General features: G+C 42.4%; 2 protein-coding genes and 1 long non-coding RNA gene across 5 annotated transcripts; 2 read left to right on the top strand and 1 right to left on the bottom strand.

The window, feature by feature from the left end:
- The first annotated feature begins 5,074 nt into the window (after positions 1-5,074).
- On the top strand, positions 5,075-10,414 carry nod2 (nucleotide-binding oligomerization domain containing 2). Its single transcript, XM_030413649.1, has 11 exons — positions 5,075-5,146; positions 5,328-5,921; positions 6,521-6,647; positions 6,953-8,720; positions 8,815-8,898; positions 8,981-9,064; positions 9,174-9,257; positions 9,340-9,423; positions 9,561-9,644; positions 9,792-9,875; positions 10,159-10,414. Exons 2-11 carry the CDS (start codon positions 5,436-5,438, stop codon positions 10,229-10,231), a joined length of 2,958 nt encoding a protein of 985 aa, XP_030269509.1. The 5' UTR covers positions 5,075-5,146; positions 5,328-5,435; the 3' UTR covers positions 10,232-10,414.
- Positions 10,415-11,234: 820 nt separating this feature from the next.
- cyld (cylindromatosis (turban tumor syndrome)) lies at positions 11,235-32,799 on the top strand. Of its 3 annotated transcripts, XM_030414526.1 has the most exons (17): positions 11,235-11,615; positions 12,539-13,081; positions 15,127-15,438; positions 17,523-17,628; positions 19,487-19,588; positions 20,087-20,203; positions 23,819-24,207; positions 24,327-24,492; positions 24,595-24,736; positions 25,355-25,477; positions 25,958-26,049; positions 26,323-26,389; positions 27,650-27,782; positions 28,725-28,833; positions 29,032-29,150; positions 29,532-29,748; positions 30,410-32,799. In XM_030414526.1, exons 2-17 carry the CDS (start codon positions 12,590-12,592, stop codon positions 30,592-30,594), a joined length of 2,871 nt encoding a protein of 956 aa, XP_030270386.1. In that variant the 5' UTR covers positions 11,235-11,615; positions 12,539-12,589; the 3' UTR covers positions 30,595-32,799. The 3 variants fall into 3 exon arrangements, with proteins under 3 accessions (XP_030270386.1, XP_030270387.1, XP_030270388.1); XM_030414527.1 differs by lacking the exon at positions 20,087-20,203; XM_030414528.1 differs by lacking the exons at positions 19,487-19,588; positions 20,087-20,203.
- Positions 32,800-41,761: 8,962 nt separating this feature from the next.
- LOC115580304 (uncharacterized) lies at positions 41,762-64,318 on the bottom strand. The gene is made up of 3 exons (XR_003983843.1): positions 64,188-64,318; positions 54,798-54,924; positions 41,762-41,917 (listed from the first exon to the last, which is right to left on the bottom strand). It is a non-coding gene; the product is annotated as an uncharacterized LOC115580304 (long non-coding RNA).
- Positions 64,319-65,491: the final 1,173 nt, after the last annotated feature.

The following is a 65,491-nucleotide window of genomic DNA, read 5'->3' as shown; positions in this document are numbered from 1 at the left end:
CGCGCTAACCTTGAGCGCAGCACCCCAAAGTTCGGGCAGACGCCGGAGACCAGACTCCTTCAAGTTGGCCGCGGCTCCCGAGCAAAAAAAAAAAGTGGGGCGCTCTCAGATGTGAGCTTTAATCTTCCTGTCAATTAAATCCTGATTGACGCACACACCCATGCACACACGGTCGCACACGCGCGCTCCTCTGAATGAGATGCCATCCGCTTCCTCTGCTGAATACCTCTAATTCTGGCTTGAGGACGGCTTTCTAATTATCTCTAATCCCTCCAAAGTATGACTCAATTGGAGGCTTGAACATCTGCACTGCTGTAGTATTACTGCGCATAATAATCCCGTTATTGTGTGAATGTGTCCATTAATCAAATGAGGTAACATAACAGAACAGTTCTGGTGATAAAATGTTTGAGGGAAGGACACAACGAGTCATGAAGCGGTGACTCTGTCAGGAATCTGTTCAGATTGAATCACAAGAGGAAGTAATGTTTTTGTTTTTCTCTCAAAGGAATGTGAGATTACAGTTTGTTCATGTTTTACGGCTCACTCACTTTGGATTCTAGTTGTACTTTGCATTTTTTTTGGTTTGGTTAATGTCGACTTCCCCTAAAAGTTGTGTCTAACTATACAAAACCACAGAATCCTAACTGTGTTCTGGAGTAAGTATATTATTTTTTAGGGGCCTTTTTCATGGTTTTATTGACAGGACATGGGATGATAGATGGAGGGGATGACATGCAGCAAACGGCCACAGGTTGGACTCGTGGACAGGAACTCTGTTCTGTACGCTGGTCGTACGCTCTACCAGCTGAGCTGCTGGGGCGCCCACACATACAGTTTTTGAGACTTGCTATCTTATTTTGTTTGGGGCTTAATTTTAAAAATCCCTTCTGTACTGATTGCAGTGGATTCAGAGCACCTGTGTGCAGGGTGGTGGAGACTTGCTGTGTCTCAATTCAGGGTCTGCATCCTGCGGAGGAGCATTGGAAGGCCAATTACGTCACAACGCTGCGCCAAGGCTGTCTAAGTTTGAAGGCTCCTCCGATTGCAGCCTGCAAATGCTCCTTCTTTTCCCTGTTTTTGGAGGATGCAGCGCTACTATCCTTCCCGGCCTCCCATATCCCAGGATTCTTGGAGACATCGCGTGGCGTGGAACGTCACTTTCGCGGGCCTGGGTGGCAGAAATCGTGACGTAAGGGGAAAAACTTGTGGTGACGCAACCAGGAAATGGTCCAAAGGCTCGACTGTCCCTTCAAAGGCCGCGTCCTTTGAAGGATGCAGACCCTGAACTGAGACACAGCAACTGACTCCTAATTCATTGGTGGAGGCAACTTTGGGCATCTCCTCCGAGCTAATCAGGGTATGATGACGCCCTCTTGGTCAAGGCTCAACCGGTCGGGGAATGGCGCCTAGATTCGACTCTCATTCTGGATCGGACCCTGACACACTTGGACCTCATTCCTGATAGATTGCCGGCCAGAGACTCTGGTCTGTTAAGGCCCCTGTTGGGATTTCATTGCTGTCCCCATTTCATTCTAGTTGAGGGAAGTTGTGTTTGTTCCTCAGCCAAGTTGATCCACCACAAAAGTCACCAGTCAACAAAGGTACCTGCATCAGGACCGTCCTTAATTCTTCAAGTGTTTCTTACCTTCCAAACAAACCCAAACTCATATACACCTTCAGTTTTTTACCATTTTCTTTCATTGGGGACTTGAGAGCGTGTAAAAGCACATTTCAGATTGATTTTCCCCTGAAGAGGCATTTGTTTATAGCCGAGCAGTTAACCTTTGGCGTTCCCTGCAGACGCACATATATTTTGTTTATATTTTTATGTAGGTTTGTCAGCATTTTACTGCCACTTCCACCTCAGCTTTAATTGTTCCTCCCGCACACAACAGCCTGTTCTCACTCCCAGCCGGTCAGCGGCCCCTCGCTTCAAAGTTTGACGCTGTTGTTGTCCGTCTAGCATCAGTTCTTGTGCCGCTCATCTTAACGCGGCAGTTTAAAGAGCGAGAAATCTCGGAGTTAATCCAGCTGTCAGGGTGGCTGGTTGCGAGTGTGGCCAAGAGAGTCGGGACTGATTCGCTGTTAAGCTTGTAATGCGTGTAAAAGACGTAACTTATGTAGATTTTGTGACGTGGATCAACTTTCTTTATGTAAGTTAAGTGACTGAACACGGTTATTTTTTAAGTATAACATAAACTTACCAAACCACAAACGTTTCACAATGTTAATAACAGTGCAAATGTTATAATTTGTGACCTATATGTCAGCAAACATTTGGACATTGCAAATAACGTATTATTGCTAACTCAACCGCGGACATCTGAGAACGTGTTGCTGATAAAAAAGGTCGGGGGGGGGGAAAAAATAATCCATCATCCTCTTGAATGTATCAGAAGTGAATATCAGGCTTCAGCTGTGTGAGGTTAATAAATCCTGAGCATATGTTCGAAAGACTTTGTAGAATGAAATATGAAAATAAAGTCTTTGTTTTTGTTCCGTGTCGGCTGATTGATTGAATCGTCGCTTGTGTTTTTTGTTTTTTTTTCATTCTACTACACTGACGTTTTTACGGCACGGCTCTTTGTGTGGTACGGTTGTGCAATCTTTCAAAAGGTCACGACGTCAACAAACACAAAGGAACACGAGGGTAATTGGTTGTGTATGACAACTTGCGTGTAGATTTATTTCAGAATTCACGGAGGATGAGACGTGCTGATTCGCTCCTGGGAGTTCTGGGTCTCTGGCAGACCAATTAGTGCGCGCGCTTACACACAGACACACACACTGACACACACACACAGAGTGCATCAGTGCACCTGGCCTAACACTGAGCTCACCACATGTGCTTTTGATATCTGCACTGAAAGAATGCACAGCTATGAAACGAGTGGAGCCAAAGTATCCCGTCTGTGCTACGAGAGACGGGTGGATCCAGCGTTGAACCGCAACCGTTATTCATTGACATGCAGCTTAAAAAAAAAAAAAAAAAAAAAAAAGTTGACTTGGGTGGACGAGGTTATTTAGTGCCGGGCAGCAGTTTTACTGGAGCACGCAGAGCTGAACTGACTCCATATGGAGCACGACTTAACTTTCATACCCAATAAACTGCCGGCTGAGGAGCGGATCCTCCAGACCGAGTGGAAGTGACGATGATTTTCTGTAGATAGCGGAACGTAGACACCCTGAATAATTATTTTCCAAAGATTGGGAGTGAAATCTGTAGTGAGAATAGACCAAAAACAACCTTAAACATCAGAGGCGTGATGCCTTTAAGTCATTCGTCTTTATTCAAGGCTCCGCGCAGCAACATTGGCACCTGGATATGTGACGTGAGGTAGTTCCGACCCTCCCAAATCCATCTTATCCAAACTTAATTCGTAGATAGCTCGCTCTCTGGAGGTACGAGGTTTACAGCAGGAGGACAAAACGCTCACCAACAAACTCAGACTTTATCCAGTGCTTTCAATAAAAAGTTAATGAGTTACAGTCTTTGGCCACATGTGCAGAATAAAGCTTGTTTTTCTTGGCTCGCTGAGGCCTAACAGGTCCCAAATATTTCTACTCATTAATAATGAAAATGTTATATAGTCCAACTGGAGCCTCACATTTCTCTTACTTTGACACAAGGTGTTAAGAATTCCGTTGCAACATGGGACAGGAAAAAAACGAAGAGAGGTGTCTTTTGGGATTATATCTTCTTTTTTTTTCTATTGACAATTTCTTACCTTCTTTCTTATCCATCCAAACTTGTCGGGACCCCCTACTGTGATTTGGATGACAGAACTCCACGCTGGAGTTTTCGTGCAGGATGCCTGCTGGGGAGCACTCTGCTTTACACTCCCCTTGGTGGAGTAACAAGAAGAAGAATGGGGCAAGGAAAAAAAAAAAGAAACTCACTTTATAAAGTTTTATTCCAGTCTGTCTTTGATTACTTCTGCCTTTTGTGTGTTTGAAGATTTCCCCCCACGGGGCACTGCGAAGAGACACAGTAAACTAATCACGGCACTCAGGAGGGAGCTGTAATAGCAGTAATGATAAATCATCGCACTGTCCAAAAGAAGTGATTTTTGCACTTTTTTAAATCATGACATCAAAGAATGCAAGGGGAGTAAAAGGCAATCGCAACACGAGCCGTTTCCAAGGTTGTGTTTTATTGGCACTTTTTGAAGTTTACATCAGATACACAGCACGCGGGCTCGGCTGCAGGGTCCCATTTCGCTCTAATATTATTATTATTATCATTATAGCACTGTTGAATTATTACCCACACGAAGATAATCACGCCGTGTGTTTTGTGTCCAACAAATCCTTCAAGGCCCACTCCTAACAGCTTGTAATCATCAAAACATTTCTGCTGAGGATGAACTGTATGTTGTGCACGAAGACAGAGCCTGGGTCGAGGTGGGGTGATGAGAAGTCGGCCTCGGAGATAAAAAGAGGAATCAAGAAGTGAGTTGAGAAAGCAAAGAAAGAAATGTGACCAAAAAAAGAGGAAGTAAGAATTAAGAAATGAGGCAGAAAGGGAGGAATATGAGGAAGTTCCAGCCTCTTGGGCAAACTAGGTTGGCTTTTTTTTTTTAAGGCAATAGTTCCATCAAGTGGTTGCAAGATCAAACTGCAACAAGTCAGGCACCAACAAGTCGCACCTGCAGCCTCACTGTATTTCTGCTGGCTTTACCTGTGAAAATGTCAAATGAACCGTTTCTATTTACTTGTGCCACAACTTCTGCTTTAAAAAAAAACTACTATTCCTCTACATTGTATTCCTAAATGCAGTACAAACCTAAAACCCTCCGATAAGAGGATGTGTAAATGTCCTTGCGTCTCTGTGACCGATGGGCAGCGGGTCAAACTATGAACTCCTTTTGCATAACTTTGGAAAAACTCAGGGGAGTTTCATTAACTGTCGCTCTGTGATGCAAGCAGACACATCTGTCCTTTGGGTGTTGGGGGTTTAAAGTTTCATTTCACTTGCCGCCAAGGAAAAAAGGCAATGCTCGGTTTCCCTTTTACAGGAGGGACTTTGTAGCGGAGCCTGTTTCGCTTTCAGTTGTGGAATGAGGAAGAGGCAAGTCCACAGCAGTGCTGCGTCTCCCCAACTAACAGATGGAGGGAAGCACACTTTGTTGTGGAGACTAACGTGAGTGATCATATTACAGTGTTGTTACTGTGCGTTACGTGAGTTTGTAGGTTAATCTTGTGTGTTTGTGTGTTTGTTACGTATTAATATCTAATTATTATTGGGGTGGTTAATGTGTATGAATCCAAAAATGGTGTCTGACGTAATTTAAGAGAATAATATTGAAAGTCTTTGTGGTTAGGAGTCACATACTGACATGTGGGTGTGTTTCTGGGCTCCGGCTGTGATACTGGAAGCAGCATTCGTACACGCTGGATGTCCCTGGTGTAGACGGTGACATGCCAAAAGCATGTCTGTCCAGGAGCTCGTGCTGAAACAACGGACGGAGATACTACACGCACTGTGCAGCAGCGGCTCGGCTGAACATCTGGAACAGGTCCTGGACGTGCTGCTGGCAGAGGAGGAGCTCTCATGGGAGGAATACCAGAACGTGCAGGTACCGGGGAGGGCACTGTACACTAACGCCAGACAGTTGCTCGACCTGGTTTATACGAAGGGTGTGGATACTTGCGGGCTCTTCCTCGCTGCTCTCAAACAGGTCCTGCCTGAAGCAAAGGGAGTTGGCTTCTCTCTGACGGGATGCCGTTCAAGCCTTGAAGGAAAAGAAGAATACCAGAGCACATCTAGTCAGACTCTTCTGACCCAGAGACCCAGCCTGGTCAGGGAGCTGCAGGGCTGCACTGATGGCGCTCTGCAAGCTCTCCTCATATCAGGACTGTTCACCACAGCGGACTGCGATGATGTGCGACTACCTATACACACCCCCTCTCAGCAGGTAAAAGGCCCGCGTTTTATGAACATCAATTAAATGTGGCTTGACAACTTCCTGTTATTGTTGCTTATCTATTGAGTTATACTTGGATGAAACTGATGTTTTGTTTTTTGTATTTCTCTTATATTGCTTTTTAAAAAAAATAGATTTTATACATATGCTTTCCCCCCAAGAGCTTGATACACTGCTTGTATCAGATAAAGTGCCTCCAGTGATGTCACTCAATGGCTGAGCTGCATTTTGGGTAATGTAGGCTCCATGTTTGGACTAGAGGAATGTGTGGACTAGAGGCTGTTTCTCTGGATCTGCTGTATAGATTTTGATCATTCGTGATCATTTGAGTGCTATTCAAAATCTGGTGCCTGCATTTCCCACAATGCAACGTGAGCCACTGAGTGACACTGGAGGTAATTTATTAGATTAGTTGCAGTTCCTTCTGGTGCCACAAAAGTCTTTGTACTACTGTTTTCACATAATCCAGATGTACACCTGTAAACACACTTTAATCTGTAAAATGTAAGTAATATTTAATATGAAGCCTTGGCACAGCATAAAATGTTGAACTGTACAAATGACTCTGTTTTCATTCATATATCCAACAGGCGAGGCGTTTGCTGGACCACGTCAGGTCGAAAGGAGAATCAGCAGCGAAGACTTTGCTGCAGTACATTCAGCAAAAACAGGAATCTGGATCAACACCGACCCAGGAGAAACCAACTCCTCCCAAAGGTACGGCAGGATTATAATCCTGTTAAAAACTATAACAGCATGCTATTTATTATGTTAATAGGACATTATATGTGCAAGATAAACCTACCGCAGACGCATATCCTTGTACGATCTTGTGGTTTATCTGAAATATACTAAATGTATCCACTTCTGCGGTGGAGCAGCAAATATAGCATGTGGTTAAAAAAATGACTCATTCAAACATTTTCTGAGACAAACTGTCTGCACACCACATTCACATTTGAATACACTGAACATATACAGTGCTTTTTATAAATCGTAGTTTGTCTTTTGTTCTGTCACAGAGTTCGTCAAGTATCAGAAGAAGCTCAGCAGTTCTGTGTCCGCCCAGTCCTGCTTCCTCAGTACTTATGGAGGGACCAGCCACATGTCTCTGGATGACATCTACACTGAAGGTCAGCTGGAACTGGGTCATGACTGTGCTGATGCGCATGGGTCATTGGGCCTGGAGGACATAGTCGGTACAGCAGGTACAGTGAACGAGGAGGCCGACACGGTGCTGGTGTCCGGGGAGGCAGGCAGCGGGAAGAGCACCTTGCTCCAGAGGCTGCACTTGCTTTGGGCTCGGGGGACAGCCCTGCAGGACTTCCTCCTTCTGTTTCCATTCAGCTGTCGCAGGTTGAACTCGGAGCAGAGGGAGCTGTCTGTCCAAGAACTGCTGTTTCAGCACTGCTGCTGGCCAGACAGGGAGCAGGAGGAGATCTTCCAGTTCATCCTGGACCACCCACATCTCATCCTCTTCACTTTCGATGGCTTGGATGAGCTCAAGCAGAGCTTTTCAGATGAACACAGGCTCTGCTGCCCCACCCAGCGTGCACCTGTTCACGTGCTGTTGTTCAACTTAATCCAGGGTTCTCTCATGAAGGGCGTGCGGAAAGTGGTGACTAGTCGCCCGGAGGCAGTGGGCCCCTTGTTGAAGAAACACCTTCGCAAAGAGGTGTTCCTGAAAGGCTTTTCCCCGAGCGGCATCGACTGCTTTGTGAAGAAGCATCACAGTGACCCCGCTGTGGCTGCAAAGGTTCTGGGGTCCCTACAGACAAACACTGCTTTACTTGGACTGTGTCATAGTCCGGTCCTCTGCTGGATTGTGTCACAGTGCCATAAGGAGCTGCTCGGCTGTGGGGAGGGCAGCCCGCAGACAATCACAGACGTGTACCTGATGATCTTACAGCACTTTCTCCAGCGCCAAAGCTCCCAGGGGAGCACTGCGGGGTCGGGTTGGCTTCATGAGCACCTACAAACAGTCCTGCATCTCGGGCAGCTTGCCTTTGAGTTGATCGGAACCACCTGTTACATCTTCTCAGGTGCAGACTTGGAGACATGTGGTGTGACTGAAAAGGACATCAGCATGGGCTTCCTCATTCAAAGCAAAGATATGTCCTCCACTCGCAGTAAACGCTATGAATTCCTTCATGTGACTCTGCAGTGTTTCTTTGCTGCTCTGTACATTGTTCTCTCAAACAACACTGACCGTTCAACCATCCCCAAGCTCTTTGAGCTGAAGGACCTGAAGGAGACAGGTCTGAGCAGCGCATGCTTCGGGTCCTGCTTGCCTTCCACCTACCAACAAGAGGGGGAAGCTACAGCAGCTGAAACACCAAATCTGCAAATCACAGCCACCTTTGTGTCAGGGCTGCTGTCTCAGCGCCATCAAAGCCTGTGGCTCCACTGCTGCCCCAGTGCTGTGATGGAGAAGAGGGTCAGACAGGTGGTGAGATGTCTGTCCAAAGGCATGCAGAAACACTTCAAGTCCATCCCTCAGCCTGTAGAGGGGGAGAAGAAGAGCATGCACGCAATGCCAGGCTTCGTCTGGCTTATCAAATGCATCTACGAGATGCAAGAGAGCAGGATTGCAAAAGATGCCATGAGTAAGCTGGAGGTGGACCACTTGAAACTGACCTACTGTAACATCGGACCTGTGGAGTGCACTGCGCTAGCGTATGTGCTCCAGCATCTGAAGAATCCTGTAGGCCTGCAGCTGGACAACAACTCTGTGGGCGATGTTGGAGTGGAGCAGCTTCTTCCCTGCATGCACATTTGTAATTCCCTGTAGTGAGTATGAAAGGTTGCATTATTCCTCCCATCTATTCATTATCGTAAACTAAGCCTCCAAATCCTTAAGTGCCTCGTATCTCCCCTTCATCAGTCTTAGGAATAATAACATTACCGATGAGGGGATCCGCAAACTGATCGCCAAAGGAATCCAGTGCGACAACTTCCGGAAAATTGCGTGAGTGTTGTCTAGACAGTAAATCATTAACGCTACCATTAAGTCACAAATGACGTTGAATCATCATTTCGTTTCCCTCTAGGCTCTTCAACAACCAGCTAACTGATGCATGCACACAGCACTTTTCTCATCTTCTGAAGACCAAGCAGAATTTCCTCGCTCTCAGGTCAACAGTATTTCCAGCGCTCGACAAATGTGACACTAAAAAGGAACTCTTTAAATAGGTCTTTGTAGTGTACGATGCGTATTTAATGAACTTCTCGTTTTTCTTTCAGGCTGGGTAATAATAATATCACAGCGGAAGGAGCAAAGCAGCTGGCAGAGGGCCTGAAATTCAACCATTCACTGCAGTACTTAGGGTAAAAGTCTTTGCGAAATTGAAGAAAACTTCTTCCAGATCTCATGCATCTTATTAATATTACAATTTTTTTTTATTCCCAGGCTTTGGGGCAATAAGATAGGTGATGCAGGAGCAGAGGCCCTAGCACAAGTCCTAGAGAGCAGCAATACTCTGGTGTGGCTCAGGTAATACTTGTTTCAAATATTGGCACATGTTAGGTAGACTTAAGAGAACGTGGAACATTTAAAAAACAATTAAATTCCACTTATGTGCGGCTCCATAATGGCCACAATTGTGTGTGTGTGTCGTTATGCAATGGCAGCCTGGCAGGCAACGGCGTAGGGAGTAGAGGAGCCCGCGCCCTCGCCAACATCATCAAGAACAGTGCGTCACTGGAAGAGATTTGGTAAGTTTCGGAGATCAGTCATACGCGTATTGAAAATGCAAAAGACATTTGTATGCGCCGAAGGGCTGATTTGACATTTGAGCAGTCACTGTACAGTAGTGCTTAAATTACTCCACCCTCTCTCCACCCTCTCATTTCCTGTAAAAGGTTGATAGAGAACTGCATAACCAGAGCAGGGGTGGAATGTCTGATTCAAGCCCTCGAACACAACACTCATGTGAAATCGATATGGTACGTGATGAGCGCTGAGCAATACATCCACAAATACAAAAGTTGCCACTGTTTGTTTCCTCTTGTGGCTGGTGCATGTGATTGGTTGCGTGCCTCCTGGATTTGGGTCAAGGCATGGCTGCACTTCTAGCTTCAGTGCCAAGAAAAACTGTGGTTGTGGAAGCCCGCATCCCGCTGTAGCCAGACAAGAATGTTTTTTTTTTTTTTTTTTTGGCTTTAAACTCGGTTTGTATTTCCAAACTTGTTGTGCACCGTCAGTGAGAGATTTTCTCCATCACTACAGCTTGAGAAACAACGACCTCACCCCGGAGGAAGTCGAGGAGATGACACAACGTGAATCCAGGCTGATCTTCTGAGTCCGTATCGAGCTGGCAGATGAATGTATCGCTTTTAAGAAGTGTCTTTTATTTATTATCAAAATGTTTTATATTAAAACTCGAAATGTAAGACGTGTCTGCTCAAGTGGTTTTCTGCTACGCGGATGATCAAAATGCAATGTTTCAGTGTTTATTCAAATATACAAAATCTCCCCACCTTTTTATCTCGGGTTTCTTTTTTAGCGTAGGTGGTGATAGGATCACATAACACCATACCACAAACACTATTACTACTACTACCACTACTAATACAGATCATACCGAGTGTTAAAAGAAAGACTCTCGGCTGAAAATAAGCTGTCTGTTTTCGATGGACTAAAACTTACAAATTACTGAAATACAAGCCCACTTTTATTTTTAAATCTAATTTTGCACAATACTTCATACTTCTACACTACATATTTGGGGGAATATTATATGCTTTATTGTTATACCTTTATTTGATAGCTATAGTATGATTATATATATATATATGACAATTTTAGAAATTATTACATATAAGATACTCTATATATATTCAACTTTCAACCCTATTTTTCAGTGATAAACAGCTCTGACTCAGCTGATAAAACATTGGAATTTGACAAACATAAGACTGCATAATTAATAACAATCTAAAAATACAATATATCAATGATATATTTTGATTTTTTTTAACATTAAATACTTTATTGCACTGTAAAATGCCCAATTCTGCATGCACCCTCACTTTTACATGATATTTACAGTAATCACATTCTTGCATTACATTTTTTAATGCTTACCTGTTATAAAAATTTAGTATCGCATCTCACATGGAGACAACACTGTGCAGTAAACACTCCTGTCACCAGTGCTCACAGTTCACCAGAGACAGCATTCTCTGCCCCTGAAGGCTACGCCTCAACCTAACTACATGCTCTATGGGAAAACCCCACAGAGTGGGACTTGGTTACAAACACGACGATGAGCCAATCAGCGCTTGAGAAGAAAACGAACGACCAATGCGCGTTGAGGAGAGCTATGGCGTCACACATTAAGTTTCGTCGGGTCGTCTCCTGTAAATAATATATCTAATAGCTGTAGCGGCGTCCTGTATTATTTCACGTCTTTCCCATTTGAGAACAGATGTATATAGATGCTGATAACATACTGTAGAGGGTGGCAGTCCTCTGCCGGCCTGCTTGCTGTCGAGCAGCTCGCTAGGCTAACTTTAGCGTGATACTTAGCTTGTTAGGACGCTAGCATTAGCTAGCCATTTAGCTAATCAGAGGTTATAACGGCTGGATTCTCGCTCGTTTCCAGAGGCCTGTGTGTGTGATTCAAATGGACATGTGAAATGACAGTCGTCTGTGGCCTCTAACTGAACTGACGCGCATCACAGGTAAGGTGTCGACATCGTTAGCACTCAACGTAAATGGCTATTTAGTGCATTTTTAGCTGACGGTGTGTTAGCCACTTCCCTCTCTCAAAGGGCCTTTGACTGACAGCGTTTGCCTGGTGATGACACACAGCCGCTGTGGTTGTCAGGGACAATGTTAATGAAAGCGAGTCATGATACTGCTGTCAGTGATGCTGGACCGAGAATAAACAGAACTGTGATTAGCATTGTGGTTGTCAGGCTAAATACACGTCAGATCAGGTGAGGGCATGTCAGGTTGATATCACTTTCACTCTTCCACCTGTGTTGTTCCTGAGCCCTGTGCTAATATCTAGCCTTAATGTCTATATTAATATTATAACACTATTCACTGAAAGCAACAATATACCAACCCAGTTCACAGAGTACGAAACATGCTTGAAACAAATGACGGATGTAGTGTGAATGTGCTCTTGACTGTATCCTGTGGTTGATCACCACATCTGAGGTCATCAGGGGAAATCCATGTGTCTGCTGCCTTACCCTGGGTGTCAGAATAAGTCAACTGTCTGCTCACCTCCTGTTTTTAGTGTATTCGGCTCAGCCGATATGAGTAATGCTACACGAGGTCCTGCCAAAAACAAGTGTACCTCACTGCACTGGAATGACTGAGCAGTTGAGAGACCATGCAGAGCTATTAGATTTCTCACAACAAACCACAACCAGCAAACCGGGTCAGAGATTTGTCACTTGTAGACCAGTCATCAGCAAACGAAGACTTAAAGTTAACCTGAAGATTTGAGTCATTTTCTATCTGTAGGAATTAATGTTTCTGTTTTAATTGAATACAATTCAAAGTAGCTTTCAGTCATAATTTTTGATGGTATGTGTCTCTTCCTCCTTTAATCCAGTTGTTAACGTTGCTCATCTGTCACTTGTTCCTACAGACCAGAGGTCAAGCTCGCCTTGATGTTGGACCTCCTGCCTAGCATGCAGCCATGAGCTCTGCCCTCTGGAGCCAGGAGAAGCCCAGTGGGGGCTTCAGGGAGGACTGGCGCTTCTACATGGTGATAAAGGAGTGTACGGTGGAGAAGCCTCCCCAGAAGACCCTGAGGATCCCTCGTGGCAGTCTCGGCCAGGCCTGCCAGGAGCGCAACAGCCTGGGACGAACACTGCCCCCATGCAAGGGCAAGAAGAGTCTCCGCATCCTGGACCAGACCAACGTGGTTCTGAGCCTGGACGAGCGGGATGTCCTGGAGCTGGACGAGAAGCTGGCTGAGCTGCTGTTCCCCATTACCAACTGTGAGGAGCGATACGCCCTGCTCTGCAACAAGTCACGGCTGGAGCGGGTCCGTGATATTGACTGTGGTTCAAAGGTGCGCGTCCAGCTGCGCTCAGGGGATGAACCTCTGCCTGGTGTGGTCCGCTTCAAGGGCTCGCTGCTCCCTGACAGAGCCCTCTCTGGAATCTGGTTTGGAGTGGAGCTGCTGGTGAGAACTGTTGTTGTTTTATGTTATTATTTATAAGAAGCTGTGGGAAATCAGATAAGCCTTGATATGAATCTTTGCACACAGAAAGATTCACAGATGTATTTTGTGGTTTATATATGAATGTATCTCATCACAAACACATTTTTCAATGCACACAAATATTAAGCGTCTATATAAACGTGAAATAGCCCACTCATGAAAAAGAAGGCTAACAAACGCGTATTTGGATGTTGTTACATTCATCTCCAGACTGTTGAACCCGCACTTATTATCTGCTTGTCATTTGTGAACTTTACAGCATTTGTGTGTGGGTGTCGTGAGACTACCCGCTGCGGCTTGATTCAACAGCGATATTCTCAAACGCGAATCATCTTTACATTTGCAGATGTCTCTTTCCTTTGCAGACAATCGTGTGAGCGTAAATGTCTGGGTGTTATTTCATGTGATCAGTTGGTGTTACATCTGCATTATGAAGAGGAGAGAACGAACATCAAACAGCTGCCAGGCGTCTGGTAGTGACGTGATTTAAATATGCTTGATTTGTGAATGCTTGTCAAGCAAGTGATGTGGCTTTTGTCACCAGCGTTAGTGAGCAGGTTAGCTATATAATGCTAATAGGCAACCTGTCATCATTAGCTAGCTTTAAACATATTTAATCATGCACGGGTAGGCCCCCAGGAAGCGTCTGTGTCTTTGTGGTTTGTGCAAGTTTCTTCCGGTCATATCTTGAAAAAAACAAGCAGCCAGGATGTTCTGACACAGGTGACTTTGCTTGACCAAACACACCCATAGTCCAACAAACAAAAACACACACACCCCTTGCTTGTATTTATTTATTAGGAACAGAAGTACAACCACTTCCACTGCGCTTAGCTTTCATTAGTGAAAGTGCTTATGGCCGTTGCAGTGCAATGAAGCGTTTGCACAAATAAATAAGACACAAAGAAGTCATTTTGTGAACACCAACACTCATTTGCTGGAGTGTGGGTTTTGCTATTTTAAGCTCAATGGTCTTAAGAACTTACTTACACAACAGACAGGGAAAAAAACACGAGTTCCACAAGATTCATTCATCCAGATCCTCTCTGCGAATCTAAATGTTGCCAGTTTAAGCTGTTTGTGCAGAGCAGAAGGCTGTGTTTGGCCAAGCCAGAATGGAAAAGCCAACAAATCACATTTGTGTGATATTTGCAATGAGAATGTCAAATCTTGTGCACATGCGAAATGCAGGATTAACTGAAGTGCTTGTTTACCGTCAGACTTTGTTGTTTGGCTTCAAGATTATTGAGCCATATTGCACAAATTTGCGGTTTATGGTTGTTTTCTCAAACTTTTAAGATAGAGGCTGCCTTTATGTTGTTATTAAAGCGGGCTGGAACAAAGCTGCAGTGTTTTTGACTGACATGAGGGCGAGCAGATGATGACAGCATTTGCATATTGTGTTAACTGTTCCTTTAATCGCCACGCTAAATCTGTAATTTAATGTCATGCCACTCATTCTGTGTTGTGTGCGTACAGCACTGTAAGTAACACAACACAAAGGGTTGCTTATGGCAGCACAATGTTGTTTTTATTCTTCTGAATCCTCCTGAGTGGGCTGATGGAGCTCGAGCATTCAGACTGCAGCTCAATATAAAGGCTTCACAGTTTGCTCATATGCCTCAGATCAAAATTCTGATTGTATATCCTTCACCAAATACTGTGTCCCTTTTGCGAGTATCAGCTAGCAAAATAGAAATTCAGCACTTTTTTTAATATCTAAAAAAAGAAGCAGAAAGTGTGATACTGTTGTTTGTGAGAGCGTGCAGTATCTGTGCTGGACATTTTTTGATGTAGTCATCATCGCAGAAAGTCAAGTCATATTGCTACTGCAGTAATCGATCATGTCCTCTCACAGCGCCGTAATGTTGACTTGCATTCACTGAGGAATGCTGAGCAAGCAGCCTCGCTACCTGCCCTACTTATTATGAAGATAAGTTGCTCATCCTCCTCGCTCCTGTTCTGTCTCTCGCTCTCTACACTTTCCTTTACTTCCTGTCCCCCAGGAGGAGGGCCGGGGCCAGGGCTTCACAGAGGGCTCCTACCAGGGCCGCCAGCTTTTCCGCTGCGAGGATGAGTGCGGTGTGTTTGTGGCACTGGACAAGCTTGAACTCTGGGAAGATGATGATGACGAGGCCTTGGGAGAGCTGGAGGTGGACCACGTCAGTTTGGTAGATGACGACCAGGACTTCCCTCCGCTGGAGATCAACTCCAGGGTCCTGGTGCAGACCAGGGACGGACCAGAGAGAGGCACCATCATCTTTTGTGACCTGCTGCCAGGAAATGAGAGTCTGGGCTATTATGTGGGAGTTGACATGGTAAGTGAGGCTCTCACCAAATGAGTATGTCTTGAAGGGTGCAGAAACGGTTGGTAAATCATGATGCTCAAAGTGGTGCTGCTTTTCTGTTTCATAAAATCATAAAATGAATACCTTTACGGGTTCTATCACAGACATTTTTTTAAAGTGATTTATTGATAAAGAAAACAGAAGACAAATGCAAACAATCTTGGACTTCTGTTGCCATCAGTCAGTTTGCAGAAAATGAATATGATTGGATATTAAAAACTCTTTTCTAAATATGACTTGTTTCCTACAAAACTCAAGTTCCATGTTTGGCGCTGATTGGCTTTATTGCAGAGAGTTAGACGAGAAGAAACGGCTTTCACGTCTGCATGATAAATATGAAGCTGGCTAATTAAAAAAAAAGAATAGTTAGACACCGACCAGCTCCTTTAATGCTTAATAACTAACCCATTTGTTTGTGTAAGCCTTACAAAAACCTTTAGTGTTTAATACAAGTTACGTATCGGACTATTTCTTATTACGGGTCAGCAACTTTCCGAAGATTCTGGTGTTTACCTGGCAACTGCTCCCAGCCCAGAAATAGTCTGTAAATAGATCCTCATAAAACTGCGTTTTAATGTTTTTGTTTTTTGTTCTCCGATTAAACAAACAAGATATGACGTCTAACTTTTCCTTGAAATACAGGTCAATACTGGCCTGGAGATTCAAGGCACTCATCAAATGTTAAACTATTTATCTTCTTATAATTACATCATCGTAAATGTATTACATTTGCATCATCCAGACCTGAACATTTACTGTGGTTTGACTAGGAGTACGTTTTACTGAGCTCAAAACGACGACACACGCCTGACCAGTCAGGGTCCGGAGTTTATTAACATAGAAAAGAAATTGATTTTATTACCGCAGCACAGAGGCTTGGAAATGACTGCTGGCTAACATGAACTGTTTTTGGTGATCTGTAATCTGAATATATGTATGATAATGCAAATGTTTTTACCCCTGGACACAAGATATCTCCGACATCACTTTTAAATCCATCGTCACATGCAACGGGACGCTTCAAGTTTCGACATCACACTTTTAAAGCTCAACCATTCAACCGTAGAGACGAGGAAAAAAAACAGATTCTTGAGACTTTAAGGGAGGGAGACTTTAAGTTCATCACATATTTCAGGGTGTTGTTACTTGGCGTGTCATTAAACGGCTGTTAATAATGAAGTGAGATGATGTTTCAGTCATGACTGAGGATGCTCTGCCGTCATCATTTCAAGTGTCCTCGCCGCAGCAGAGGGCGGCAACGTGCAGAAAGTTACACATTTCATATTATCAGAGTTAATGTCTCAGGCTCTCTGTCATTACTCGCCTGTGTTCTCCTTTTTTTTCTTGTTTTTTTTTTCCCATGACCGCTCCGCTGTATATTGGCAGAACGTGTCTTGTTGCCTGGGATCACAGTAGCCGGTATCTATGGCTACTGTTGTCAGGCGGGAGTTGTATTGTAGTCATAGAGAGATTGAAACGCATAACGGAGGCATTTGACTGCTGATCGTTAGCAGCGGCACTAACAGCAGCAGCAGCAGCGGCGGCCCACTCAGTGCATCTGAGCCACCCACACAAAGGCAAGGCAGTCACGCGGGGAGTGAGGTAAAGACTTAGTGCTGTATGACCCAACAGCGTGGCAAGGGGCCAGCAGGCAGCTGAGGAGAGCCCACTGCTCTGCCTCACTCTGCGTCCAGCCTCGCCCTGCCGTCTCTAGCTAGTGGCACCACCGGCCTCACGCTTATCTTAGATTATCCCGCTGGAACAGAATCCTGGATTCCAAACTAAAGAAGAAGAATGGTGTGGTTGTGCCTGCAAGAGAAAGTAGAAGGATTTTGAGGTGGAAGATCTGTTGTTTAAGTGAGAAGATGAGGATACAGAGGATAAACAACACAGAGGATCAAGCTTAAGCATCATTTGTTTTTTTTTTTGTGATAAGACAACACACCTCTGTAATTACCAAGAAGATACTAGAGGAAGAAGCACGTGTGGCACCAGTTCAGGGATGACGAACGCCTGGGAGGGTTATATGGTTCTCATGTCTCCAACTCTTTCAGGACAATCCTATCGGGGACTGGGACGGTGTGTTTGATGGGAAGTTGCTGTGTAATTTTGCCAGTTTGGAGCACACTCGACTCGTCCCCATCTGTGACGTAATGCCAGGTGAGTCACCCTAGTTATTTGTGTTTTTCCCGAAAAAAAACTACCCAGCCGTCCCTGTCTTGGACCAGTTCTGAGCTCCCTATGAGCGTTCGTGTTTGTGTTTTGCTTGCAGCGGGAACAGAGAGCCTTTTGTGTACATGGCTCACTTGTTTTTGAAAGTCAAGTGAGATACTCGGGCTCTTTGTTCTCCACATTGGCATATTGATTTGTTTATGTGTGCTTACTGCTGCTTCTCTGACTATTCAGTCTTGCATCGAGGGAATCTTGAAGATTGGGATCCTTAATGTAGATTTGTCAGTTGTCTTTGAAACCTTTCTCACTTGCAGCCCTCAGACGGGTTACATGGAGTTCATATTGTCACTAAGTAGTTAGGTTGTCAAAAGTATTGATATCTTTTTTTTCCAATACCTCTTGTTTATTACAGAGCCCCCAGGAGTTGTTCTCGGCTTTGAAGCCAATTCGAAATAGCGGGCAAAACGTGTAATCACAATGTCACGGTGGGGCCAGACAAAACTTACATTGTGAAAGAAGCTGCTGTAAAACAGTGGAGACATTTCTTTTGTTATTCAGTGTCAAAGCTTCCTGAGAAATGACTTGTTTCACTATCAGACATCGATCCAGTAACATTTGGAAAGTCTAGCCCACACGATTAAATCATTTTATCCTCATTCAAGTTAGTGGAGAGCCAAACAGGAAGTTAGCTAGCTCAGACGGTGGAGGTCTCTAGTATGCACGATCTATCAGCCCCTCAGTGTGGAAGACCTTGGTAATATTAAACCTGGACGTAAAACCTTTTTGGCTTAATGTGCCTCTTTGCAGGTGACATAGGAGTGAACAGGGCTCCATCTCTGACACTGTATCCAGTCCTCAGTGCAGGCCCATGTTTAAAAAGATGTAATCAACAATTAGAATTTCAACCCAAGGCTGCACAGCCATTATCACAAATGTGTTGGTCTGTGTTCAGCAGCTTTTTTTGTACCAACACTGTCTGCAGGTTTTTAAAAAGATAAAAAAATCTTCCTGTTTTCTGTGCCAGGGAGTTTTTATTTTTCCTCTTTATCTCGGTGTCAAAAGAGACATCCAGTACCGCTTTTAAACATTTCTGTAGAAATTGGTATTGTGACAACTTTACAGCTACTTCAAAATTGCCTCCCCAAACAGAGTCAGTTTTTCATTCTCAGAACTGAGAAAGTTACTACTTATAATATCCCTGAGGAAATACAAGAAAACTCAAATATTTGTTTGATGAATATCTTTCCATAACTGAATAAAGAAGCTGTCCTCAGAGGGTGATAAGGTCCAAAGAACAGTGTTTGAAACTAGACAGTTTGCCTAAAGGAAAGGAAATATAAAGTAAAAACAGTTTGGAACTGTGTTGTTTGTTCAGTTTAGTAGGAAAATAAAATCCATCAATGAGTATTTTTCTTTTCTGATGATATTTTCTTTCCCCAAAATGACATAAACAACTTTTTTTTTGTTTTTATTGAATGCAATACATTCATCCTGAAAACCTCCTTAAACAACACATCTGTTGTGACTGGCTGAATGTGAAGTAGGTTATTATGTCGTGTACACTGTCTGCTCATGTTAGACAACTTTTGCTTCAGTTTCACACTTAGAAAAATACTAAATTATATTTCCTATCGCACAGAAAACTGATAAAGAGTCTCAAAACTTTTAGATATTTACATGTGTTTATCAAACTTAGGTGATTCATTAAAAAGCATGGAGAAAATGATTCACTGTAAATTTGCATGCATTGCAAACGGGTTGTGGAAGACGTTAGGTGCATGGTAGTGTGACGTAGGACAACGGGGGTGTCGTGCCTCTAATGTGGATGTATTTGTGGGCTGTGCAGAATATTCCATGCAGGACCAAAGGCTGCAAAAGCACAGTTTTGCCCCCAGAGGCACCAACAGTGACAAGTCGTCCTCTGGCCAAAGCAAACCAAAGAGCAAAGGTACTGCACTGCCGCTATTTTACAAACCTAACTGAACCTTACCACAGCTTGGTGTGATGATAATTCTTAAAGGGGCATTCCATCAAAACTGTCTGGTTGCGATTCTACAAATTTAAATAAACAAACTTGTTCGAATGTCGCCATTTGTCCGGATGGGAGAAAGTCTTAGTTTTTTAGAGAACTGAGAATAAAAATGAATCAACTCTGGTTTTTTTTCGAGTCGAGCATGATTTTGGTGAAAAGCCCCTTTTTTTTTTTTTTTTTTTTAAAAGCAAAGAATAACAGGACATGCTAAACTACATTTTGCAAAAGTGTGAGAACTTCCTGTTGCAGCTGCTTGATTTGATGTGAATGCAACGTGTCTCTTCTCTGAATTTCTTTCACTTTCTTTTTTTTTTTTGTGTGTTTCTTTTATGGACTAAACTGACTACACACACACACACGCACCTTGCTTATCTCTTGTGTGTTTTTTTTTTCATGTACTTGTGTTATTTACAGGATTAGGTCATCAGTGTGGCAGTAGAAGCAAGTCTGAATTTTACTATACTTTAAATGGCAGCTCTGTTGATCCCCCAGTCCAGTCCAAATCCAAAAGCACATGGTACATTGATGAAGGTAAAACACGGGTACTCGTGGGATGTCACCCATGTTACTGGCAAGCTCCTGTTTACGACAAGCTACATGCTAAAACATTTCACGCAGGCTATCTATTCTGGTGCCGTATAGATTCAATTTACTGACATTGGATCAGGATCAGGGGTTCTGTTCCTGCTGTACTAGAAGACATTTCCACTCTCTGCTGCTGTAGGTTGCTCTTAATGCAAGTGTCCTCCAAATGTAACACACGAGAGAGTAAATAGGTAAAGTTGTGTATGAGAACCTTTTTCTCCCACCTGCTTAAGACGTGCTGCACATACTGATTAATTTAAAGGTTCAGTGTGTGAGATTTATTCACGTCTGTCAGTGAGGGTGCAGATTGCAGCTGAACACCTTTTCTCACCTTCCCATCCTGTGGCTGCTAAAAGCGTGAAAATTGTGAAAGTCCCTCTTTAGAATCAGTGTTTGGTTTGTCTGTTCTGTTCTGGTCCACTGTAAAAACTACAGATGTTATGATCAATGATCATTCGATTAATTGCTGTTACAAATTTAACTCATCAAAAAAGTCTTACTGACAATCAGAGATGGGCAAAAATTATTACTTCGAATATATTTTGATATGTTTTGAATATGTAAAAATACAAAAAATTGCAATCAAAAAATGTATTTAAATAAAAGATAAGTAATTTATCATTTAAAATACAAAAAGACATGTTGTACAAACTGATATTATTACTTTTTAGACAATTTGTTACCTCACGTGGATTGCGTTTGGCCTGTTTTTGAATAGCAACAGGTTTTTTAATTTGAATTCTTGCTCTTATTCTGCATAAAACACAAATGAAATCAATGGTTAAAACAGTTAAAAATATCCTACATATTTCGCATACTGTATTTACCCTATTACTAATGATTAACTCATCAATCAATTCAAGAAATTGCTTAGAATTTGTGTCCGAAGTAGAAACATGGTGGACCCCGTCCCACTGGAGATATGAAAAGCTCATCCTAAGGTCGTGAAAACTTAAATATTCTTAGTTTCAGGTGATTCCCTGATTATTATGAGATATCTGCTGCATATTCTTTGTCCGGTATTCAGACTTCAAGAGCAACTGAGCAGAGTTGCGGTGCTGAAACGGAGGCAGTCAGCCGTCTTCACCACGCTGGCTAATATAAGAAATTCCACCAACACGCCTGATCTGATCTGTGAACTAGAATAGTTTTTCCAGCACTGTAGGTTTCAGAAGAGCTACGTTTAAGATGTATACAGATAAGACATGAGGAAGCACTGTAATTCTGCAGAGGGAGGACAACTCGATCAACAGATCTTTACGTAAACGTTCGCCCCACACTTGGTTTTTTTCCAGAATAACAACAATCGGTAGTTTGTTGCAGGAGCTTGCTTTAAAGACCTTTCCACTAGTCTTGTCCTTCATCACTATTTTAGTGTTATATTCCACCTGCATGGAGTAACTGGTGTTTCCCTGAAGGCTTTTAATAATGCTCAGTGCTGCAGATGACACCTTTAACTGGCTTGTTTTGGCTGCAGACGCAGTTAAAAGCTTCAAATTTAACACAATTTGCCGGCCAAAGCATTAATGAAACCCTTTGTTTTTCATGTCAGGACTGACTGGCTCAGTCAGAACATTGTGTCATTGTTTCCGTATTTCTGTTGTGGGGAAAGTACTGTAATTTTTATTTTTTTTTCTTTATCGGGGGAAATTGCATCGCTCGTGTCATCACCAACACATGTCGGTTGTGAGGAGTTTGTAATAGTCAAAGGATAATGTCTCCAGGAGTCGAGAGGAAGGAGGCCGATTATCACCGGGTGAATTTAACATGTACACAGCATTCTGGATAATAACTCATTATTCTGTTTATCGTGACATTCATGATCAGGAATCGGTGTGTAACTCATCACAAGTCAACCAATTGATCAAACGCAAAACAAGATACAGAAGTGCTAAATGTGTATCGTGGCAAATACTAGCACGAGCAAGCTGTGAATGACCGCTCGCGATGAAAAGGAGGAGTGCGAAGCGGATCGTAGTGTTGCCACCTGCCAAGTCAGAAACAGAATCATGAGTTGTTGCTGTGATATTTCGGTGCTAACGCAGAAATAGGAAGAGGTCCGCCATAAATGGTCCGACGAGCTGTTTTCACAACTGCTTACTCATCCTGTGAATGTGTCATCATTTTCATCTTCCTCAGGGGTCGCTTTCCACGTTTTGGTTTGTTTATTATTTTCTTTGTGGTTATGGTGCTTTCATTTTTTTTTCTGTCATGAAGAAGTCGCCGCAGACTCCAAACTCCTCATGCTTCTCTCATCGAGGAGAGTGTGGATGTACAAGCTTGAAGGCAAATGCATCTCCATTCAAGAATTCATGTCGTGTCTGTCGTGATAGTTCAGTCTGTAAAAAAAAAAAAAAGCGAAGTTGTGATGATGGCAGTGGTTTAACAAAATCAGGCGCTGCTCGGAGAGAGAATGAATGTTGTGGTGACTTTCTCAAGCCATCAATTCAATACTGTTGACGAGGTTGCTGTGCAGCTTCTGCCCCTGACAGGTTTTGTATTATATCTGTAATATCACACATTCATTTGAGAGGAGAAGCAGAAACGTACTTCTCTGACTGTCATTTGTTTACATTCTCACGGCAAATCGGGACACACTTCAGTGACCTCTCACTTTTGCAAAGGGAGAAGTTCTTGTCACCTGTTCTCCATCTTTAAAAATCTACACAAAAATAAAAAAATACTACAAAAAATTAAAGATCAAAAAAGGAAAAAAGAGCAGCGCCAGATATTGAATCCCAGTGACATCCCCAAAACTCTCCAGTCCATCAAAGAAGCCTGATTCCAACTGTGATATCAGTGAATCTAGCGTCAGATTAGAAGAAGAGTCTGCAGACATTATGTCTCAAATGGCATTTTCACACTTATCCCAAATACTTGAGTCAATACGTTTGTTCGCTCGCACACAAATTAAGTTTTTACACTTAAGAATCTCTCCGAACTGTGGATCAACTTTTCTACAGCACACCCTCACACATCACAGATGTCTTTGTTTTCTTCACACTTAAATATCAAGAAGACATTTCATCTCAGCTGCAGACCAGTCTGTCCTCAACATAGCAGTAAACTGATAAAATAGTAAAATACCTTTTTAAATTGCAGACTTGCTTGCAGTTGTCACGTTATAATTACAGCTCAGCGAACATTTCTTATCTTTACTTTTGAATGGCTGTAACAGCTCAGAGGAAGATGTTTGTCAGCTGTGACACGTACCTGAAAAACAGGTCAGAAAAAGACTTGGACTTCACCAAACGTGCTGATCATAGTCAAGAGAAATGTGTACTCAATATTGATCAAATCTATCAAGTTGGGCCAAGTGTGAAAATGCCCCCAAGATGCTTAGATTAAGATTTTAGTACATCGAGTGACACCATCTGAAAGTCTTGTTTTTGCTGACCTCCACTGGTTGAAAAGGGCAGAAAAAGGGATTCTCAGCATGGTTGTTGCGTTACTCATTAAAGACTCTTAAAGCATCTCTACAATAGTAAAGACAGTTTACATAACATGAAGGGTTTTTACCCTCAAAATGGATGTTAAGTTTTGCTTTCTTGTTTTCTGCAGTTGGGGAGGACCCCGCCAAGTCACTTACCGAAACGCCCCCGGACTTCAACCAGTCCTCCCCGCCCTCCAGAGCCCCGCCCTCTGCCTCGTTGTCCAGTGACAACAAGTTCCACTCTCTGCCCTTCAGCCTGAACCGCAAGACCGGGCCCATTGACAGCATGAGTCATGGGCCTCTCTCCCTCTCCGTCCAGTCGGTGATGGGAGAGCAGGCCGAGCCCCCGTCTCCCGCTGCCCCTCCCTCACCGCGACCTTCCACGCCTCCCCGAGGACAGCCGGGTCTGGAGGTGGGCTCTCTGGTGGAGGTGAAGGAGAACCCCCCTCTGTGTGGCGTCATCCGTTGGGTGGGGCTGCCTCCTGGCCTGCTGGAGCCGTTGGCCGGGCTGGAGCTGGTGAGAGTTATAATTAGATCTCAGTATCGGTAAGAGTAAGAGTCATGTTTTTTTTACTGTACACACATGCGGTACCTGACATTAACTGGAAGATGTGATCTTGACTTGTTTTCCTCCAGGAGGAAGAGTGTCCTGGTTGCACTGACGGCACCTTCAAAGGTACGCGGTACTTCACCTGCCCGCCCAAAAAAGCCCTGTTCGTGAAGCTCAAGTGCTGCCGGCCCGACTCCCGCTTCCCGTCTTTGCATCACTCGTCCAACCCCATCGAGCGCTGCAACTCCATCGGTGAGTCAGTCGGAGGAACGGGGGGGATGATTGAAGGCACCGAATTAACTGTCGTCCCCAAAGGCGTTTGTGTTTACACTCGCACTCTGTGTGTTCATGCAGCGTTTGGAGGTTACCTGAGTGAGGTAGTACACGAGAACACGCCGCCCCGCACAGAGAACGACGGCCTGGATGTGATGGTGGGAAAAAAGAAAGGCATCCAGGGCCACTACAACTCCTGCTACCTGGATTCTACCCTGTTCTGGTCAGTCCTCAGTAAATACTTTATCAGCTACAGTTTCCGCTGCTTTATAATAACGTCACCGGACTTCAGGCCTATCGATCGACTGTATGGTGCTTCCTCATCCAGCAGTGCTGTGTTCGCCCACAGGCAGAACTTATTAGTAAACTGTTTTGACTTTGCCCACTGGCTCTAACAGGGTTCCCGCTGCGAGCAGGCCGCTGGATAGTGGATCTTTTGTTTCCGCCAACACTGCCAAAGGGCTATTGAACAAAGCAGTCAACCCAAACTACTTCAGCAAAACTACAGGCGATCCCATGCTCCCAGTATTGACCAGTTTGGAGTTCTGGATTTAAGCTTTGAAATTGTTCAACTCCAGAAATGGTTAGAGGAAAAAAGCAAACCAAAAAAAAAAACTAGAAAAATCCAAGTGACTTAATTTTTTATGGGAAATTGAGGCTGAGGGCTTCACCTACAAAGTGTTTTCATTAACTAAGCAAAAATATATTTTCTCAATCATATGAAGGTTTACACTATTAACATTGTTGGATGATATCTGCTTTTTAATTTAAGGTAAATGCCCAAAGATCGAGGTACAAGATTATTAATATGAATCTGTTGGTTGTGTGTTTTGCTCTGCAGTCTGTTCTCCTTCAGCTCTGTTCTGGACACGGTTCTGTTGAGACCGCGCTCAAAGACCGATGTGGAGTATTACAGAGAGACCCAGGAGCTTCTCCGCACAGAGATAGTGAACCCCCTGCGCATGTAAGTTACTGCACGCATGCTGCACGTTTGTGGCTTTTTACTCGTATCGTTTTTGACTCGGGAATCTCGTGACCTTTTCCACAGGAAGCTTTTAGACTAAAATGCTGAAACTGATGTAAACTTACACGAGGGTCATTCCATTTATGTCAGAGATTTTCTGGAATTTTTTCATGCAAAAACGTCTATGAAGTTCATGTGACTTTGCAACAAAAATAGCTTTTCTTCAAAGACTTTTTTTTTAAGTTTGTCCCTCAGAGCTAAATTTAATCATTTCTGTGACTGGGTATTTTTATCCTCACCAATCACTTGATTGTTTTTCACTAGCTTGGGCTGAAATTAGTCTTGCACATCCAAAAAACCCCCTAAAGGATGTTTGGCAACATGTATTCGTTTATTTCCACTAGTTTTGATTGAAGGATTATTATCGCCAATCGATGACAAGTTACGAGGTTGTAACGTGCCGGTCTCTCTGTCTTGCAGACACGGGTATGTTTGTGCTACGAAAGTGATGAAACTGAGGAGGATCCTGGAGAAAGTAGAAGCTGCCTCTGGTTTTACCTCTGAAGAAAAAGGTAGGGATAAGTTGTTTACCGGTCCTTCAGCAAGTTCTCATCACTTCACTGTGCTGGTGGTGTTGCTTTCTAGTCCAAGTCCCGCCTTCAGAATCTGGATTTTGATGTGATTATAATTGAAAAGGCTGCTATACTGATAAAATGAAATCCCTCTATAAAGATTTTGGAAACACGGTAATATATCAACTTGACAGTTTTACAGCGTCCTCTCTAGGTTGGCAGCATTAAAACAGGAATGTCTCGTGTCTCATTTAAGCAAATCTTGTCCTGCAGATCCTGAAGAGTTCCTAAACATCCTGTTCCATCACATACTGAGGGTGGACCCACTACTCAAGCTAAGGTAAAAGCCAGTCAGCGCTCTAAGCCACAAAACACACTTAATAAAAATGTTCGTACAGTTTGTTACACTATTATGAAATGGTTGAAATAGTTTAATGATACAGTTATCGCTTTTCACACAAACCATGTGAGTGACGTGGCGCGTTTAACAGCTGGGACGGCCAAACCACAGAATTGAACCAGAGCTTCTCCAAATCTGCGATGTGTAATTTTAGAATCACATAAAGTTTCGCTTCTGCTGCAGTGTTCACACTGGAGTCTGAATGATGGACACTGCTGGGAAAAGTGGTTTAACTGTAGGAGTTTTTTGGTCACGCTGTGAAAACTCCCCTCAGTACTCATCTTTGAAATCCACACAAGTTGTTTTACAGAGTAATTCTAATGTGAGTGTTCAGCCACAATGAGGATACAGATGTTACAGGAACGTGTTAGAGGCTAAGACAAACTACTTGTTGGTTGAAATGCTTTTAAAATGGAATATAATTGTTGTAGTAAGCTAAGCTAATTTTGGTTATTTTTTACATGTTTCACAGAAAAGTCTTTATAATCCAGAAAATCCACTTAAAATACCTTTTTTAAAATGATTGTTGATCGTTTACTTACAGGATTAATTAAGGGGCAATAAGTGCAGGGTTCGTACGGGTGCTTGAAATCCTTGAAAGTGCTTGAATTTCAATGTTGTGTTTTCAAGGTCTGAAAAGTGCTTGGATTTTAGTTTAAGTGCTTGAAAGTGCTTGACATTATAACTCTGTGTCTTTTACAAAATTGGGATCAGACTGGATAACTAATCTCTAAAGTTTTTGCTATTATAGAATATAATTTTAGATGTTTACAGCATAATACAATGTACATAATTGTGATAAAAAGTGAAGAAAAAAATCACAAGTATATATATTCCTTTAGATACGTATTTTACCCCAGCAGTAAGGTGCTGGAAAATCTTAAAAATGACCCTTAAAAGTGCTTCAAAAGTGCTTGAATTTGACCTTGAAAAATGTGTACGAACCCTTTAAGTGTCTGTGTACAGTTCAGGGTTGGCACATTGGAAAATGCGAAATACACTCAGAAAGCCTGAAATGTTTGATCAAAATCTTGTTTTTTCAAGCAGATCTGCTATTAGTTAAGATAAATACTTCATGTGGGAAGTGCTGCAGAAAGTGCTTCAGATCACAGTTGTCTTGTCACCTTTTCCCCCTGAGAAAGAATGATGTGAGTGAAGCTTAAAGAGATAAATAAAGACTTTGTTGCTGTTGTTTTCCAGGTCAGCGGGACAGAAGGTCCAGGACTGTTACTTCTACCAGATCTTCATGGACAAGAAGGACAAGGTCGGAGTTCCCACCATCCAGCAGCTCCTCGAGTGGTCGTTCATCAACAGCGACCTGAAGTTTGCAGAGGTGAGTTTATTTCTTTCTTTATTTCCCAACTTCAGCTCAAGTTGAGTAGAGAGATTGGTGATATTTTGGTTTGATTGGTCTGATCGTTGCTAGTTTTTTTTACAGTCTTTCCCAGCTACCTCACCGCTGCACATATTTACCTTGTGTTGAGCTAAAAGTCAGATCACCAAATGGTTTCAGTAAAAATAGTTTTCATTTTGAGGGGATTAAAAGTGTAAAGAAATTAAAATACGGTGTGCAATATGATGTTTTAAAGGTCTTTACGATTAGAAAGAAACACAACACCAACATTTCATTCTTTGTGCTGCTGTAATCTCATATTTAGAGTGTGGTGAAGGTTTCTTTGTGAGTTTGTGACGTTACTATTAACTTACGGATGTCTTTGAGGTCCAAGTGATTTCAAACTAACCTTTACTTCTCTGAAAACACTCCTGCTGTACTGTTAGTAGCCTCGCTCGTATGTCACACTGTAGGAACGGCTCCCTCTTGTGTTTATTGTTGGTAATCACAAAACTACGCTTGTCATTTTTATTAAGGTACGCGTGTTTTAGTTATTTCAGCATCAAATTGTTGAATTGGGTCAGTGTATATGAGGAGAACAAATCCCTCTTAAGGAAGAAAGAGAAAGAAAGAGCTCATATGTCGGGAGAGGGGTGAACGGTGAGAATGCTCGTCTGTGTCTATATTCTGTCTCGTCTTTTTCTTGCCTTTTTAATTAACCGAGATAAAGTAACATTTTAAAGGTCGTCTATAACCTGTATTTACTCTCGAGGAATCGTTAAGGTCTCGCGTTGGATATCAAGTCGTGTGTCGACTCTCTTCAGACTTCACGTTTCAGTTCCTGTTTGCGTTGAGCTGTGCTGATGTTTCCACGCTGCTTTGTGGATAACGACAAAACTTTCTCTCTCTGTGTTTTCCCCCCCTCCCCTCCTCTCCATCCAGGCTCCCTCCTGCCTTATCATCCAGATGCCCCGCTTTGGCAAGGACTTCAAAATGTTCAACAAAATCTTCCCCTCACTAGAGTTAGACATCACAGACCTTCTTGAAGACAGTGAGTTGTAGATAATAATTTTTTTTTTCCCAGCGTGTAAAGTGTGACATGTTCTCGCTGATCAGTGGTGATTGTGAGCTGTGTGGCGTTTCGGGATGAAGGAAGCCTTTTTTGTTCTTTTCTTGCCTTCAAACCCGAAGAACTACACTTCTGTGTGGTGCGTGAGATAGAATGAAATGATGTGTTTTTATTATCCAGCTCCGAGGGAATGTCGAATCTGCGGAGGCCTGGCGCTCTACGAGTGTCGAGACTGTTATGAGGACGGGGATATCACCGCCGGCAAGATTAAACAGTTCTGTGAAAAGTGCAATACACAGGTAAACAACGGCAGCGGGCATTATTACAACACCACTTCAACAAATTTTAAGTTTAAGTGTGGGTCAGGATCGTCCATTTGGTGGCGCCAAATCCAAAGGAATCGCAGCGTGTCAGTGCAGAAGACACGTTGCAGAGAAGAAGCTTCCACAGTAGATTGTAACACATTTCACTTGCCAATCCTCAGACCACTGACTGAAATATTTTTGGATTTTCATCTTAATTGCTTTTCTGGCAGCATGAATCATCTGATCCACTTCAGCTTTTATTTTCTCTGGTGTTTTTAAGGTTAAACAAAATCCCTTCAACCTGCTACATACGATATATTAGACATACAGACCAAACGCTCAAACTGTCCGCTGTGACTCGTTGTTCCGGTTCAGGTTCACCTCCACCCGAGGAGGAAAACCCACCGGCACGGCAAACTGTCCGTCCCCAAGGAGCTGCAAGACGGTACGGGTCGGCAGGGCAGTTTCCCCCGCCAGAGGATGGAGCTGTTCGCCGTGCTGTGCATCGAAACCAGTCACTACGTGGCCTTTGTGAAGTACGGCAGCGCAGATTCCGCCTGGCTCTTCTTCGACAGCATGGCCGACCGTGACGGTAGGTGTCACGGCCTCTGGACGCCGCGTTTTTTGTTATGACATCAGGCTGATCCTTGAAATGAAGTTGTGATGAACAGGATGAACAGGATGTACAGGAAGCTGTTTCTGCAACACGGGTGAAAGAATTTCACAGGGCTCAGTGACACAAAAGCTGTTAAAGGGCCTCAGCCGGCGAAGAAGACACCAAATAATCACATTCAGGCACAATTACTGTTTAGACTTCGAACTGAAATTATGGTTTCACACATAGTTTTCCATTATAAGTCTTTAAAATATATTTCAAAACAGTTAATGAGCACTGCTGTAGATTTATCTCCAATCTGACCCGAGCAAACTTCAAATTATTTTCATCATAAATTAATGTACAAGATTATCTTTTCACAATTAATTGCTTGATGGATAGGTGAAATGTCAGGGAAAGTGATTAAGAATAATCTGCTACTTTTATACAGATTAAAGCAGCAAATAATCACTATTGGATGCTGGAGCTACTGTTTGTTTTTTTTTTCTTAACTGATTGATCGATTAATAGTTTTACCGTTTAATTGCCGTTTAATTTTATTAGTGCATGATTATTTACAGTTGCTGGAAAGAAGAAGTTTGATTTTGTGAGATGAGAACTTTCTTTCTAATGATCGTGCACGTGGCTTTTTCTTCAGGAGGGCAGAACGGTTTCAACATCCCCCAGGTGTCGCCGTGTCCGGAGGTGGAGGCCTACCTGAAAATGACCCCAGAGGAGCTGCACGCCCTGGATCCGAAGAGCATCCAGGGCCAGGCCCGACGCCTGCTGTGCGACGCCTACATGTGCATGTACCAGAGCCCGACCATGAGCCTGTACAAGTAGAATCCTCTCCCTGACCCCTGACCCCTTCCACCCCTCAGCCGCACCACCTCCCCCTCTCCCGGGGCAGGAGATTCTCAGAAAGACCAAAAATGAAAAATAAACTCGGAAGAAGAAAGGCTGCCTGCCAGCGGGGGGGTGCTGTCCGGAGTTAACCCTCTCCACCCCGCCTCTCCTCAAGGCCTGCCCGTCTCCGGAGGTCGACGAGATGGAGGAGAGGGGGAGAAGCCTATTTGCACTGTGCATTAGTTGAAGTGTCGTGTTCTTCATGTAGTCCTATGTAGCTTCCCTGTGTCTCACAGCTGAGCGTTGGTGGTGGATGACGAAGCAAAGGTAGGCCTTATGAAGGTTTACTCCCTGTTCAGGGAGGAAGAAAGGTGGGGGGTGGGGGGGGGGGTGCAACAAAAACAAGAAGAACTAGTGGGAGGACCTCGCCACCTCATTTACCTTAAGAAAAGAGGAGTCCTGCTATTCTTAATCACTGTAAAAGACGGGAGCTTTCCATAACGCCACATTAAGGAAGCAATGCAGTGCGCAAAATCCTCATCCAACCTGTGTGTGCTGTTCTAAAAATCTTGTGTAAACTCTCTTGGTAGCATAGATTTCTCAAGGTAGTAACATCGACGGTGTAGATGTCAACCCCACTGTGCAGTTGCATTAAGACCAGAGTACTCTGCTCTTTGTGAACCGGTTTGCATATTCTCCCATCTTCAGGCTGCGTAAATGTCTTTTTACAGTATATGTTTTGCAGAAACAGATGTAGCCATTGTAAAAGTCTCACATTTTACTGCATACTTGCTCAACCGATGCTGCACTTTTTTTTTTTTTTTTGCCTCTATCCCCAAGTGGACCTATCAGGAAACATTTAGGTTTTGCTCTTTTTTCTTTTTTCCACCCCCCCCCCCCTTCCCTCCCTCCCCATTGGAAGTCACAGTGAGTGCTAATTTGTTGGTTGGGAGACATCAGAGTTCTGTGTTACAGAATACAAATTTGCCTCTCCTCTGTAGCTGTAAAGAAGGCTCTGCATTGCTAATGCAGAGTAGATGCCAGATAAAATGCATGAAGGGGAGACTTGTACAATGGCTCCTGTTGTCGAGCCGGTTGGTGGAGCACTCCATGCATTCGTAGGGTCAATGAGGTGAAATACTGGAAGAAAAAAAGAAAAAAAGTCTGGCTGATTTCTTTAAAGTAGAGTGTGAAGAATTTCACATGCAGTGGGTTTTTTTTTTTTTTTTTTTTCTAATCTAAATTATATTTTGTGTTTACGAAGCCTTTTCTCTGCCCGTCATGGCAAGTATTGACTCTCGCTGCCTTCCATGAAGATGTGACATGCAATGTTTCCAGCCATGCACCAGATAACACAACAACAAAAAAAAAACAATGGTGATCAAATGTTCTTATTTATTATATTCTAATCATATTGGAAACTCCTATGTCATCCCCCCCCCTTTTTTAATTTTTCTCTTCTGAAAATGAAACAGGGTTGACGATACTGGTTTGGGTGATCCTTGTCCTCTTTCACTGTATATTGAAGTGAGTTATCGTAGTTTACGCTGTCTCATAGCAACTACTGAATGTTAATAGTGACACGTTGAACAGTGTGGAGTTGAGAGGATGGGTGACGAATGAGGCCAGAGGCTGGTAACCTTGGGGCAACACATATATGTATTTAAATGAAAACATTAAATTAAAAAAATATCCTCGATTCCATCGTGAACCAATCATGCCGCGTGTGGGGCGAGATATGAAGGATTGGTTGATTTTTTTTTTATATATATATATATATCTATATATATGAAACAACATTGGATCAAATCAACAAACAGCACATGTTGGCATCAGCATTATATATTTTTCCTAAATCACAACTTAATCGTGGATTTATTTGTGAGAATAAAGTGTGTGAGGGCGCTTTTTATGAATCGGGTTCCAGCTGACGACTTCATTCTGCTCTGTGGTGGTCTCCGCTGTCCCAGGGATCCCGACAGGAGACCTTCCTGTGTGAACTTTTCTTCTGCACTGCTGAAGCTTGTCACTGACTGGAGCCTTGTTCTCTGTGAGAGAAGTCTCAGAGAGCGGAGGATGGGATTTTTATTTTTTATTTTGTTCTGTTGCATCTGTACAGTATAGACATATGTAACGGGTGGAATATTAATGTCAGTGATGTTCCTGTAAATGTTAACAAAATAAAGCCCATTTTGAAGGGTACACGGTTCTGAGTGGTGTGATGACGAGTTCAGTGTAGATCGAGAATCAGAGACACGAGTGAAGGTGCAACGTTGCCACTGAGAATAGGTAGTAAATGTCAATATATTCTGTGAGTGGTGTCACTCTTCAACTAAATGGTCTAACCGGCTACATTTCTGTGATGACGAAAGAAATGTTAATGTTAAAATGTTGACCTCTTTGTGGAGCTTCAATACTAAATTTGTACATTCAGCATTAACTTACTATTTCCTTTCAGAAAGTAACTTTTTGGGAACACAGAACAATCAGCAGTGCACAACAGGAGAGACTCGTCCTGTGAGAAAACCTTTATTAAGGTTTTACTTTTAACTAGCAGCTTAACACGAGTTAATAGTGATGTAGAACTTCGATCCATTGGAGGGACACCACCCCCTAAATCGAAAGTGGTTAAAACTAGCAACAATAATAATGTATAATAATGTATCAGGGTCATTTATATCTAACTTTACTTTCGATACTTGAAGTCACCTTTCCTGATAATAAGTCTACACTAAGTAGGACTTTAACAATCTGGATTTTCACTTGTAATATTGTGGTAATGGTACTTTTACTCAAGAAAAAGCATCAGAGGTCTTCTTCCACCGCTGGTCAGGACATCCTAACATCACTGTGGTCACATATTTAACCAGAGACTGCAGTGAAACAGCTCTTCAGGTTACTCTTGAAGAACCACGAGGGCACATTAACCTGCCAACACATCAACAGTAAGACGATACAAACAGCTGTTTTCACATATTGGGTCTGCTGGTAAATTATATCTTTATTTCTGTGTTTTTGTCGAACTGTTGTGACTGTAAATACATCGCGTGGGTCTTAAAACTGGGAGTTTACTCAGTGCAGCTGAAGTTGTATAGCCGTGTCGAACTGAACAAGTCCAAAAATGGAGTTGTTGTGGGTGAAGACTAAAAATACAGAAACGACTACTTAATCTTTCTTTTATGTAATATTTATGTACATGTCCATGCGTTTTGTTTTCATTATAATTTACTTGTTACAGTGCAGTGCCTGTCAGATTTCATGGTTTCCTGTTAGCCCTTGTTTTCCTGTCTTTGCCTTGAAGTGAAATTCTCACCCGTGAAAAAACATTAAAGTGCCAATATGGACCGAATTTTAGATTAAAACATTCAAAGAAATAAACCAGACATCATCAACAGAGGGTCGCTTAGCTGCATGGCTAACTGAGCTAACTGGCAAACAGCAGCTAGTCACTACAACAAAGAGTATAGTGAGCAGCAGTTAGTGGTTATGCTGCCCCCTACAGCTTTGGAGTGAGTAACACCTTTAAAGAAAAATAACGTCTTATTGTAATCTGTGTAATAATGTTGTAATCTTCTAACAAACACCACATAGTGGAGTTGCAGCACGTAAACAGTGGCGCTACATTTCCATGAACACGTCATCATTGTTGTTCCTTTAAGTCATGTATTATTACGTGTTTCTTCAGGGGGAGCTTGTGAGGCCACAGCAGTGAATCCATGTTAAACCGGGCTTTTGGGTGTGTTTCCCAGTGTTTAAGATGAGTGTTATTCACTCCTGCAAGATCTGATCCTCCGCTGATAGGATTACTATGATCGAGCCCAATTTAGACTTCGGACGCAGCTCATCCACTGACTTGTAAACACGCAACAACAATATGATCACAGGTTTGTTTCGCTTACATGCGAGGATAAGAAAAAGATTACAATAAGTATAGTCTGTTGTGCCCACTTGGTTGGCTTTAGCCTTCTATCTGGCCTATATGTTCGGATTAAGTGTACATCCAGTGACCCAATTCCCCAGACGATCGCTGATAAAATGATACCCAGGGATAAATCGGCATGTATTATACATGCATCTCCCCCACAGGAACCCTATTCCACACCTTACCCCGTTTAGTTTTTAGTCAAACTTGAAACCAGCTTAGCAAGCTGACTTCAGAAGTGCCAGATAAGTATTTGTCAACAGAACAGCTGGCACACAATGCCCTCTTGTAGCTTTATGCCACAGCATATGCCAGCCGCTCGTAGCGTGTGGTAATTTAGCCGGGGCTGGTTCTACAGGAACAGATGGGCTCAAGTATTGTTATTCTCGCTCCAGCTCAGGGCCCCTGGGGGGAATCACTAAATAAAATCAAAGCAGATGGACCTCTCTGGGCTAGGCTGTGTTTATGATAAACAGCCAGTACAACCAGTGTCCATCTCACACCTTAACCCCACCCCCCGCACCAACTAACAGGAAGCAGGATTACAGTAGTTTAACTTCACCTGCAGTGGTTTTCAGCTCCCTGCGCACCACAAACCCAAACAGACAGATGACAGGAAGTACAATATGACTTATCTATATTCTGTGGAGGGTTTCAATCATTCCTATGCCCCACAACAAGTCCTCTTTTACCTCCCCTGACCTTAAACTGTAAAATTCTCTCACAACACAAACTCTTATTTGAGAAATGTCTGACGTCCCTGTTCTTTCTCGCTGACACAGGACTGTTTTGTTCTTTTATTAACCTTGTCAAGATTGGGATTGCCCCGGTTCTCACATCCAGCGCTGTGGACACAGGCCTTGGTGGCGGTAAACAAAACACCATCTCTTAAGGTAATAACTCTGTTGTTCTGCAGTACATGGGAATGCAGGACAGTTCCTCACTTAGCACTGAGCTCCAGATCTGCTTTCATTCCCATGGGAAAAGACAGCATTAAACAAAGGAATCCTATCAGCGCGAGGAGGAAGGTAAATGTTTAAGGCCATTAAGACAACAGGAAAGCAGTGATTTCCGGCACTAAAGATGAAAAAGAGTGGCGCATGAACGGTTTTAAGCCAATCAGTCCTAACTCAATATACCACTTAGGTGTTGTTTTAACTCCATCATGATAACCAGTTTTATTTAGTGTCTTCAAAGGTCAGTTTCTGATGAAGTCAAAGTAGTGTAATCAACCCTAAATGTTTATAGCCAGAAGTATTAACCGGGCAGTTACTCAGTCACTGTTGGTGCTATCTTAAAATCTGTGTGTTTTGTTTTTTTTGAGTTTTTTCTTCAGGCCTCACCACACGGTAATTTTTCATCATTACCCACATCGGCTTTCTTGCCGCGGACACATGCCCCTCCAAAATTACACGCAGTCAGACGTTTAGCCTATCAAACTATTCAATTCATCAGCGGGGGGACACAAGTGCCTCTGGCCTCGATGCTGTCAGGACACGAAATTAGCATTTCCACCTCCTGCCAGAATCTTCTCCAGCCTTTAGTGAGTTCTGCAATAGCCTTGAAAATACTATTCTATTGTTTTCATATGAATTAAACTGCCAGTAAACAAGTTTTTCCCTTCACTTTATCATTATGAACTTAACATTTACTGCACAATGTGATAGATGGCGATCGGTTCCCTATAAATCTTGCTGATTTATCTGCCACTGGGCACAAAATCTCCCGCAAAGATGAAGGCTCAGTGGTGATGCAGTCAGGCTGGCAGCTTGGCACCATTTCTATCTGCTTTCACGTCTCTATTATAGACTAATTGAATGAATAATCTCGCTTTTTGTTCTGTGTTGTTGGTAGTCGTGTCTCTAAAGAAATGCGTAAAAACAATCAAGTCGTCTCTGTTACTCCAGCGCCAATAATACCACTTGGAAACACTCTAATTTGGATAGAACAGGACTTTTATTAACTTGAAAATAATAATTATTTCTTTTGATAAAATAACCCAAATCCCAACACTTTCTGGCGTCTTCGGGTCCCACAAAAAAGATTAATCCCAAAAGTTGTTGACGTTTTTGTTCCTCCAGTGGCTATTTATTATTCTGCTGCTACTGAACTGCATTGTAATCTTAACATTTGTACTCACCTAAGTAACACATCAGTCCTTCTCCCACATTTTCAGAAAGGACCCTGGCCGCTCGGATGAAGCATTAATTGCCTCTAAAGCAACAGCTACCAGATGTTGTTGCTCCTAAGAGCCAGGTGTGGATAAATTGCATATGCAGAATGTGTGTAAAATATTTAAAGTCGTATCTTTCACTTAAGGTGTGAAGTGTTTTTATTGCCCATCACTGCTTTGAGTATGTTGAGAGGAAAGGCCGGCGGCCCCCCTGGGCCTGCCATGCTGGAGCTCAGCACCTGTGGTGTCAAGACTACGGATGGCGGAGGCTGAGAGTGAGACTTGGCATGGTGGCGTGTCGTGGTTGGGTGGATGCGTGGGTGGGGGTATGGGTGCAGGGTGAAGGGGGGGCAGTGGGGGGTCCATCCACCTGTTCGCCCTCTAATTCCCTCCTGGCTGCCACCTTTAACACTGCATTATTTACAGGTGCTCTTTGGATGGAGACACAAGCTGCTGTCTGCTTTAAATATGGATGGTTGTCAGTGTGTGTGTGTGTGTGTGTGTGTTTGTGTGGTTGGGGGTTGGGTGTGTAATGTATGTGCACACTGTTTGTGTGTGTGTGTGTGAGAGAGATGGAGATTGTCCATCCATCCACATTTTCCACCAACAAAAAACTCACTGGATAAACTTGAAACCGCCGAGTTTGCTGTATTAAACTCTGCCGTCAAATAATCAAATATTAACTATATAAATATAAAAAACCTGTGTCTACTGCAGAGTCAATTGACCCGGGTGTACCTGCCGAGTTTACCCGCTCAATGTTTTTATAACAACGTGAATCAAATGACAATATGAGAACAATGGGACATTGTAGAAGGTTTTGCTGATAGCGACGAACCTCGAGTTAATTCACCAGAGTTCATCTCCCTCAGCTTTAAGTAGCTTTGGTTAGCTAGCTATAGCTTAGCTGCCTAGCTGTAACCATATCATTTTGGTTCACTCTCACTGCTTCAATAGCATTTAGCTTTTTTCAGCAAAGAGCTCTAAAAACAAATTCTACCTGGTGAACATGGTGAAGCTTTTAGCAGCTAAAGAAGCAGATCTTTCGTGAGTTGGTAGAGACCAAAAACAGAGCTAAAAGAAAGTGAACAATGGATTTACATTAATCATGTGGACTCGAACACAACTCCAGATAAATGATACTGTTGCTTGATGTGTAAAGAAGAACCGTTTGCTCACAGTTACTGGAATTTGAAATAAATTACAAGGATGTTTCATTTGCCTGTCATGGCTGTCCAATGTAAACTATGTGTGTTCAGAAGATGGAATGATGTGAAATGATCCTCTAATGTAAAGAATAGATAATTCTCATAATTCTTACGCTGCAGGAAAAGTAATAGTTTGAAAGAGCCACAAATTATCTGTAAAAAAACCCCCAAACAGACCAACCACCAGAACAACTCTGCAGGCTGTGCACAGCAGAGGGAGCAGTGCCAAGTGGTTCTGGGACCATCTACCAATGGGACCATCAGTCACCCCCCCACCACTCCTTAGTGCTCTAAGACCCAAGAGGGAACATAATCAGTACTTACTGTACTTAATTTCCACTACAGCTAAAGTTAAGTGATGCACAGAAATACTGATTCCAGATAGGAACATTACAAGATTCAGTGCGTGCCATTGTAACAGCAACACATAGACACACCAAATATTGTGCTCTTTCCTGAACTACATACTATGATCCACTGTAATGAGTACAAAATGACTGCGAGGGTAAAGTTAAGTATGTCCTGTTCTCCTCATCAATGACCTTTTACTATCTCCCCTCACAAACTCTGCAACATTGTTCAAAAGGACTGAACAAGTCATCATGTGATCATCAAAAGCTAACTGGTCTGAGGGGAACCTATGATTATTAAATTAGGAAACTTTAATACGAGACCTTTAGACTTTCTAGAAAGAAATGCAGATGGAAAAAACCAAACAGTTGAGTTTGTCAGCGTTGGGACGATCATTACATTATATTGTATTCTAATGTTATAAACTTAAATGTATGAAATGTGTAATTAAATACAATGTTTAAACATCTTAATCTATAGCTGTAAATTCTTCAGAGGGTAAAAATACAAACAAATGTAAGAACACATTTGACTTTTCCTTCTGAGACCATGTTATTACATCATTAATATTATCTTTACCAGGAGTACCACTTGGTACTGAATCTCTCTGTTGCCCCAAAATGACTCTCTGCTGCCGGCTGGATGGACACGGTGCACCCTGTACAGATAAATGCATAAACACTCCTTGTACCCAGACAAAGGCATCAAGCAGGCATTTCATTAGACCATTGTGTGATATGGCAGGCCGCTGCTGTGAATGTATTTATTAGTTTGCGATACATGCCTTTTCCTGTTGTTCCCGGGGCAGTGGATAATGCTGGTTTTGTTCGCGGCCCAGTGTGAACGGCGCCTCGGCTGCCAGCTGTCAGGGCTGATACCGTCTCATTTGGATTCCCAGCCTGCTTGCTGAATGGCTAATTAGATTTGCCATTTTCAATCCACTGATTGCTATACATGGTAGGACAAAGGAGCTGACAGCGTGTAGCATTCAAGTCCAACTGTAACAATTAATAACTATGGTAATTAACATGTGTGTTGGGCACAATTGATTATGACATTACCTGCAGAACGGATGGCCCGGTCCCTGCCATTTCATTAAGGAGCACAGATATAGACTGTTATTAATAAACTGCTCTCTGCAGCTGAGGGGGCTTATTAATTACACAAACTAGCGGGTGCATAGGGTAATCAAGTTAAAGCGGTTTCGCTCACAATAATTGATCTAATTTTTACTGACCACTCTTGTAGGATCGTGTCACACGCCCCCCCAGTGTGAAGAGAAATCACCTCATTAAGAAAAGTTTAATCCTAATCATAGTTCTTGGTCTGCCCGGCTTTAAGGTCATATCTGAATGTCAGAACCATTTGAAATTGATTGGTGGTAAATTGAATCAATGTCATGTTTAGAGAAAACAATAACAACTAATGGATGGGGCAGGCCGGCCCAGAGCAAATAGGTTTATCGGGAGGTGCGGGGAAGGTGTGCACGTGCATGTGTGTTTGTGTGCGCAGGAGAGAGGTCAGGCTTGGTCTGACACTTTCATAATTCATTATGTCTATAGTAAGAGAAATGTCAGGATCTGGGTAATTAGCAGCAGCTGCAGGGACCTGTTGGTTGGTGGTGGTGGAGGGTGGAGGGTGGAGGGTGGAGAGTGGAGGGTGGAGGGTGGAGGGGAGGGCTGCTTACTGGAGAACAGACAGAGATGGAGCAGAAACAACGACAGTGAGACTAACTGAACTCTGGCAATAAACCGAGAACTTAGTTTTACTTTTGTGTTTTACAGTTTGATTTGAAAAACTGGTGTCCAAGTAGCTATAATGCTGAGAATAATGTATTTAATTCTGTGTCTTTCACAACACATAAAGGCAATTATTTTTTATAGAAGCCCAAATCAAATGTTGTCAATAAACATTTGTGCAAAAGTTGAAACTTTGAGGATTGATATTTAAACTTTAAAGATGCGGTAAGTGATATATGTTAGCTCTGTATTCCAACAGTAATCACTGTAATAGAGTGATTGTTCAGTAACACATGTCTCTCCTTCCCCTGCTTGTACAGCAAAACAGAAAATAAATGTTCTGGTAACCCTGCCCACTTTAACCAATCAGGACAGAGAACTCCATAAAGAGGCGGTCCTGTCTGCTCGTGAATGCTGAGTAAACACAGGTGTAACAGACACAAACGTAGCTTAAACAATGACTGACAACACTTGCAGCAAGTTCTTTCACTCAATTTTCAGTTTTCTTTGTTCTGAGTAGGTTTAGGCACAAAAACTACTTTGAATTCTGATTCTAATTCTGAAAAGATCAGATGTTTCAGCAAAGGCTTGTAAAAACATCCAGTGGTTTCACCCTTAAAAATATGGAAACGCAGTCTCGAACAGTGGTGCCTTGCTTAGCAGCAGTCTCCCCAAGCTATCAGGCCAACCACCTTCCCACCAAGTTACCTCATATACATGTAGTCTGAACTTAATATGAGGTGTTCTGGTTTGCAGAAGCATAAAATGTCAACATTTTACTCTGACGACTGGGCTGCTAATGCACAAATTCGTAGCTACAGAAGCCGTCATACTAAAACGAAACTGAAGTTTCTGACAGGCAGAAAACATTCTCCAACAGCTGAGTCATGATAAAAACAAGAAACCACTAAATCTACGAAACAAGTGTCAGAGCCATTGCATATGACATTTGTCTAATTGTTTTTGACCCAACTCAAGTGGCAGACATTTGACATTTGGCACCAGTTGCGGTCGACTTGGCCACAACACAAACCCAAAAGTCCCTTTCTTTTAATTGGCTTTTCTGTTTCAGGTGACGGGCGAGCTGCCAGCAGAAACAAATCCTCTTGATCCTTACAAAGCTGCAAAACATGAAGGGAAATGGCCGGTCTCAGTTTTTTTCCCTGATGGGGCCCACGGTGCAGTTTATAATAAAAAAATCTGCATCTCCAAACCCCACAACACGTTGCCTCTACCTCTCTGCACATCAACAAATACACATCAGATGTCTATTTCCCCTCCACCTGGCAAAACAGCAGCCACTTCCATCATCCGGCGCGTGTGAAATTTCACACTCATTTTTCACAACACATCTTTTAATATGCACGGCTCCCCTCTTTCCCTTCCTCTCCCCCTCCCGCATATGAAATCCTTCCATTCTTGGCTGCCAACAACAAAAAGATGCAGCCAATCATCTCCAAGCGATGGCAGTCACAATTTTCTGTGAACAATTTGCTCCCTTAAGAGGAAAATTGCTTTCAATATAAGCTCCCTTTGAAAGACAACAACAATAAAAAGATACAACTGTAATGCCGTTGCCTCTGTCAGCACTTGGCTGGGACAGCTTCAGCGGGAACGTATGACTGGGGGATGAGGTGCTTACAAGTCAGCCTTGTAATATCAGCATCTGTGTGAGACAGTCCTGGCAAATGAATCCCACTTTGAACATAACAGCTTGGCATCACATGAAAATTACTGCCATGAGCAGGAGTTGTCAGATATGCTCTTGCCATTGTGATGGTGAATTGTCATTTATTATATGTTGTGCCTGGCTCTGTCAGCTCCTGTTGACTGTGCGTATTGATTTGCAGGAGCAGAGGGGTACAGAGGTCACTTTGATCAACACTCTGCAACACACGGGAATCACAGCGAGCTGACATTCCATTACCTGAGACAAAAGGGACACAAAACAAAGAATATGTTAAGGAACGCTGGACTTCAATACGGCAATATGACTATAATTAACAGAGAAATGGATGGCTCATGTCGAGATGGCTAGAGGCCGCTTGCTCCCGGAGGCTATTGTGCGCCGGAGACAAGTGCACTGTCTCCTTGATATTACATGCTTGATCTTTTGACTCTACCGCTCTCCTCGCGGCCTTGTTGTATTTCCTGAGCTTCTTCAAATCAAATATGGTCCTCTCAGGTGCTTTAAAATCACCTGGCAGACCGAGCAAGGCAGTGATTGCACCCATATAGATACAGACAAAAAAAAAAAAAACTGTTTTCATTTATTTGTATTTCACTTTGAGCAATACCTAAGAAAGATTTATACTGTCGGTCTGAAGGAAATCTTTGGTTTTTCTATGGTTGTTGTTCTATGATAGCCTGCTTTGCTGTTTTGAAATCAACACAAAAAGATTTCTTCTGACTTCTAAACACTGACTTTCTACCAGTGCGATGGGAAAATGCAGTGCGGCAACATGGTAAAAAAAAATTATATGTATATATTCATGACAATTATGCACACTGGGTCCGGTGACGTGTTCCATTTTTGTCCCCGTCCCAATCCCTCCATTTGTGGAAACATTAGTAAATGCACGTCATGATTTCCATGATAAGCTCCCCCTGGTCCCCGAAAGCCCCTTAGCGTCACCAACATATAATGTAATCAACCCAATAACCCTGTACGAATGTTCTGCAGCGATGTGCATACGTTAATAAGAACCTATGAAATCAATTTTATACATTTCCGTACAGATTTTTGGACGAAAATCCACAGTAACAATGCAGTTCTTCCATTATTACATTTTTCAAATACACAGAAAAGACTTATTTTTGTACTTATTTATTACTTATAGTTTTAAATGTAATATACACACAAAATAAAATGAATATTCAACAAAGAAATTAAGATATATCCTTCACTAGCATACTAGTTTATATTATGTGTATCTTGCACAGATAACGTCCCTGACAGGATAAAGCATTGTTCTTTAACTTGCTCTTGAGATTTTCAGGCTTCTGCACATTAATAAACATGTGTATCCTTAATAAAACCATTCCAAACCCATTGTACTAGTAAGAAAACTGCATGTTTGTTCATCTGAAATCCTAATAAAAAGACCATCTTGAGCAATGGGCCTACTGATCTGACAGCAGCAATATGCTTTTATTTATTAGCAAGCTGTTGGCAATAATTAGGCGCACAGCCGTGAGCGTAGGTGTTTACTTTGACTGCATAGTTGCAGGTGAAACGCGTGTCTCAGTGCTGTGCTTTGAGCGAGGGGCTGGTTGACTGGCGTTATTGCGTGGGCTGGCCCTGCTGCTGTCTGTCGTGCCTGTCAAAGTCATGAGAGGATCACTTTATCATCGTTTGTCTGCCGTGTCTGACGCTATTGAGTAGGAGGGAGCCCTTAGGGAAATGGGGGCTGGCTGCTGTATTTGCTGTATGCTCCGTTTTTTACTTAGTTGCTAGCTTGGCTTTATCAGGATTGTTGTTCCTGCCTGTCAAATTGCTTGGTAAGGTTTGTTATACGGCTCCAGAAACCAGCAGGCTGGCCTCATGTGGTATTATTCAGTATGACGGCTTGTCAAGGCCTCAGTGGCACTTAAACAAAGCTGCTCTGTGAGGCCTGGCTGCATTTACACGCCATCACAGAGATCAAAGATATGATCACAGATCATTTATTGCTCAGAGACTGGGTGTATTATTGGATTTTGCACACATATTGCAGAAACAATAACTTTATATTCTTTCTGGATGACTCGGAAATAACTTCCAAATATTTGGAACGCAGATGTTTTAACAATTGATGTATAACTACAGATATGCTAATGGCTGTGTGAGGGCGTCCTTTGGCACTGTAGCACTCTGGGCTAAATGCTAATGTCAGCATGCTAACATGTACACATTTATGAGGCTAAAATGTGTCCTAGCAGATAATGGGTGCGTTTGTAAAACCAATCCAACTCTTGGAAGTAAGTTAACAAACGAGTCGTTTGTAGCCTTAGTTGAAATCACCAAAGTTACACAGTAACGCCATATTTACCCAAAAGATTTACCATTTTATCTGTAGTATAAGCCTACAACTCAACTCAAACAAATTAGCTAAACATGTCTGCTTGTCTGATGTGACATTAGCCGAATCACATTAACATTTAAACAAAACACATCTCCAATAACTTCGCTAATTTCAGCAAACTGCACTCTGAATGTATGAATCATCCAGTTGGTGCCAAATTAACCCCATGCTCATAATGAACTCCATCTTAGTTTAGCGAGTTAGCATGCTAGCATCTGTTAATCAGCACTAAACACAAACATATCTGTGCCAAGCTGGGCAATTCATACGATATATATCGTTATCGTGATATGAGACTACATGAGGCTGAATATTTAAGGCTGCATAACAGTAAGGTGATCTAATTCTCTGAACTTACCAGACTGTTCTACTTGTTCTAATGGTTGCTCTTACCTACTTAGTCATTACAGCCACATTACTGATGATTATTTACCAGAAATCCTAAGTACCAACAAACATTCCTAAAAAATTGTTGCAAGATCAAAGTACAGCCTATTTGGTCAAAAGTATTGTGATCTTTGATTTTGTCCCTCTGTCCAGTTTATGACTTCTTTTGGGAAAATTTCAAAATATTTAGGTAATTATTGTCTATTGCAATATGGCCTAAAAATATCCTGACATTATTTTAAGGTCATTCCACCCAGCCCTACGTTAAACTCATGGAGAGACCATAAGAAAGGTCAAGTGGTCACCAAAGTCCTTAGGATAGATTTTATGTGAACCGTGAACATCTGTACAAAATGTCATTATTATCATTATTGTACAGGTGGAGATATTCAGTCTGAACCAAAGTGTGTGGACTGGCCAACTGGCAGCATGGCTAAAAAATCCTGAAGTCTGTAACAACAGTTCCCTCTTCCTCAATTACCATATTTGAAAAATATCTGCAGTCTAAACAGAAAGACCAAGCAGTGACTCAGTCCCTGCTAAGACAGCGACGAACAGAGAAGCTCAGTGCATACGGCACTAACAGATGGACAAACAGCCTTGAATCCATCTCAGCTTCTGAAACTCCATAACAAGGCCAGAGCCAGTCTCTCTCCCCATCACCAGCAGATGATATTAGCGGCGCCCACCATATGAAAACATGACACAACATTGGGAGCTCATTAGCGCAACACGATGATTGCCGAGAAGCAAATTACATGGGCTTTGAGCCTGAGCACAGGAAATCACACTATTATTCCAACGCATTACACTCAAGTGAAACTGATGTAGCTTCCTGTGAAACTGAATAGTCATGCTGCGGCCCAGTGGAATGAGGTTAATGAGTTCTGACTGGTATTAACATTAACGGGCCATGTCGGCTGAAACAGACCGGTTTGCATGACTCAGGCAAAACTTCAGCCTGTTTATGAAAGATTATCACGAGCGGCTCGGTGGGGTATTATGCACTAAACAGGCCGTGTGTTAGATGGACGATATGGATGATTCAGTGTCAGTTAACACATGTGCCACTGCCAGGAACCCAACATGCCAGCTGGCTCTGCGGGTTCTTTGTAATCGTTCATCTACATGTTTGAAACAAGTGCAGTGTTTTCTAATGAACAGCAAGGAAAATAAGTTCCTTCTCTAACGCAAGGAGAAGGCAGACCGTTGACAGAAAGATACCAAGCTGAATGACTGGAGAGTATCTGGTATGAAGGGAATTAGCATTAGCATAAGAAAAAGGGCCTCTGAGTGGGTCGAGGCAGGGCAAGTGTGCACCGAATATGATAAAGCTCAGTGATACAGCGTCGTCTTAAGGGTGCGAGCAGTTATCATCAGAAGTTTGAGTGGAGGAGCGTCGGCGTACATCCATCCTGGCAGAGACACCGCATGTATTACACACTGCTCCGGGGCAATCCACAATGCAAAATTGATTAATATTTGCTTTCAAAATGACACGGCTTGATGCATGGGGGCTCTCCACATGTAAATGAACACTTTAAAGGAGATGAATAGCCTCGGCGGAGGATTGTAAAGTTCAAGCAGCAGATTTGCATATTTATATTACAAGTTACTGATAATAAGCAGGGCAGGAGGAAGTAAATGCAATCCGTTTGTCAATGTACAATTCCTGCATTACAAAACTAGGTCTTATTAGCTTCTGTGAACTGATATGTTCAATTACTTGCCTCGAGAGCTGCGCTGAAGATGTATTGTACTGCGTTTTGACTTTATAATACAATTTAGATAAAGACAGAGAGACAATTGATGATTCATTTAGGATGCCACAGCAGACACGCTGAGAGAAAATTAATCTCATCTCAGCAGCATTATGTTATTTCTCACAAAAGGTGTCTAAAAAAAAAAAAAAGTATGAATTGAATTTCACAATATTCAAAACAAATCATGATGGTGCTTTAGCTTGTTCCTTTGTTGTAGCTTAAGATTTGATCCTGATGCAAAATCCTTACAGCAGTCCAACCTGACCAGCTACTGTGACTGTATTTATGTTAAAAGGCTTTTCCCTGCAGTCTTCACTTTCTCTTTGAGTGCCACAGTTCGCCTTCAGCACGGATTTCCTGTTCCTGAAGAGAGATACAAAGACTGGACACCACTAGAAAGACAAGCTGCCATTATGTATGTGAGGTGAAAAAAATAGGGAGGTTTTGGGGTCCAGGATGATGTCACTCTCTCCCTTCAGCAAAGCATTATTCCAGCGTTTCCAGCCCTCTGTTGTCTCTGCTTTGTGAGAGTGTTGCTACAGACTGCAGCTAAGAACATCACCGACTGTCTGCTGGGTTGGTTAAGATTCAGACAAAGTAAAAAAAAATAAAATCATGTTCATCTCAATTATGGGCTTAATACGAGACCTACAACTATGATAACAACCATCAGAGTATTTGTAATAGTACTGTACAACTAGTGCTACAAAATGGTAAAAATCCAAATCATTCATATTGTGACTATCAACTGGGCTGCAAAACATTAAAGCAAGGAAAAACCTATCCTGCGTGTTCATTTAAAAACAAAAATAACCAACACACCCTCATGCATAAATGGGTCGATTGCCATCATAAGATAGAAGAAGAAAACTACTTAGTTAGTTCTTAGTTCTAAAACTATTTGGTTGGGTTTAGGCAAAACAACTTCTTGTTTGGGTTTAGGCACTAAAACTGTCTGGTTGGGTTTACGCAAAACAAAAGTATTGCTTAAAGTGAAACTCTTGCCAAAAAGCAACCGAGGCTATATTTGTGATTAAATATGAATCAAACCTTCGTGTAAATGCATCATTACGACGAAAGAGGCACTTTTAAGATTTACCGTAGTTTCGTTTTTGGGCAAGCTAATTTTCAATGGGGTGCTGGTGCAATCTTATGCTAGAATCAAAATCGCTATTTATAAAACACTAAGAAGGCTCGACACAACATAAAACTTTGCTCGTAGTATCACCAGAGTGTTGTGTTGAGTTTCATGTTGTGTCGAGCTTTCTTAGTGTTTTAAAAATAGAGATTTTGATGCTAGGGTGCCAGTGCACCATGCACTCCATTAAAAATTAGCTTGCCCGAAAATTTAACTACGGTAAATCTTAAAAGTGCCTCTTTCGTCTTAATTATGCTTTTACATGAAGGTTTCATGGTTTCACTTTAAGTTTAGGCAGGTTAGGGTTATGGGGTTAAGTTTTTTTTTTTTTTTTGCTATATTAGTGGTGCTTGGTCTAGCTGTTAGTTGGACTGAAATTCAATTTTGCTTCTACATTCATGGTCCTCAGAGGATGAATCCAAAATCATCAATCCATCGCCATGAGGTTGTTCTTTTTGTTTTCCAGTGAACTATCTATTAAACAACTTTCCATTGGACTGATGGACTTAACACCATCCACCAAATGTGTTGGATTCAACAAGCCCCAAGCCTCAGAAAGCTGCTAGCATGGCTGTAGAGTCTTGTAAATGGCATGAAAAGCTGCTTGGAATATTTTCTCACTCAACAACCACCACTGAAGTGCCATTAGGCAAAGCACTGAGCCCCAGTGGTTCCAATTAAGGTACTCAATTAATCTAAAATATAAGGAAGGTAGAGTCCTCATCTTCATAACGAGTTCTCAGCTAAATTTTATGCTCTAATAGGAATTCAAAAACCTGTTAGTGACTCAGAGCTTTGTGGTCCTTCATGCAGATATAAAAGTACTATAATAGCTGCTATCAGATACCAGATAGATTTCAATAGCTGGTGTGATATGAGGGATTGGAGAGAACATATGTTGCATGAAGCCACTGGATGAGAAAGACGATACGGCCAAAACAAAACACAATATATGAGTAATCTAATATGTGCCATATGTTGACCATACATATAGGACCTCCTCTCTTTACCGAAGTGAAAAATGAAATCAAATATCACAAACGAGAAGAGCCCATTAAATTAAGATAATAGGGCCTAACCGTAGTGTAACACACACCGTCCTTTGAATGGGACATTTTTGTGTTTGGCTGACACTCAATATCTCAAGTTGTTTTATCCCCCCCTCCTCTTTTTCATCAGGTGAATTGCCTCTGCTGAGCTCCTTAACAAGTCATTATAGCGCGGTGCTTGTAGAGCGCCGAGCCAGGACTCCAGGTGTTAAAACGCACTTGGCCGTGTTAGCCGGCCCGACCAGCAGGAGAGTCAGCCAGCCGGACTGCTCCTCCTCCACCTCCTCCACCTCCTCCACCTCCTCACACTGTGTGCCTCAGAGAGACACACGCACAAAACAACACACAGTTCATTTACTGTTTGATAGTGAACCATCAGGGGAAGACATTGATTTATCACATTAATTCCCTCTTTACTACCAAATTAATGTGAAGTCTAAACTAGGTCCTTAGAAAAGTATGTGTAATAATAAAAACAAGAGCACAAACACAACTGTATGTTCTGAAGTGGGAGGCCTGCGCTCACTGAGAGGGCTTATTACAATATTAAAGGTGCACTATGCAGTTTTGGGAAGACACTTTAGATAAGGATCATGATAAAGATTATGACTAAATAATGATGATTTCTTCCTTTTTTGTGACTGAATAAACTGAATTAACAAATTAAAGGATGACACAATTTCATACTGTTTTACTTTGTATTTGGCGGACCCCGCCACCTTTCTAGCTGTTCTGGGGACCTTATAGAACAACTAAATATTTCTGTTTGTCCATTTACCTCATTTATATCATAAATGTTAAAATTCTACTTCCAAAACTACGTAGTGCCCCTTTAAACATGTTTCCTACTAACCCACTCCGCAGACATTCAGTCAAGTGCTCCACTTAGCGGCCCACACACTCTCTCAGCATCTAATAAGAATGTTAGTTTAGCTAATTAATTGGACATAAAAATTCTAACGGCAGACAGATGCAGATTTAATTTAATTTGGTCAGAATTGCTGCGACTGTTGGAGGAATGAAACGTTGTTGTTGTTACATTTATGAAGCCGATGTTGAGGACAGGCTAGCCGCACAGGCCTTCTGCTGTGGCCGAGGCCGTAAATCTCCATCATTTTAACAAGAAGAGACAGCAACCAATTTGTGAGATTTATGTTTTTATTCCCTCTCAAATATGAATGAAGAACGGACATATCTGTGAAGCAACGATGATAACGCCAAATCTAATCAGAGTGGAAAATGAATTTTAACGGGCTTGTCGTTACAATTTAAGTCTCATAAGGAGCTTTCCCCTTTCTGTCACGTTAATTCAATTCCCGATCACGATGATCTCCACAGAAACTTCTGAACCATAAAGACGGGCTTTGAGGGCAAGCATCGCATGTTTGAGAGGGAGAGATATGTCCTGTAATTGAATAATAAACTATGTCTAAATCGCATTATAGACATTCAGGGTAATTGAATTAGGGGAAAAATGCAAGTGAACCACATAATAATAACACATAAAGAAATGGATTGAGAACAGTGTGCCGCTCATTGATGGGACAGGAAGGGTCTGTGCTGTAGTTCCCTGAATGTGCCACTTTGAGCTCGCCTTGTCTACAATAGAGGTTTCATAGCCCGGCGAGTGAGTATGGACAAGCTCCCCCGCACATGCATGCAAACATAAGCCACACTTGAAGTAAAAACAGGGAAAATTAAGTGTCAACTTCAGGTTCTGCATGTGAAAGTTCCCTCACAGCCTCTGATTCCAGCTCAAGCTAATATTATTACAAAACAATCTGTAACACGTGTATTTTTAAGAATCAGAAAATGCTAAAGTAGATGAAAGACCTCATTATCTAAATACATCTCTCATGACGAGGAAAAAAGACAAGAGGAAGTGTTGTTTCCAGTGTTGTTAATGTATTGAGGTGGAAGAAAATGTGAGGTGTCCAATCCCATCATTACACTTGGGAAGCTCATATAAATGTGGTGGAAATAAATCAATGAGGGAATGCACCAACTTAGATTTCAGCGGAGCTATTAATTTACTCGAGTCGAGCAAAGTGAAGTGTGAGGGTATTTTCACACCTACTGCAGGAGAGGTGGAAATGTTACCATGCGGCCTTCAGAGCTAACAGTGCTAACGCGGATCTACTGTATTAACTTCACGGATATTGGATGGTCTCTTTTGTTAAAGGAACAGTTCACCCGGAAATCAAAAATACACATTATCCCTCTTATCTGTAGTGCTTTTTATGCATTTTAGACTGTTTTGGTGTGAGTTGCCCAGTTTTTGATATTGTCATCGAGATGTCTGGCATCTCTCAAATATAACGGAACTAGTTTGCACTCAGCTTTTGGGATTTAAAGTGCCGAAAACAACCTTGTTGTGAGCATGTAGGAACTATTTTCTTTCTACTGAACTACTCCAACCATATCATCATACATTAGGAAGCATGCAGCCACTCACGGCATGACGGGGCGGGACGCACACATTAATGGTGTCCTGCTCGGCTGAGCTTTGTCGTTAGCTCGCTTACTTAGCTTAGTTAGCTAGCCACTCGTCCTTGAGTAGATGCACGCTTCATTCTGCACGGTGGATGTAGTTTGGTAGAAAAAGTAGTACCTGACATAACTTCTCAAGGTCTGGATTATCTTGAGTAACCAGGTCATGATTTCTGAATGAATCTGTTGAGTTTTTCAAATGTGTTTTTTCCCAGTAACTCACACCAAAACAATCCAGGTAGATAAATAACACTACAGGTAAGTGGCAAAATATGTAGTTTTTATTTAGTAGTTTTGTCTCTTTTATGTTTAAAAGCTGAGAATATTATATTTCGGAAATTACCCTGATGATTGGGACCTTATCTCATGCATGCACCATCTCACTACTTACCTACACACACACACACACACACACACACACACACATATTGTTTACTACCACATGCACTTTCACCTCGTCACCACAGACACACCATTTTTCCCACTGGGGGAATTAACCGTGACGACCCGGAAGAGTGAATACCTCAGCTCAGCTCACCCGGCATGCCTTGTCGTGCATGGCGTAATCTGATAATATCAATCATAATTGTGTTAGATGTAATCCATCTGACTTTCAGTTTGTCGGGGTCAGGGTAGGAAGCAAGGCCCCACTTGCCATCAATTATCAGACATAAGAGAGTGGTGGATGGAGCTCTCCTCTATAAATAATATGGTGGGGCCGCGGCGCTGCCGATCGATGCTGTACAGTTCCACTGTCATGGCTTTAATGGCAGCTGGCTTTCTTGGCTGTGCGGATCAATAGCGTGTCTCCTCAGGGCTCAGTCTGGGTCCAGGTCACGCCTGGTGACGGGGACGCAAATGACACCTCTGTTGTGATTGGAAAAATGCAAGGCTTTTGGGTTATTTAGTCCCACTTCTGGGTGCTCGGCCGTTTTCCCAGCGCCTGCAAGAAACACCTGTTGAGATGAGTCGGATCATCTCTGATTACCTGCTTCTACAGCAGAACATTCAGAAACAAGGCATTTTTTAAATCCTTTTCAAAGTAAAATCCAGTTTTATGTGCATTTTGCAAGAGCACCTTCAGTCACTGATGAATTGAAATCTCTTTTTTTTATTTGACCGACGTTTATCACACAGGCAGGCAAACACTGCAGGTGCTGAGCAAAGTACAGCACAAGGTCACAAGACAGAAATGCTGCATATTTATCTATATTTTTTCAGACAAAACCTTCGCCACAGATTTTTTATTCCCCGTGTTCCCAGGGTGTGTAAACAAGGAGTGAGCCCTTTAAATTCCAAACAGGCTGGTTTGAAGTGATGTCTAATTGAAAAACATGAAGAGGCACAGCTGCTCAGTCTGAATGTCAATGGAAGCAAGAATGACAGACAGCACAGCAGGCAACCAGGCCAAGATTGCTTGGCCAAGACTTACGAGACACATAAACAAACACACACAAACCGAGTTAACATGGAGACACAGACACAAAGCCAAAGTAGGTGGTATCAACTGTGGGGGGGGGGGAAAGGAGCAACAGACAAATAAAACCAAGAAGCTAGGGGAGATGGGCTAAAGTGTTCTGTCTTCAAAGGAACAACGAGGAGAGAGGTTAAAAAACCTGACCCGTGAAAAGCGAGATGTTTATCATAAGGACATAATGTTGGTTGCGTGTAAAATCCTGAAACCATTAATCAATTTCCGCTGCACACACACAGACTTCTGAAGTGTTTCTCCTTGAAAGAAAAACAGGAATATCTCATCAGCATGAGGCTAAAATATGATATTTAGCCGGAGGAAAACATGTTCTCAGATGTCAGTGTCACATGTTAAAATGCTGCAACAACATCGCCAGGGTGGACAGATAGACGGGAGATAGCAGTGTCACAGAAAGGCCACGGAGCTGACACGAAACTGCGTCCTTGTCCATCTTTATGGGGGAAGTGGCCTCACTGTAAGAGATAAACTGCATCTGTAATTAACAGAGACATGGGTCAGTGGGCACCCGAGGCCTCTTTTGCCAACTTGTGCCTTTGTGCTGTTCATCTCATGTTCTAAAATACAGACATTTTCTGTTTCATTCTGGCAAAAAAACAAACAGTGAGTGAATCAGCCTGTGGAGGAGCACTCAGGGTGGGGAGGAGTGTGTCTGACTTTGATGTTAACACCACTTTTTGCTGTTCAAGTGTCCCACACACCTTTTGTTCTCCAGCAGTTAAGATGCTTTGACAAAATAGCAATATAGAGCTGCTTCACACTCACTACAGCTCCTGGATCAGTTTCATAACAAAGGAGTTGCGCTGTTGAAGAGGGGACAAAGTCAACGGATGCTCAAAGTTCAGCTTCTACTCTGTCGATGGTCCGTGTTGTGTAGACGTGACATGTGGTAAGACTTCCTCGACTGATTGCTTTTTCAGTGATATAACACTTGGAACAAACTAAAAGGTTGACACTGTTCACAGTGGACGGCCTGCATCAAAGAGAAACATGCTGTAAATAGCTCTCAGGTCCTGGGCCACACGAGAAGCAAGACTCAGGCACAATTCCCCGGCTCAGGTACAATTCTAATGCACGCTTTTCCAAAAGCTTATTTCACTGAGAACATGAGGAAACTTGTGTAAAGTTTAAATCAGTAGTCCAGAGCCTGTGTTCATTGTCCGTAGACCTCTTTCCCAGAGAAGTAATTGAGTGTGGAGGGTCGCTGATCATGGAAGAGAGTGTGTTTCTGCTCTGTTGCTGCCATCGGCCACTCAGGGCCCGCGCTGCCCCTGGAACTAATGGAGCTTCCTCTGGGCCGCTTTTCCCCTCAGATGGGCACAGCTGGGGGAGATCCGCCACCCAGAGCTGGGGTTACACCCCCCCCCCTGCACCCAGCTGCCACCTCCTCCCCCCTGCTCCTGCCTCCTAGTCCTGCTGAGCTGCTGCTGGGCCTGAGCCTCCAGTCTGCTGCACAGCGCTCACTCTTAACAGGAGGGGAGGTGAGTGTGGGAGTTCCAGACGTGGGTGGACCACCGTGATGAGCACTCGTATCTGCCCTCAGAGAAGGGAGGATGCACTGCCCTGCCCGTCCCTACATAGCAGGTCCCCCCACAGAGGCCAAGAGACAGACATGCTTAAATAACACGGCCATCTAACGAGGGCAATGAAGCCGGCTATTTGTGCTGGACCAGGGGGTGGTCGGCCTTTTGATACGCCTCTGTGGAGCAGCCCTATGGGCTCGCTCAGCCCTCCACCTCTCTGACATTTTACGTGGCCTCGGAGAGAAGGCCGGGAACAAGGACCCATGTCATAAAACGTTACAACAGTGCTGTGAAGCAGACGCACGGGACTGTTTGATGTTTTCACCCTGCATTCTTTGTCAACCAAATAGACATCTTCTTTCACTTACCACCTTTACCAACCTCTAAAATTATTAGTTTGTTGTAAGAAATTATACTTAAGATAAATGCAAACAATATTCACACGCAACTGCTTTAAACCCGTCACACATCTAAAGGGCAAAGTTAGTTATCAAACATCTGCAGCGACCATCTTTCCCCACCACTACCACGAAGGACTCCCCTCCCACTTGGTGTGTGACGGATGGTGCGTGTGTGTGAGCAGGTTATAAAAAAGTGTACTTCCACACCGTGGAACTTGTAAAACATAGCGAGGGCTACACCCTCTGCAGCCACACAGCAGGATCCAATTAGGACTCTTATCTACTAATTATGTCCCTTACACATCTGCATTCCAGAATTTAAAAAAAAGCCTGCTGTCCTCTCTCTGTAACAAGCTCTCGAATTAATGAGATTGCTCTGTAATTGAACCTCTTCATGGGTCCCTTGGCAGGGAAAATACGCCAACTTAAATTTGTATTAACAGAGCATCAATCATAGCTGATCAAACGATAAACAGTGCTGATGATCACAGGGCTTGCACCTTTATGGAAATGTGCTGTCCACCTTGGAGCAGCAGCTTCTGCAGTGAGGAGGATGGAGGTGATGGTGGGGAGAGGATCACTGTTCCGGGGTGGGCCACTGTGGGGCGCTGTGCTCCAGATCACAAACTGTAATCAGACAGAGCTCACATGAATACACAAACACATCCAGTATGTACATGTTTTTGTGTGGTGGCTGTGACACACACACTCACACAAACAAGCTCATATATAGCTATGGCGATAAGTTGAGCCAGTTTTCTTTGGTTATGGGGCTTCCAGACTGAGCCTGAATACATCCGATTGTTATTTGACAGCAAACTACACACACTAACGGTGTTGTTTCCTTCTTTTATTGCCTTAATATTATGAGACCACATGTCAAACATGAAAAGTTGCTTTGTGCCGGGGGACTAATATAAGACAAGGACTTACTGGTTCACTGTGGATCAATTTCGTCTTTTTATTTTTCAGTAATTCTGCTTAAATCAACACTGCAAATTAAATAACTCTCATGTCCTTGTATAAGAATATACTGATTAGATTTTTAAAAACTACTTAATAGCCTTTTTATGCCCGATGATGTTATATTTAGCACTGAGGCTTCACATGCTAATACACGTTCTGCATGAATTTGACCTCCAGTTAAACAAAGTCACAAGTGTCAGTATGGCGAAAAACAGTAGAGTTCATTCAGTTTCCGTGAACATTTATTCCATGAATGTAGATTAAATCAAACAGGCCTTGTGTAACTTGACCTCCATGTGCCATCCAGATAGGACTGTACTGTCCACATGTTAACCAGATACAAAACAACATGAGGTCGCATCAGACTTTGAATATTCCAGTAAACTCTGACAGTGACCACAAATATAAAAACTGTGCCATTTATGTTATAATTTATGTGGAAAAGTCTGTTGTCTCTCACAGATTTGCAGATATGTTTGTATCCTACTGACTGTAATCACACTGACTTTAAATGAGTGAAACAGCAGAACAAGTTTCACTGTCTGAATTTTTATGCCTAACAAGACAAACTCTCCTTGTTTTCGTAACTGAATAAACAAACGAGGACGACACCATTTCATACTGTTTAACATTGTTTATATGTGGCGGACCCTGCCACCTCTCTAGCAGTGTTCTGGGGACCTTATTTCCCTCTGAGAACAGCTTGTTTATTCAGTTACAGAAAAAAATAAATACTTCTGAGTTTGTGATAAAATTCTGAGTCTGACTTTCTTCTCCAGAGCCAAATAGTGTCCCGTTAATTTATTGATTTCTGTGTCTTTCTAACCGTAAAACTATTGTGATGCTTACAAAGACTCTCTGCTTACCCAGGCAAACTTGGCAATTTCAAGATTTTCTTTTTTTGTGAGTACACCGTCATGCACTCAAGTGTTCTCACAGTTTAACACGTGCTTGAGACTTAAGAGAGGGAGACATGCTTATAGAGCGGAGGTTAGCGCAGGTATGTAGAGTGGAGTCCCGGCTGTTAGCGCTGGAAAAACACCATGACGAGCAGATGGAACATATTCATCACTTTGCATGACATTTAACATTACAATTTCCTTAAAACACCGTGCAAGGATATGTTACTTTGCTTTTTTATTAAGTGCAGATTTCTACAGAGTAATCAGTTCAGTCAGATAAGCGTTCCTATGCAGATCACTACATGTTTTTATTGCTTCTATCTAATTTGAAAAGTGCTGTTTGTTATAATTTTCTTTTAAGCTGCTTCTCCTTTCCTGGCAATTAATAATTGTTAATAGATGTGATCCCTGACCCGGACATTGTGTCACTGATAGTCGACCGTGTCTCACATTGTGCCTGGACAAGGAGGACAACGGATCTGGAGGTGAATGGAGGAGGCGGAGGCTTTCTGGCAAGGCTGAGCTCACTTTATTAGAATTGATTCCCGTTTTTATGTATTTTGTCACAGCTAATGCTATCGATCAGAGCCTCCGCCAGCCATGCCCCCTTTAAAACTTACACAAATTCTGTTTTTGTGTGTGCCGTTTAGCCTCAAAAGTGCCTGACGTGCTTTTAGAGGCATTAATCATCCCTTGGAAGAGGATTGTGCTCCTCTTACAAACAGAGCATGGAGGAAGTTTTAAAGAAAGCTTTGATGGACCGCGTGTGCTTTGGTTATTTTAGTAATGGTGTGAGGATTTAAATTATGAGCTGTCCAAAGGAAAGCTGTGCAAATAATTTCAGACTGCCATACAAAACAGTGATCATAACAATAGGATTTTTTTTGTTTTTTAACATTTGTGACTTCTGTAAAATATTAGTTTAATTGTCTCATCATCTGTGGTTGTTTTGGCACACAGGCGGCTAAGATACCGGGCTTACTCTGAGATAAAAAAAAACGGAGGAATTAAAGGAAAGCATTTAAGATCCCTGGCTCGCACTGGTGTCAGCCCTCCTCTCCTCCCCTTGGCCGAGCATGTTGACAGTACAGCGCGGTTCACATGTCCCCCTCCATCTCAAACAGGATCCCCACTGAGGAGAAGAATAGCTATTAGCATGCTAAAGGTAGCACTAATGCGAGACCATCTTTGAACCCCCTCTGAACCAATCAGCCCATTACTAGACTTGGTAATAGGCAGATTGGGCTCAGTGTTTGTGCAGGATAATCGAGCATGTGGGGTTTAGTGAGCAGAGTTTTGGGGGCTAACTTGTGTTAAACTGAGGGTCAGAGAGTCAGTCAGCAGGAGGTGAGCGGGAGCCTCGCGTGAAGCCATATTAAGGGCAATTATTTACTAAAAGAAGAACGTATTCAATGTCTAGACAACATGCACTGATTTTTAACTTCCCATTTCATGATGTTTATGAGCTTTAAGACACATTATGATGATGAGAAAGTGATACATGAAATTTGATAAGTTTAATAGATGATGGGACGGAGGAGATTAAGATGTAGTGAGGCGTTGTGTTGAAAGGATAAATAGTTATATGATACATTTAGTCTGAGCTAGGGCTGAGAATGTAGTAGTTTTACGTAGTATGAAGAACTATTTTCATTGTGGGTGAATCTGTTAGTCATTTTTAACCACTTATTGATTAGAAAAAGATCTTTTACAGCACATTCGCACAGGTTTGGGTGCTCCGTCATAATCTGCACACAGAGCAGCAACCAACCCGGCATCAACCTGCAGAGGTGAGCAGATAAAAACAAACAGTCTGTACACAGAAAGTACTGACAGCTGCTGATTCAGAGCACAGACAGGATGAACATCCACCGACTGATGAAAGTTTTGATGCGTCAGCAGCCACTATTCTCCGTCATATGGATCGCACTGTTATATTATCCGGCTCCATTGTTTTTAGATTAACTAGTAGAAATGATGGTGCATCTTTGAGTTGTTCATTCTTAATATTAACATACCTGAGTGCATGTAATTATCAAATCAAACCAAATCAAATCAAATCAAGTGATCATTGTGATCATGTGCATGCACATAATTGGGGAAACTCCACTCTGAAAATTGACCCCATGTACATGTACTAAATGTACTGCATTGTTCTATATTGGGGACCACAAAAACAAACATAAATAAATTAATCATGATGACCTTCCATTAAAGGAAAATCAGTTTAACAAAAAATAAACAAACAATGCCTTGACAACAGGAAGTAGATATTTAAGACTTCACTGTGAGTGGATGTTTTATACAACAACACAATTCTTACATTCTGGATAGATTCTACTCCCTGTGATGGAAAATGATATTTTAGAGTGAAAATAAGCCCAAAACTAGGTAAAAAAAAAAAAATCTTTTCAGATTCATGTGCTCTGGAGTTGACATGGTCTGAGTGTCCCGTGTGACACCAGAGCTGCGGATCAGAGTGTGTGTGCTGAGACGGGCTTGAGCGTTCCTCATCAGCTTATGGTAATGTTGTGAACAGTGTGACTGCTCCAATAGAAAGCCAGCTGACAGCCAGTGACATGGCCCGCCCGTCACCTGACACCTGCCAATAGAGGGGGGAGGGCCACACACACACACACACCCACACACACACTAACACATATATAAACACACGCACACATACACACACCTGATAATCATTGAATTATACACAGCGCGCCTCTTTCACTAACCTCTCCTCTCCCGGGACCCAGCTGTTCATGAAATACCTCCCAGTAAGACAGTGGGGATGGAGGATGGAGGAAGAGGGGCAGCTGGGGGAGGCTGGAGGGAGGGGTGGAGAGGAGGAGGAGGAGGAGGAGGTGGAGAAAAGGCAAAGAAGGAAAAAAACCTCACGCCTCACTGGCTCCCAATACAATGCACATTTTTAAGAGAGCCAAAGTGAAAAGATACAATTTCACTCAATGAGGCGGGCTGCAAAGGCAGGCACAAAGGAGACAAGATAGTGCAATCTAGAGGTCACTGACACTGCCTCTGCTGTAATTACTACACTTCCTTTAATACTTCTGCAATGCAACTGCTCTCCCACCCCCAACACACACACACACACACACACACACACACACACACACACACACACACACACACACACACACACACCTCTCCCAGACCAACATGAGCATATAAGAGAACAAGTGTTCACTGTTACAGCTGCATTGTGTGAGCTCTCTGAGGGTTTTATTGTGCTGATCTTGTTGATATTAGATGACAAAGAGCAGGTTTGTGACCCTTCACCCAAACCTCTGGATCATGCTAGGAAACATTTCTTATCGTCGTTTCTCACTCCGCTGACTGTCAATAGGGGAATAAGATACATCATAATACCGGCTCTTTGGATTCTGGTGGCATTGAACCCCCAGGTCACACAGTGTTGATCAAGAGTATCACAGCTGAAATAGGTAAACTGAACCTGAACACACACTAACACAAATGGACATAAAAGCTATTGCAGACCTATGGGTTCGGTCTGGTCTCCACTGGCACTTTAAAGTCTATTATTTGGCCTCATTCTGTGTTTGTTCAAAGTATAGGTCTACTGAAACTTTCCCGTAAAGTACAGGGTTACAAGCCAGATTATCATGGAACAGTTTTCAATTGCGATGCAGGCTCAGATTAGCAATTTTCAAAAAAACGGGAAAGTAATGGTCCAAAATCCGAAGGGATTCATTCTGTTCGCACAAAACTTGACACTTTATCATTTTTCAAATCAAAGTTCTGTCCCACAAGAGGAATTCAAGGAGGCGAGGCGCAAATGCATCACATGAAAAAAGGCAGCGTATTTGTCTTAGGTTAAGTTTTGATGTGTGTGCTTGTGTTGCTGTTTTAAAGGATTGCGAGCTGGGTGAAGGAAAAGGCTGCAGTCAACAAAAGGCATTATATAGCGTGCCCAGCCAACCACTTAAGATATCTTTGAAGATGAATCAATCACTATATTATAGTGAAAGTCCACAAGGTGCCTGGCTCATGATCGAACACTGCGTCTGCACTTCATAGCAGCCTACAGGGCATTGATGCTCTGATTGATCGCGGAATGGAAGTGACTGGAAAGAAGAAAAGGATTACGCTTGTCAAACGCAGTCAATACGCCAGGCCGGTGGTCAAATGTTTGCAGTAAATCTCAAATAGTGTCTGCAAAGCTAAAAAGGAAAAACAGGCCAAAAAAAAAAAGGAAAAAAAAAAAAGAAATTCATTTGCTCAGAGGACCATCCTCTTGCATCCCCACTCAAACTGACAGGCCTGCAAATATGCGCTGGGATGAGTAGCCTAAGGCTTTAGGAGATTAGCAATGCTTTAAACATCAAAACAGCCCTTTCTATTATCTCAAGAGGGACCTGCCATCTAAAACTGAACAGATTCAGCTCAGACCAAAGAATATACCGCTTCATACACAATCAATGTGCATTATTGTTTCACTTCTGCAAGATGGTGATTTCAAACTTTTCCTGGTTCTCTGTCTTACACCGCGGGTTCAATGCGCGTCTCTTGACAGTGCTGGTATTAAGTGCTGCCTCATTTGAAGAAATTATACGCACAAGTCAAAGCATCAAATCCCTGCGTTGGCATGAGGATATTGCAAACAGGTAACAATGATATCTACGCATCGACCGAAGCTCAGCGGGGCTGCTGCTGCCGGGCTTAGTGTATTCAATGCACCAATCGCCCGAGTGTTATTTACAGAGGGTTTTTCTTTTATGGAAAAATCAAGACGTGATTGATTCAGGTTAATGTGACTGCAAGCCAGCACCAAGCAGTATTCAGTGCTCAGGTTAACAGAAAACACTAACTTCCATAAAGTGCTATGGAGATAAATCACTGTTATCCTGACAGCGGTGACAGCAGTTTAAGCAGCGGCAATCATCAGAAGCACCTCGGGAGCCCCTGCGCTGCATTTTGCAAAATGTCATGGGGGGGTTGATGGAAGGGGAGGAGACGGGTGGGCTGGCAGAGAGACTGGGGCTGGGAGGGGAAAAAAAGGGGGGAGCACTGGGAGAGATGGTCATATCAACCACCCATCAGTGTGCAGGTGCTCTACATAAACATCCCAGAGCAGTAAGCAAATTCTGTTGACGAATAAAGGTAATAAAACAGAGAGGGGTTGGAGGGGCGACCGCTCCCCGGTGTATTCCCCCTCGCACTGCGCGCTCACTCACTCACTCAACCAGCTCACCCGAGTGAGATTATGGTGTTTGCTTTTATCTGTCAGAGATCAATATTTCAAACGTCCGATAAAAGAGGAAATTGAACTGGGAATAGACTGAAGTGCTGTAAAAGTACAAAGCACAATTATCAAAAAGCACTTAAACTGCCTAATAGGATACACATATTAAAAATGCTCAAATGGATGTCTCACAGCCATAATGAGAGCCGATTCTGGTGTCCCGTCCCCCGCCAGCCACGCCGCCGTCTTTTGATCACAACACAGTGCCCTTCTGGACGCAGCCACAGTGGTCAATGCACTCTGGTTAGTATATGGACCCCTGGAGGCTGCGCTCAATGTGTTTTAACATGCCGCTATTAGGTGTGAATGACTCTTTCGGCCTTTATGGGAAGTGCATTACGGATTTAAACTTTGAGCGAGAGTGCTAACAGTGAGGATACAAGGACATGTGAGAGGCCGTTAGAAACAAACAGAAGACGAGGTGAGTCCATAAGCCGCTTTTGTTAGAGGAAGGTCACTCCACCGCCAACAACTTTACTTCATGACATTATCACAATGGAGAATTTGACTGTTATGTTTCTGAGCAGCAGAAGAGTATAACTCAATGGGCACTAGCACATTACAATGGCGTAGGTTCAATTCTTCCTGTGACAACCTTGGTGAAAATGTACACATTCGTACTACATCCAATCTTTCCCTCTATTTAGCTCCTAACCCTTGGAGTGGTTTCATAGCACACTTCTATTGTACATATTGTTGGATTTGTAAGAATGTAACATTTAGGCATGCACGATATGAGGAAAATCCGCAATGTGCAATTACACTGTTCAATATTGTGATGACGATATAACTTGCGATAAATAAACAAATATTGAAGTTTGCATATTATTAACTATACAGTAAATGATGGCTAACGTTAGTCTCGAATTGTTTCGTGTAGGTCTTTATGGTTGTATTGCAGGCGGTGATGGAGGTTGGTTGTGTTTCCTCTAGAAGTTGCAACAACTGCTTGGCATGTTTCAACAGGTAAGCTGACTGTGTGTACCTGTGTTTGTAAGATGTCGTCTCTACCGAATCCAACGGAAGTCCATATAGCAGAAGTGCTGTTTCTTTTCACCACAAGGTCTTCGTCGACCACATTTTCATGACTTTTCTCTCCTCCTTCAGCCATCATAACCTGGCAATCAACACCAAACTGATGCTGATTTATTTTGTCAGGGTAGCTAATGGCTAGCTGGGGCTTCATCTCATTGGCCCTTGTATCCAGGGCTCTGTCTGATAGGCTAAATGTTGGCATGCTCAAGGTGCATGCATGGCGCATGTAAACAAAATGATTTTTCTTATTCATTGCGTGTCAGGCAGTTTTTTGCGATGTGTTTATTGCACATGTTCATATCGGGATGACGATGAAAATTTGATTTATCGAGCAGCCCTAGTAATATTTGTTGATTTAGATTGTACTGCAACATGCTTTAGTAAATAAAACAAATTAATTCAATCTTAATCTATTTATCCATTTTGTATGGCGGCCCAGAGATGCTAAACAATTCAGAAACTGACTTCAAAATAGTTTTTCCTGTCTTGTCCTGGATTTTTATTTACAATAAGAGCAAGACGTGTGTTGAAAAATGAAATCCGGATTGAAGATAGAAAGAAAAAGTTCAAAGTCATATGAAACTAGAATGGCACTCAGCAGTGTACCTCCACCAAGGCTCAACACTCCCCTTCTGTACTCAGTCAGACAGATACCAGCCACCTACATAAGCCTGATATTTCTTGGCAAGATCCACGCATTATTCCCTAAAAACGTGCTACCTTGCAATGTTAAAGAAAAAGTGGGAAACATTCCAACCAACCAACAATCAGACATGGGTGAAAACAGAACCTCCTTGGTGAAGGTAATTAAATAAATACACAAAAAACTTCATGAACTTCCCTGAGGCAACAGTAAGATCTCTAAAGACCATCAACAAAGAAACCAGCCGGCGGTTACACTTACAAGAATGACGAGATGTTCACTCTGGTTAATCACATGTATTATTCTCTGTTTAAAAATGTGAATACTGTTCAGTTTCGAATCGCTGAGTTTCTATGTGCATACTTGAACTTAATTATCATATACTGAGGCTCTTACTATGCTAGTCTCCATACTCTTTATAATATAACCAAATACAAAACAAAAAAAGTAACCACATACAAAATCCCATAAACATGTTACTCTCTGTAGTGATCTAAATCCTCTGTTACAAGTTAGCCTACTTCTGCTGTTTCTACCAGATACCAGATAACATCTCTCTTTTACAGGCTTTACAGGTAAAATCATTCAGTGTAATAATCTCTCTCAAACAAAATAACAATAAAGCATTTTAACACTCTTGTATGGACTCATCATGAAATAAACAACAACCTTACACCCAAATAACTTTGAGGACATAGCATGGCTTTAACACAGGCTATAGCATTAGCAAGCTATCAACGCTTAGCAATTCACTACACTTGCACACAATAGCTCTTTAATCTGCTCAACACTGGCACATAGCTAAACTACTTTTCAAAAAAACAACTTGTTAAGTCTGCCATGCTCTACACAGTTTATTACCAGACATAACTCTCAGATATTGACCTCAGGTTGTTCATTTCCGTGACGTTAGCTTACACCGGAAGTTAGCCGCCCGCCATCTTAATCACAGGAAGCGACGCATATTTTCTGCTACGGTCAAACTCCATATTTCTGCACGTTAGAGATGCAAATTAAGGCTTAACACAAGTTATATGTTACTCGGGCGTGTTATTAGTCAGCTTACCTGTTGAAATTTGTGAATACAGTTCAGTTCAGACGCTCAGTTTCTGCATATATTGAACTCCATTATCACGAACTGACGCTCTTATTCTACTGACGCCTAGCCAAGCACAGTGAATACCTACAGCGCCCCCTGCCGACAGCAAGGTGCATAACACACCACATTCACACACCTCTTAATGACAGAAAATTAATACTACATGCAAGTGAGTGAACATTTTTCTTTAGCTTTCACTTAAAAAAAAAAATTAGGGACTGACATAAGCAATTTGGGGGGCTGATATTTAGATATATTTTAAATAATGTAAACACACAGCCACTAACCAACCAACAATTGGACATGGATGAAAACAGAACCTCCTTGGTGAAGGTAATTAAGTAGTACAAAGAAGACATAGAGGACATTACTGGGCCAACAACTGTTTTTTAAGGTCTGACAACACTATAGTTCACTTTTGGTTATGTTTAGGGAAACATTGTGGTTTTGGTTTAACTGAAAACTTCCTAATGGTTGAGGAAGGATCCCAAGAAACGAACAGTATTCTCACATATTAAAGTCAACAGTTTGATCACCCCTTTTGTCCGCCCTTTGACAACCCCTTTTTTAGGGCACTTGCTTGAATGACCAGTTCGTTTTCCTTTAGAGAGGTTCATGAATGCACACATTTTATGACCCAGTTGCAAAGGCTAACTTCCTCTGCTCAGACGCCACGAAGAGAAGCCAAAGTTCTGAATTTCAACCCGTATAACTGTCATAGTCTGAAACATCTGCCATCTAACAACAGCAAAATGAAGTAATCTGTAAAAGAATATCTCAAATGTACAGCTGTCAGTACGTCCCAGACAGATTTGACGTGCTGAAGTGTAATAAATAAGCCACTTACAAGCGTGGTTAGCATCTGGGCTTGTGCCTGAAGGCCTGTGAGTTATAGCTAATAAATGAGCTAGTAGTGGGTCTTAAGTCTAGACCCGAAATTCTGTAGACTTTTTTTTTCTGTTGCCTTTCAAATCATATTACTGTGTCATGATAAAGCTGCCACAAATTTCAATTATCTGTCTTCCATTCCTGAGGTTGTGAAAAAAAAAATGCTCTGTGGCATTTGGAAAAAATCAAAGAGCTACAAATATTCTGGTTCTGACTCAGAGTCTCCTAACGTGATAATCAAGTAATGCAAGATAAAAAAAGAAGTGTATAAACTGCAACAGATTTTGAAAACAAATGAAAACACAGACATCTGGGGGACTTTACGATTATGTACAAAGTGTACTTTATTTGTAATATCCCTTTAAGCAGAGAACATTAGATAA

This window comes from Sparus aurata, chromosome 4 (genome assembly GCF_900880675.1).
Source record: "Sparus aurata chromosome 4, fSpaAur1.1, whole genome shotgun sequence".
Lineage (NCBI taxonomy): Eukaryota > Metazoa > Chordata > Actinopteri > Spariformes > Sparidae > Sparus > Sparus aurata.
Note: the sequence above shows the minus strand (reverse complement) of the source record. Positions and strands in the feature narration are given on the sequence as shown.

Bases quoted from the DNA above. Each gene is read 5' to 3' on its own strand.
- nod2 (XM_030413649.1), top strand. From the start codon at position 5,436: ATGTCTGTCCAGGAGCTCGTGCTGAAACAACGGACGGAGATACTACAC. The intron at 8,899-8,980 runs GTGAGTGTTGTC...GTTTCCCTCTAG, and splicing joins GACAACTTCCGGAAAATTGC to GCTCTTCAACAACCAGCTAA. The intron at 9,645-9,791 runs GTAAGTTTCGGA...TTCCTGTAAAAG, and splicing joins GCGTCACTGGAAGAGATTTG to GTTGATAGAGAACTGCATAA.
- cyld (XM_030414526.1), top strand. From the start codon at position 12,590: ATGAGCTCTGCCCTCTGGAGCCAGGAGAAGCCCAGTGGGGGCTTCAGG. The intron at 13,082-15,126 runs GTGAGAACTGTT...CCTGTCCCCCAG, and splicing joins GGTTTGGAGTGGAGCTGCTG to GAGGAGGGCCGGGGCCAGGG. The intron at 26,390-27,649 runs GTAAAAGCCAGT...GTTGTTTTCCAG, and splicing joins GACCCACTACTCAAGCTAAG to GTCAGCGGGACAGAAGGTCC.